At 44.3% G+C, this 72,089-nt stretch overlaps 2 protein-coding genes and 1 pseudogene across 2 annotated transcripts; 1 reads left to right on the forward strand and 2 right to left on the reverse strand.

Annotated features, from left to right (window-relative positions):
- The first annotated feature begins 10,452 nt into the window (after positions 1-10,452).
- LOC125539780 (BTB/POZ and MATH domain-containing protein 2 pseudogene) lies at positions 10,453-12,314 on the forward strand (annotated as a pseudogene).
- Positions 12,301-17,074, reverse strand: LOC125539779 (putative histidine kinase 1). The gene is made up of 11 exons (XM_048703292.2): positions 16,879-17,074; positions 15,737-16,304; positions 15,496-15,552; positions 15,165-15,392; positions 14,575-14,668; positions 14,276-14,482; positions 13,723-13,853; positions 13,477-13,526; positions 13,072-13,349; positions 12,832-12,935; positions 12,301-12,709 (listed from the first exon to the last, which is right to left on the reverse strand). The coding sequence occupies exons 2-11, from the start codon at positions 16,286-16,288 to the stop codon at positions 12,605-12,607; spliced, it is 1,806 nt and encodes a 601-aa protein (XP_048559249.1). The 5' UTR covers positions 16,289-16,304; positions 16,879-17,074; the 3' UTR covers positions 12,301-12,604.
- Positions 17,075-30,109: 13,035 nt separating this feature from the next.
- On the reverse strand, positions 30,110-32,587 carry LOC125537930 (uncharacterized). The gene is made up of 5 exons (XM_087544960.1): positions 31,504-32,587; positions 31,270-31,393; positions 30,936-31,123; positions 30,664-30,842; positions 30,110-30,575 (listed from the first exon to the last, which is right to left on the reverse strand). The coding sequence occupies exons 1-5, from the start codon at positions 32,480-32,482 to the stop codon at positions 30,339-30,341; spliced, it is 1,707 nt and encodes a 568-aa protein (XP_087401086.1). The 5' UTR covers positions 32,483-32,587; the 3' UTR covers positions 30,110-30,338.
- Positions 32,588-72,089: the final 39,502 nt, after the last annotated feature.

The following is a 72,089-nucleotide window of genomic DNA, read 5'->3' on the forward strand; positions in this document are numbered from 1 at the left end:
CATCCGAGACTCCGAACTCCTTCGGTAGATCAAAACAAATAAACTCATAATATAACTGTCATTGAACATTAAGCGTGCGGACCCTACGGGTTCGAGAACTATGTAGACATGACCGGGACACGTCTCCGGTCAATAACCAATAGCGGAACCTGGATGCTCTATTGGTTCCCACATATTCTACGAAGATCTTTATCGGTCAGACCGCATAACAACATACGTTGTTCCCTTTGTCATCGGTATGTTACTTGCCCGAGATTCGATCGTCGGTATCTCAATACCTAGTTCAATCTCGTTACCGGCAAGTCTCTTTACTCGTTCCGTAATACATCATCCCGCAACTAACTCATTAGTTGCAATGCTTGCAAGGCTTAAGTGATGTGCATTACCGAGAGGGCCCAAAGATACCCCTCCGACAATCGGAGTGACAAATCCTAATCTCGAAATACGCCAACCCAACAAGTACCTTCGGAGACACCTGTAGAGCATCTTTATAATCACCTAGTTACGTTGTGACGTTTGGTAGCACACAAAGTGTTCCTCCGGTAAATGGGAGTTGCATAATCTCATAGTCATAGGAACATGTATAAGTCATGAAGAAAGCAATATCAACAAACTAAACGATCAAGTGCTATGCTAACGGAATGGGTCAAGTCAATCACATCATTCTCCTAATGATGTGATCTCGTTAATCAAATGACAACTCATGTCTATGGTTAGGAAACATAACCATCTTTGATCAACGAGCTAGTCAAGTAGAGGCATACTAGTGGCACTCTATTTGTCTATGTATTCACACATGTATTATGTTTCCGGTTAATATAATTCTAGCATGAATAATAAACATTTATCATGATATAAGGAAATAAATAATAACTTTATTATTGCCTCTAGGGCATATTTCCTTCATATAGCCGGTCTAACGTCGGACGTTTTCGGTCTCCGGAAACAGTCGCCGGGTCTCTCTCTCTTTTCTCTCCTCTCAGCCCAAGGCCTTCTGCACAGCCCACAATCTCCAACCGACCCCTCACGTGCGCATCCGAAACTTCCCCGGACCCGACCCGGACAGTCGTCACCGTTGGATCCGGATCATCCCCAAACATCCCGAAAACATCTCTGTTTTATTATTTGATCTCCCTAGCCTATTTATCCGAGACCGTCCGATTAAGATCGGAGGGACCAAATGCCCCTAAACTTAGCATTTTTGCTATATATATATATATAGATTAACCTATGCCTATTTTGGACAAACCCTAATTTCTAGGAAGGTTGTCCCCGTCGCCGCCGCCACCCGGTCTCGATCCACCTCGGGATCCCTTCTCCTCGTTTTCCTCCACCCACCAACCAACGCTCCCCACTGCTCCTCCCCGATTCGCTCTGCCCGATCCACCACCGCAGCAAGCCGCCGCACCAGCAGGACCCCGCGTCCCCGCTCCACCCCTCTTTTTCTCCCTGTTCATCTCGTTGCTCCCTCCCATCTCAAATCTCTCCCTTGTCTCTCTTTCTACAGGAACATGAGGAGGCCATGGAAGCCGTCCTTCCATACCTCGTCTCCGGCCCCTGCCCGCCAGAGCCATGCCTCCCTGGAACCGCGGCTGTGGAGTCGGTCGTCAGTCCCGCCGCGCCCGCCTTGCCTCGCTCATCGTCGTCGCCGGGAGCTTGCGCCAAGTCCGCCGTCGTCCTCTGCTCGGGAACGAGCTCCACGCCGTACTCTGCTTCGCCTGCAGGAACCCCGCCGCTGCCGTTCAAGCTCTCTGACCGGATCTCCCTCTCTGCGTCAGGAATGAGCTCCCCGCGCCCGGATCCGCTCGTTCTCGCCTCGTCCACGTCGCCGGGAGCCACACCATGGACCTCTGCAACCTCGACGAGAGCCTCGCTCGCGCCCTCTCTGTTCCGTCGCGTGCGTCGTCTTCCCCGCGCGCCGCAGGAGACCGGCAACCACCCCGGCAAGCTCCATCGCCTCCCCTCGCACTAGCTCCGCCGCTGCCGGCGTCCTTGCCAAGCCCTGCATCGCGCCAAGTCCGTGTTGCATCCGCTTCTTCCCCTACGCTGCGCAAGAGGAGCAGAGCGCAGTGCTGCAGTCGCTGTTGACCCCGGCGCCCGTTGACCCAGCCTCGCTCGGCCTCCCATGCCAGATCGCAAGGCCGAGCGGGCCTCCTCACCCAGCCCGCCTGCCCGGCCTCCTCCCACCGAACTGGGCATGGCCCAGCTATGTGAGCCCCAACCCTCCTCTCTGTTAGCCCAGATATGTCCAGATTCGGCCCAGTTCTTCTTTTTTTCCTATTCTATGAATTTCTAATTTCCAGGGAATTGGCAGAATTGCAGAAAAGACCCTAGAGTTCATGCATTTAATAACTCATCAACGGTGCATCATATTAAAATGATTTATATATGAAACATGACTAGAATTTCATCTAGTTTCATAATTTCCAACTTCCATCCATGTTTAAAATGTTTAAACTACTGTTTGCATGTATTTGCTTAATTGCCATGTTAAAATGCTTTAATTCATAACTAATTAAACGTAGCTCGGATTTAAATAATCTTTATATGTAAATGGGGTAGAAAAATGCCTAGTTTAACATGGTGGCATTACTTTGCATGCTTAACAACTCTAAAATATGGTCTAGGGAAGAACAGTACCAAATCTAATATATGCTCATGACGATTTAGCCGGACTTGTTGTTTGTTGTTCCGGCCTCATTTAAACTTGCCTAGATAGGTAGTTTTCATTTGCTTCACCTCTTGTCATGTTAATCAACATTTAATATTGTTGAGTACATAAATGGGAGAGAACTAAATAATTGTTGTGGTGTTTCTTCAACATGCAACTCGTTGCATATTGAGCTCCACTTAATTTGTAGGATTGTTTTGTGCATTTTGCCATGCCATGTTTCATTAAACCGGACATGCATCGTACTTGGTTGTGCATCATGCCATGTTTATGTGATGGTTATTTACTATGTTGTTTGCTTCTTTCCGGTGTTGCTTCTTCGGGTTAGTTCCGATAACGTCGCATTTGTGAGGATCCGTTCGACTACGTCTGTTTGTCTTCTTCATGGACTCGTTCTTCTTCCTTGCGGGATGTCAAGTAAGATGACCATACCCTCGAAATCACTTCTATCTTTGCTTGCTAGTTGCTCGCTCTATTGCTATGCCGCGATACCTACCACTTGCTATGTCATGCCTCCCATATTGCCATGTCAAGCCTCTAACCCACCTTTCCTAGCAAACTGTTGTTTGGCTATGTTACCGCTTTACTCAGCCCCTCTTATAGCGTTGCTAGTTGCAGGTGAAGATGGAGTTTGTTCCATGTTGGAACATGGATATTGTTGGGATATCATTATTATCTCTTATTAAATTAATGCATCTGTATACTTGGTAAAGGGTGGAAGGCTTGCCCTTATGCCTGGTGTTTTGTTCCACTCTTGCCGCCCTAGTTTCCGTCATACCGGTGTTATGTTCCTTGATTTTGCGTTCCTTACGCGGTTGGGTGTTATGGATACCCCTTGACAGTTCGCTTTGAATAAAACTCCTCCAGCAAGGACCAACCTTGGTTTTACATTTTCCTAACAACCTATTACCCTTCCCTTGGGTCGGCCTACCCGAGGGTCATCTTTATTTTAAGCCCCCCGGCCAGTGCTTCTCTAAGTGTTGGTCCGAACCGAGCTGCCTGCGGGGCCACCTCGGGAAAACTTGAGGGCTAGTTTTAGTTGTACGGAGTGCTCATCCGATGTTGCCCTGAGAACGAGATATGTGCAGCCCCTATTAGGATGTCGGCGCATCGGGCGGTCTTGCTGGTCTTGTTTTACCATTGTCAAAATGTCTTGTAACCAGGATTCCGAGTCTGATCGGATCTTCCTGGGAGAAGGAATATCCTTCGTTGACCGTGAGAGCTTGTGATGGGCTAAGTTGGGACACCCCTGCAGGGTTTTGAACTTTTGAAAGTCGTGCCCGCGGTTATGGGCAGATGGGAATTTGTTAATATCCGGTTGTAGAAAACCTGACACTAAACTTAATTAAAATGAATCAACCGCGTGTGTAGCCGTGATGGTCTCTTTCCGGTGGAGTCCGGGAAGTGAACACGGTTCTTGTGTTATGCTTGAACGTAAGTAGTTTCAGGATCACTTCTAGTTCACGACCGTTGCATTGCTTCTCTTCTCGCTCTTATTTGCGTATGTTAGCCACCATATATGCTTAGTGCTTGCTGCAGCTCCACCTCACTACCCTTTCCTACCCATAAGCTTAAATAGTCTTGATCTCGTGGGTGTGAGATTGCTGAGTCCTCGTGGCTCACAGATACTTCCAAACAGTTGCAGGTGCCGATGATACCAGTGCAGATGACGCAACTGAGCTCAAGTGGGAGCTCAATGAAGATCTTGTTCGTTGTTTTGTTTCATTTCCTATTGATCAGTAGTGGAGCCCAGTTGAGACGATCGGGGATCTAGCATTTGGGGTTGTCTTCTTTTACTTTGGTTCCGTAGTCGGACCTTGATTGTATTCTGGATGATGTATATTTAACTTGTATTTGTTTGAAGTGGCGATTGTAAGCCAACTCTTTATCCCTTTCTTATTCAGTACATGGGATGTGTGAAGATTACCCCTCTTGCGACAAGCCTACCATGCGGCTATGCCTCTAAGTCGTGCCCCGACACGTGGGAGATATAGCCGCATTGTGGGCGTTACACGCCTATAGATAGAAATTTACCAGTAGCGTTTGTTTATGACCCCACGCTACTAGTAGTTAGTAGTAGCACTCGCTAGAAAGAGCGCTATTGGTATCATTTAGCAGCAGCGCTTTTTATCTAAACCAACGCTACTGCTAAGTGTAACACACCATAATATCTGATCAATAAATGTTAGCAGCGATTGTCGCCCAACCAGCGCTACAGCTAGTGGGCTTAGCAGTAGCGCTGGCCCATTGCCCGTGCTGCTGTTAAGCCCACTACCTCCCCCCGTGCCCCCGGCCCGGCCTCATCACTCTCACTCACACTCCCACACTCCTCCCTCGATCCCCCGCACCACTGTCAACCCCCGCACACTGCCGTCCCCCGCGCCGGCCCTCCTCCTTGCGTCGGTCGCCCTCGCCCACGCCGGCCCTCCTCCCGTCGGCCGCCCAGCTCTCTCGCATTGGCCTCCTCCTTCGCCAGCCGCCCCGGTCCCCGCGCCGGCCCTCCTCCACCGAGAGGTACTCCTCCCTCCTTCCTCCTTCCTCCTCCTCCCCCCCTCCCTAGTTATAGTTATTAGAGTAGTTATTTTGAATCCTATGTAGTTGAAAAAATGTAGGTTATTAGAATAATGTAGGTTATGATCGAACCCTTGCTAGGACAGATTAGGTATGAACCCTAGTTAATTCGTATGAACCCTAGGTTTTTAAATTTAGCTAGGTTTTAAAGTTAGGACAGAAATTTAGCTAGGTTTTTAATTAGGTGTAGTTAATAGAATTTAGGTGTTTTAAGTGTATTTAAAAGAGTTTTAGGTGTTTTAGTTGTTTTAGGTGTAGTTAACAGAATTTTAGGTGTTTTAGTTGTTTTAGGTGTAGTTAACAGAATTCTAGGTATTTTTTAGTTAAAGCAATTGTTGTTATTTTTTAGTTAAAGCAATTTTTTCTGTTATATGCAAATTTGCAGTGGAGATGTCACATTTTGAATATGCAATTGTTGAACCAGGAGTGGCCTATGTTTTGCCAGAAATGTCAATTCGTTTATGTTCTGGCAAATTTCAGGTGCTCCATATGTCCTGTTTTTAGCAAAGGTCATGGAAAAATTTGCTAAGTGTTTATTAATTACCTATTAGGAAATGTCTGACGACGAAAGGGAATTCGCTATGTGCGAGTACTGCAAAGATGAGCACGGTCTGTGTGACAGGCCTCACCTGGTAGAAGGTCAGCGCTTCAGCATCAAGCTCCAAGAGACCGACAAGTGTTTTTTGTTATTTTTTGCATGACTTCTCTGCTTCTTCAACGTGTAATTTCCGTCTTTTACAATTCGACTAGCTTATCCCATGCCATGAAAGACGCTATGTCTTGGAGAAGATGGGTTTTGAAGATCATGAAAGAATGGAGACAAAGATAATTCAACTAAGGACCCATCATGGTTATGATTTTGCTGTAAATCTATACAATTATGTGAACTCATCCAATTTTGGTTGCCTGAATTGGGAAGCCCTTTGCAAGGCGTATGATTTTCATGAGGGTATGCTTCTCACCTTCGATCTTGGTGATCCTGACATCGACGAAAATGATATGACCATTTGGGTCCTTGTTGACACGCTTCCAGTTCTACCGCTGTGTGAGTTTCTTAAACATATTTACTAAGTAATTTATATTGTTTATTTCAAAATATTTGATAGCTTATTTCCATTGACAGCTTATTTTCATTCTTCAAAAAATGTATGGAAAATGGTAGACAGAACCTACTACTACAATGATGAAGCACAATTAACTTATAAGGAGCAAGATGGTCTTATCACATTTTTTACTAATCTTGAGAATTACAATAGCTATTATCAAACTCCTCCACATTATGGTCAATACATGCCACTAGTGCACGTGTTGAACTACGGTAACATCAATGGAGATATCATGGTAAGATTTTCTACTATTACGACATTCGTTCATCTTTTGCATAAATTCTTCTAAAACTAAACTACATTGCTAACTACAAAGTTATTACTATGTTTTTGAACAGAAAATCCCGATGGATTGTGTGCCTCATCTGATGTTGCCGAGAGGTCGCGTTAATGTTATGAGCTTACGGCCACCACGGCCAGGTCAGCCGCAGTATCCACATCACTCCTGTCCATACCGGATTTCTATAAAGGAGGAAGCCATGATAATAAATGATTTCAAAAAAAATGATTGAACCATCGTAGAGAGCTACTTGGAAGCAACATTGTGCGTAGGCCAAGACTTGGAGACAGGATGATCTCCGTTATTTATTATGGAGAGTCAATTTTCCTTAATGGAGAGTCAATGCCTATCTTGTTTTATGATATTTTACCTAAGAGAGGGTAGAGTAGGTCCTATGAGAGGAGTAGGTCATAGCTAGAATGTGTTATTATGTGGTACAATGTGTTAGAGTTGATGATGATGAGGAGGAGTTATGATTATGACTAGTGACCAACTTCTTATATGATGTCTCATTGACGAACATTGTTTGGTGGTGATGACAAGTGGTAATGAATATGCTATTTAAACAGACTAGTTCATGATGAGTTGTTATTGTATAAAAGATATATCTGTTTAAACATGTACATCGCCAAAATGCTAAAAAAAACATAAATGTTAGCAGTAGTGCTGGCCTAAAAACGCGCTACTAGTACTTGAACTTACCAGTAGCGCTGGCCTAAAAACGCGCTACTGCTACAAAATAGTTGTAGCGCCGTAGCAGTAGCGCTGGTGCCCGCGCTACTGGTAGCACAAAAACCAGCGCTACTGGTAAGCTTTTCTCTAGTAGTGTTTGTGTTGGATTGATTATTATGAATCTGAAATTGTATAATCAACTCACCGATACTCGCGGTGACATTGGAGTATTTAGGTGACATTAGAGTTGGTTGATGTGTATCATATGGTGTTATTTTGGTACGAACTCTTGGTTAGATCAATCGAAAAGAATAGCTTGATGTTATTTTAGTATGAACTCTAGGATAGATTGATCAGAAAGAATAGCTTTGAGGTGGTTTCGTACCCTACAAACAATTCCTTCTTATGTTCTCCACTAGATAAGAACGTTGGAGTGATTCTTCATCACACGTTGAGGGATGGTTATATGGTACAATTAGATTAGCATTGTTGAGAGATTGCACTAGCGAAAGTATGGACCCTGGGCCTTGTTTTCAAGCATTGCAATACCGTCTGCGCTCACTTTTGTTACTTGCTACCTTGCTGTTTTTTATTATTACTATTACAAAAATCAATATCTACTATCCATATTACACTTGTATCACCATCTCTTCGCCGAACTAGTGCACCTATACAATTTACCATTGTATTTGGTGTGTTGGGGATACAAGAGTTTTTTTATTATTTGGTTGTAGGGTTGTTTGAGAGAGACCAACTTCATCCTACACCTCCCACCGATTGATAAACCTTATGTCATCACCTATACAATTTACCATTGTATTTGGTGTGTTGGGGATACAAGAGTTTTTTTATTATTTGGTTGTAGGGTTGTTTGAGAGAGACCAACTTCATCCTACACCTCCCACCGATTGATAAACCTTAGGTCATCCACTTGAGGGAATTTACTACTGTACTACAAAACTCTACGCTTGGAGGCCTAACACGAATCTACAAGAACAAGTTGTGTGGTAGACATAGTGACGTCGGGGCAGGCTGGTGGTAGTTTGTGAAGTTGAAGGAGTGGTCCCATCTCAAAATCAAGTCCCTTGACTTGAGGTCTATGTCCTCCGAATTGCAGGTTGCCAGTGTAGACAAGTTAGATTCCAATGAGGCAGCATATGCGACTTGTTGGGGGTGGAGGAATGCACAAACGTAGGTCATTGTAGCGGTTGATGACGAGCGCTAGCGACACGGATAAGGTGGTGCGAGAGTGGGGGCGGGGCAAATTGACGTCGACCCAAACCCCCTATCCACGGTGAAGGTGAAGGAGCTGAAAGTGAGGCTCTCTCCCAGCAGGTGGCCTCCAGAAGCGATGGGAGATCTGATCTGGACTCGATCTTCAGCCAGCGCAGCCCCTTCCTGGCGCGCCAACTAACAGTACGTAGAACCATCAGTACCCTTGGTACGGTTGGAAACATGGTCGAAAGTGCCAAAAGGAGTTCACACAAGGCGGTTACCCAGGTTCAGGCTCTCTGGGAATGGTAATACCCTACGTCCTGCTTCTCATCTATATTCATGATGGAGTTCCTCGTATGAGGATTCACAATGGAGATGGTGTTTATGACCTAGAGTATAGACTACGGCTGTAGATGGGAAAGACTATCCCTAGCCTCGCAGTATATAGACGACATGGGCTAGGGTTTACATGGGGGTTCCCCTGATTTTGCGCCACCGTCAACTTGGCTTGCTCACGAAGATGATTCCCGAGCCCTATCCGGGCCTCCGGGCTCCCTCCTGTGATTGGGCTCCATTTGGGTCGTATGTGCCCCGTGGTAGGCCTATTGTTAGGCTCCCCTCCGAAAAGCCACCCCTAGTGTATTGCATCGTCACCAAGGGTGTGTGATAGGCGTGTCTTCATAGCAGGATTCTGCACTAGTGGATACACATCAAGATAACTTTTTTGCAGAAGACATCCTATCTAGACAATAAACTAAATGTGTATGCATGAGAGTTATCTGACTAAGATACACGTCATTGAAGTCGTGTTGTATGCATTAATTATGTTTCTAGATAGAACTCGAGATATGATGCATTAACCTACATGATAGACTTCACGGCCCGCGGATGCAGCTTCCTAGAAGATTCGATGCCCCCATCCCAACAATCGCCTTGAGAACAAGTCGCCACTCTTGCAATGTAATTTTGGCACGCCAAGAGAGAAAACGAACCATGAACATCCACGTGTGTGCCCTATTGAAGAAGAAAATGATGTTGTCAAAGTAAAATTCTGATTTGGCATCCTATTTAATGAGAAAACAAAGAGTTACTGTACTAGTTTTAGAGATTGCTCTATTGACATCAAATGCAAGTTATTTCATAATTTATCTTAAAAGCACATTAAATAGGATGTCTCTTGGATACAAGAGTATGATACAATGCATGAGATGGGCACCTAGGCCCCGTGGCCGCAACTTTCGAAGACTACTCATAGTGGGGAGTAATTTAGACTAGTAACATTATAGTGTTACTATCATTATAGTGAGAAGTAACATATGTATGGTGGCATGCAACACTTTATTTGTTAGGTTGTAGACTCATCTTGTCTTGGTACACGTGATGTTACGTACCCATAGTATGAGTAACATACTATGTTACCACATGCCTTTTTTTCTCATTAATTACTTGCCAAGATATATGTGATGGATGGTCTAAAAGGTGTTGATAGAGTTACCGTACCACAGATATGGCCCTTATTACCCTTCAAAAAGATATGACCCTTATTAACATCAAATCCAGAACTTCCCCCCAAAAAATCCGATTTTTTTGCGGATAATATAATTTATATTTTGTTCTAGAAAACAATTATTGCCCATCCTCAAACTAATATAGACGTCACTGAGTACATCCTATCTCATCCTATCTTTTTCTGCGGGGAAAGACATATCCTATCTAGAAAAATAATTAATCATGCATGCATTAATCGAGACCTATCTTCTAAAGACGCAGGCCATTAGAATTGTGTAGCATGCATTAATTGTGTTTCTATCTAGAGACACAATTAATGGGCACCCTCCTGTGGAAAGATACTCTAGACGATGCATTATCCCACGAGATAGGCACGTGAGGCCCCTTGGCCGCAGCCTCCTCCCTCCACGCTATAAAATCCCCCCTCGAGAAGAACAAGTCCATCCGGGGCGCACCGCAGAGACCGAAAGCAAATCACGAGCCTCCACGCCGCCTCCGCTGTGCGCTAGGAGCGCACCACCAGCGGCGTTCCCTCGTCGCCAAGGCTGCGCGGGCCCTCGGCCCATTAGGGCTCCCGGGCTTTAAAAGGGCACGGGCGGAATAAAACCGAGGTGGCAGGGGTTTGGACTGGACTGGGGCAGGCAATTTCCGTTCGGTTTCCGGGGTTTTCCTCTGCTCCGCCGTCTCCGCCACCGCCGGCCGCCGCGACCCCGATTCCCCCCGCTCCGGCGCGCGCAGGGGGCGATCCGAGGCCCAGCTTCCCGTCAGGCGGGAGGGGGGTTCACTTCCGCCCCTACCTCCCCGGATCCTCCCCCGACCGGTCCCCCGATGGTCGTCTCCCCCGACGCCCGCCGATCCGCCGCCGGGGCGCGCCGCTGAGGCCATCGGGACCGATCCGCGCGGCCCTGCAATGCCCTCGTCGACTCCAGCCTCCAGAAACCCCTCCGCTGATAATCATCGGCCTGTCGCCCCCTGCTCCTCCTTCCATGGGTGATCACCGCGAATTCCCCGCCGTCGCGCCGGGCCACTGCCTGCCCAAGACGTCGTCGATGAGCGTGACGGACTCGGTCACCGCCGTCCACGACTTCCGGGTCACGGGCTACTCGCTGCTCGACGGCATGGGCGTCGGCCGCTTCGTCAGCTCCAGCACCTTCACCGTCGGCGGCCTCGACTGGGCCGTCAGGTTCTACCCGGACGGCTCCACCGCCAACTGCCTCGGCAACGCCTCCGCCTTCCTCTACTACTTCAGCCGCGAAAAGGACGTCAGGGCCAGGTTCACCCTCAACCTGATCGAGAACGACGGCCGGCTGTCCCAGGTAACCAACTCCTACATGAAGCACACATTCTCTCCGGCGAGTGACAATTGGGGCTTCATCAAGTTCATCGAGAAGTCCAAGATCAAGGGCTCGCCGTTCCTCGAGAACGACTGCCTCACCATCAGGTGCCTGCTCACCGTCACCAAAGAGTCCCGCACCCAGGACGTCGAGACCAATTCGATCGTGGTTCCGCCGTCGAATCTGCACCAGGATTTCGGGAACATGCTGCAGGACGGGGAAGGCGCCGATGTGACGTTCACTGTGTGTGGCCAATTGTTCCATGCTCACAGGTGTGTTTTGGCCTTCCGCTCCCCTGTCTTCAGAGCAGAGCTCTTTGGCCCGCTCAGAGAAAATGCCACAGAGTGCATCAAGATAGACGACATGGAGCCTATGATATTCGAGGCGCTTCTTCACTTCATCTACACAGACACCCTTCCTGATAACTGCAAAGATGGGAAAGCTGCGGCTATGCAGCACATGCTCGTCGCCGCGGATCGGTACGGCGTCGACAGGCTAAGGCTGCTGTGTGAAAGGAAGCTGAGCGATGCAATTGATGTGGAAACAGTGTCAACCACCCTGGCTTTAGCAGAGCAACACCACTGCTCGCAGCTGCGAGGAGCCTGCATCAGATTCATGGCCTCGCCGGACATGCTTGGCCCGGTCATGTTAACCGACGGATTCAAGCATCTCGTAGCTAGCTGCCCGCTGATTTTGAAGGAGGTATTGGACGAGGTGTCCCGCATTTGGCGCGACAAGTCTTCTTAGAAGTAGAATAAGATGACACCTTATCATGGACTGATAGGCAGTACTGTTTTACTCTGGTTCAGAAATCTTACATCTGTATGTCACATTTATATCTCTTCTGTGTAAGCCTTTAAAATTTGCATTTTTGTATATACACATTACATGACAGAATGACCCAATGGCAACCTGTAGTGCTAAGTGTTAATGACAAATCTGTAGGTTTGGGCATCCTTCTCATTATTATTTTTCTACAAATCTTGGAATTGCAATTTATTTGTATGTTTTCCTGATTCTTGATTACATACATGTACTAATTGCTGATATGAAGCAATAAATCAACACCCTGGCTGATCTAACAAAACAAGGAAACTGTAAATCGCATTCTTTAGCTTATACTACTACTCATGCTTTCAGCCCTGAAACATCTTTGCCTTTTCAAAAGCTGGTATTTCAGCAGTCAGAAAAAATGTAGTACTCCCAGAAAGTTCTGGTACAGGAGTTTTGCCCATTGTCAGGAGCATCACTGCGCTTCTCTTGCAGGAATTGTGCAAGGCAGCATGACTGAAAATGTTGACCCTTCATTCTCTTTACTAATCACAGTGAGAGTACCGCCCATCAAGTCCACCTGAATCATTGTGAAAATCAGATAACTGATACACAATTTTTACACATACAAAGGCAGAAACACCTTAATAATATCTCAATGCTATCTTGAGGTCCAAGGATTCAAACTGAACAAATACATACCAACTGCTTGCAGACAGCAAGGCCAAGCCCTGTCCCACCATATTTTGTTGTATGATCACCATTGGCATGAATATACCTCTTGAACAGAAAAGGTAATGACTTCTCTGCAGATGATCATAAGCCAAAAGAACCAGCAAAAATGAATCAGAAACATATTCCAGAAACCATAAATGTTTCCCTGTCAAGTGAAACATGCAAACTATGATCATGCAGATGTATATCAAAAGTATCAGCAAAAACCTGGTATCCCCATTCCAGTGTCATAAACATCGAAGCGAAGCCAAACAGTTTCCTCCGTACAATTTTCATTTGATGGAATGCCATTCTGATGAGCATCTTCACGGTTTGAGCAACTCGAGGCATCTTTACCACTATGGCTTGGCCAGGCAGCATAATATTCTGTTGCAGTGTTAACTGGGCTTGTATGTTCTATTTTGCATTCCAGTTGCTGCTTATCTACAATATTAAGGTTTATCCCAACCTTCCCTTCATGTGTAAACTTCACCGCATTGCTGAAACTGTTTCAAATGTAAAATATCATCAAACATATGTTTCGTACTATATCCAAGCATGTCTGTTCATTATCTTTATTAAACCTCTTAAGAAGGCCAGTATGTCTTGGGAATAAATGAAATGGAAGCTCACCTGATCAAGTATCTCAGAATTTCCTGAATCTTTTGCGCATCAGCTATGACCTATAGAGACATTGAAAAAACTTAGGTAACTATATCATTTGTAAGTCAGCTGAATCCCTGGACTGCCAACAATCTCTCCTAACAGTTACTTATATAATTTCTTAAGGCAATTGGATTCAAGTTGCAAAAACATTAATGTAGACCTGATCAATACAAACAAAAAAGCATGCAACAAAATATGGATAATTGTCAGTACCTCTGATGGAACATCATCACCTATGCACCCTTCAAGTATCAATTCCTTCTTCATAAATGACGATGCAGTTTGGAGTACATGTTTAACTATTTCCCTTGGTCTAAATATTGCAGGCTGTAGTTTCATAACTCCTGAAATAATGAAGGTAGGAAAAAAATCTACTTCAGATATCAAGCATGTTTGGCACATATACTAATTAATGCACTAACAATTAGAGGAGCAAATACTAATGCACGACCGACTTTTGAGATATTTCTGAAACGAATCTTAAAACTCATCTCCACTTGGAAAACCTCATTCTTGACTTATTTGCTACACGTAACTATTAGATATATGGGCCAGGGCCCGTACCATATTAAAATTAGTCAACATTGTTACTAATCATCAACCAGTGTTGTTGTGCCTTTGCATTAAAAGAACTGAATCAGAACTAATTACCAACCAATTGTCAACTTAGTGATGCGCTAGGCCAGTTGCAGGTATCTAGGAAATCCAACAATTTAACTAATCAACAGAAAAATGATTTCACTTAAATATTGTATGATTTAAATACCTGACTCTACTTTGGAGAGACCAAGGATGCCATCGATCAACTGTAACACAGCATTTCCAGCGGATAACATAACCTCCAGCAACTGATGTTGTTCTTGATCCAGTTTGGTAGTTGCGAGAATTTCGGCAATGCTAAGGACTTCTGAAAGGGGAGATCTGATCTCATGTGACATTGTGGCTAGCGTTTGTGCTGCTTGCGTTGTTTCCTCTGCATTGTTAGATAAGTGGGAGTACTCAGTGTACCATTCTGAACCTAAATGCAATAAATCAATACTAGAGTAAAATGTACAACATGCAAACCTATAATATTAAGTGATCTGCTATGCTCTGTTTCCTTGGCTTTTTGAACAGCTTCCCTCACCCTTATGTCTGTCATTTTCTCTCTTGTTTTCACCTAAAGCGCATTGAAGTAGATACAATTCAGAAGAGTAGAATTAAGATGTAATTTCAATGTGGAACAACATGCAGATGCAGTGTATGAAATGCGATCAGTTTGGGGAATTATTTTTAAATGAAAATAGTATCTCGGCTCTTGTGGAAAATACCCTCAAACTCAATTAGTAGTTTATAAGATCACTGAACAATGCTTTTCATGCGCACTATCAAAGCTGAAATCATGAAGACCAACAAGGATGGCAACACTGTTTTATTCATGGAGACCAACAAGGATGACGATGCTAGTTTATTAATGGAGACCAACAAGGATGACGACGCTATTTTCACTGGAGAAAAAAGTGTACAATTGTGTAAAGGAAACAAGGGAAACAAAGAAGCACATAATCAGTTTCAGAATAAAGCTGGGACCATAATAAATCTTAGTATTCTGTAGATTTTGAAGCAACGGAAATTAAAGAAACAGGTATATGAGAGAATTCAATTTAACAAATTACCTGGTCTGTGATGTCCATTGCAACATAATTCACACCAATTGTTTCCCCAGACTTGCTGAAGACCGGTTCGATGTATACCACAAAGGTCTTTGGTCCAAACAATGGAGTATCAAATACAAACTCTCTTTTAGTCGGTATACCCTTGGCCATAACCTCTCTCTTGACCTTATTCATCTCGTCTATCCCCTCTCCTGACAATATCTCATGGTCTGTTTTACCAATAACATCCTGAAAACAAATTGTGAGTCAGCCAAAAATTACAACTTGAAGTTCAAGATTAAGGAGCAGCACACAATGTGGAGTGGAAAAAATCAGTGGCAAATGCATTCACCTCATCTGCCAGTGTCGGAAAGTGATTAAATATGTAGCGGTACCGCAACTCAGCATCCTGAAAAGAAGAAAGAAATTGTTATTATTACCATATCATCAAATTTCATGTAACCGCTCCCTCATTTGGCTTTGCTGTTTCTCTGGAATGCCACCATTTTTTTTGCGAATGCTCTAGAATGCCACCTAAATGTACATAGAAATATAGGAAGCTGTAAAAGGTGTCGAAATGCATAAAGGCAGACCTGATGAGCAATTACAACGGGAGAACTTTGGAGAATCAGGTGCAAGAAATAATCGGCGCGTTTTAATACCGCAGAGAATTCTTCCACCGGTGTTTCTGACTGAAATTTCTTCATATACTCCTCCAGCTTCTCCTCCAAGGAACGCTCCCTTTGCAGGTCTGCCTCGTGCGCTTTCTCCGACCGCAGCGCTCGCCATTTCCAGTAGGAAACAGTGTCATACTCTGCATCATCTTCAAGCTCCTGGTCATGAGAAAGGTCACTGCTCTCTTGGCTCGAACACTTCAGGGCATTGTGACGTTCCTCCTCTAGCATTTGTTGCTTCTTTTGCTCAATCTCCTTTCGCTGCTCAGAAAGACGAGCGAGCTCTTCATTCAGGAGCCGGGCAGTGTTGGCCCTCTTGTATTCCCACTGCTTCACAAAGGACTGCATTTGAAAAGCGCCTCTCTCAGTGTTTGCTATTTCCAAAAGCCGGTTGAGATCCACACGACCATGTTGCTCCCTGAATTCAACATCCTTGAGCGCATCTTCGTGGTCCTTCCCAGGATTCTCCATTTTGGACTGTCGTTACCTGGCAAGATTGTGATATAAGCATTACTCAAACGATGCCAGCGATTGTTGCACGCGGCAGTAATTAATTACTGAGGAATGCAGCTGATGAACACAATTTACTGTCACTGTTCCTGGGCTACTGAAGAAGGTGCCGTCACTTTCTTTTCAAGACACTACTGGAGAGAGCATATATATATTCAGAATTTCAGATAAAGGGAAGACACGGAAAAAAGTACTAGTAGTAGTTGTATAAAAGGTTAAAACGAACCTGAGATTCTAGTGGTACCTTGTGCGCGCCTACTCCAGAGAAACCAAAAGAATCAAACAAACAAACGCAAAAGTAATGAGGAAATGAGATGTGCAAATCTCTGAGGCTAACATTCAGGCCATCTGATTCTGAACTGAACTTTCCAAAAGAACAGCCCCGGAATCGCTACGATCCAGATCCTCTGTCCCATTCCATTCGAATGGAAAGCACTGCCGTCACCAAGCATCTGACAAAACGACTAATCTAGCTCACGGCACAGTCAAATTAAGATCGCGCGCACTCATCGCTCACTCACATGAAAGCCCACGGAGCACGGGAAAAGTACCTCGCGGACGGACGGCACGCGCGCGGCAACAGTGGAAGGAGCTGCAGGCGCAGGGACAACGAGCGAGGGACTGACGGAGAGCGGGGGAGGAGAGGGTCAGTCAACCGGTCAATGCATATGCATTGCTCAGCGCTGGGAGAGTGGTAGGCTACTGGAGGGGTGTCTAATGGCAGGGAGCGGACCAAGGCAAGGAAGATGGTGGTGCGGCCATGTGACGGGAAACAGTATAAAACGCGGCGGCGCCAACGGGCCTGCAACTTGAAAAGAAACATGTGCGCGCCGGCGATTGACGGGGCAATGGAACGATTTTTTTTAAAACAATCTTTTTATACCGTAAGAAGCGAGTCAATGGTCGTGATGCTTGATTTGATGTTTTTTTTAAGCATCAGTACAAACACAAGCGTTCATATACACGCGCATACACTCATCCCTATGAACACACACGTACACCTTATCCCTATGAGCACCTCCGAGAGACTAAGCCGGCATATCATCTTGAGATTTACAAAGTCACCGTAGGCGCCTCGTCATCGACGGGAACGTCTCCTCCCACTGAAAACGCATCACCGGAAATCCTGAAATAAATCCAGGAATAATGCGAGCACCAGGATTTGAACCCTGATGGGTTGCAGATACCACTATCCACCTAACCAACTCAACCACAGGTTGATTCGCTGCTTGATTTGATGTTTGTACATTCATCTGTGGTCCTCGCTCTTTCCAAACATGTCCTGCATTAACTTCACCAAAGAAAAAACTTAACCAAATCAAAATCTTAACACTAAATCAAAACTTCCCTTGTCTTCTCTAGCCATAGTCAAATCAAATCAAATCTTATCAAAACATCAAGTAAATCAAAAATTTCCTTTGTCTTCCCCTATCTATACTCAAATCAAATCAAATCTTGCCAAAATCAAAATCAAAATCAAAACTTTACTTACCCTTCTCTACCTATATCCAAATCAAATCAAATTGAATCTTATTAAAACCTCAGCTAAATCAAACTTTTATTTGTGTTTTCCCACCCATACTTAAATCAAATCAAACTATATCTATGGGTCCCGATATTCACCACACGTGTGCCATATTAAACATTCGCCCACACACCGTGTGTGGCGTAAGCAGAAGGCAGTTCACACTGGTCATGTGTGGGCGAACATTAGAGCTCCCCACTCGTGTGGGTGCAGCTACTTCGTGCCACACGTTCAACAAGTACTACTCATCCCCACCCCGCGCATGTGGCTCGAAGCAAATATGCCCACACGTCCTGGCGTAGCTACGTTAGTTACCCCCGAGATGACGCTTTAGTTGCCCCGGGATGGCAACTTTAGTTATCTGGGATGGCAAATGTAGTTGTAAAAGCATGGCAACTCTCTCTTTTTGGTTAAATATAGTTGACATGTCTAATTTATGGTAGTTGTCGTGTGTGATTAACTATTTGCCACATGTGGTCAAACAATAGTTGCCATGTTGTTTACCTAGTTGCCACGTGTGGTCCAACCATAGTTGTTATGTATGGTTAATCATAGTTGTCATGTGTGTTTACCTGGTTACCACGTACGCGCAACTGCAGTTGCCATGTGTGGTCCAACCATAGTTGTCATGTATGGTTAATCATAGTTGCCATGTGTGTTTATCTGGTTGCCACGTACGCACAACTGCAGTTGCATCTAGCAATGTACGAGTGTCGTGTGGGCGAAGAGAAGTTCACCCCACACGCGGGCGGACTAGGTGATGACTATGTAGGCGGGAACTGGTTCGCCCACATGGCGTAATCAACAACCGCACACTGCGGGTCGTGTGGACGAGCGCTCTAACACCCACACAACATGCTATGCCTACGTGACACTGAAATTCTGACATATTTCTTTCGAATTCATGCAAAACAGAATCAACGTGGATCAATGCGTGTGGACGGAGTGCAAACATGCCACACGTATGGGCGTTATCATTTGGGATATTTATACCCCTAATAGTAAAGGACATTGTGTTTCACCGATTTTTTGATCCGTCCACATATCCTAATGCTAAGCTATCCATAAAGTTTAAGTAAATTATCCACTATGTCACTCGTAAATGAAAAAAAACTCTTTATTAATTGTTTCTTTGATTTTTTTCCGCCTTGAAATTACCTACCCCCCCTCATAAGTGCAAAAACTCTTCGTTGATTTTTTTTTTGAATTCTTCGTCTCTCATTGAAACTGCCACTAAAGTTAAAATAAATTGCTCACCTTGTCACCAGTGAAAATGAAAAAAAATGAGCGTTCCTCCGAATTATTCGTACGTCATAGGGCACTCCCACTAGTAGAAAAAGGGCCTGTTGTTCCGGTTCGTAAGGGTCTTTTGTCCCGGTTCCTGAACCGGGACTAAAGGGTCGGTACTAATGCCCTGTCCCTTTAGTCCCGGTTCAATCCAGAACCGGGACAGATGGGTCTCCACGTGGCCTGTGCGCGGAGCCCAGGCAGGAGGGCCTTTGGTCCCGGTTGGTGGCACCAACCGGGACCAATAGGCATCCACGCGTCAGCATTTCTGTGGCTGGGGTTTTTGTTTTTTTTGAAAGGGGGGAGGGGGGTTTGGGGGTTTTGGGGGGTTAATTTAGGTGTTTCATATAGTGTTAGCTAACTATAATTTTGGTCTCTTATGTCCGTGCTTGGTCGACGCTACGTACTACACATACGTATAGAGAGGACTAGACACGCTAGCTAGCTAGTAAGCAAACGAAGGAAACAGAAGATCGTCATGAACATATATGCATACAGAGAGAAGTGATATCGACCACCTCTCCTTCTCCGAGAGATTGGTCGAATAACAAGTTCTCGTATATCTATCTGACACTACCGACTACATATATACAATAATTATCTCTTACAAATATAATCTCCTAACATACGGACTCATGGTCCACATAGTATTCTCCGTCTTCAGCGATCACGTGGTCAAGAAAGAATGCCGCCAATTCCTCCTGAATTGCTCGCATGCAAGCTGGTGCTAGGAGTTCATCCCGCTTCCGAAACATCTAATTTGAAGAAGGGGGTCAATACATACATATATATATATATGAATGAATGAAACTCAACACAAATGATGGTAATAAAATAAAATTGTGAATGTTGTTATTTACGCACTTCATATTGTTCGTCAGAGTAGCCCCGCTCACAGGTTGTGTGGCGGATGGACTCGCAAACGTAGTATCCACAGAAATCATTCCCTTGTTCCTGGCACAACCACTTTACAAGAACTAGAGGTCAATCAAACTGATAAGCAAGAATGCCAAATGGTATTGATGAAACCAGCGCTTGAATCAATAGGAGATGCGCGGAACATGCTACTATAGTACTTACTTTCGGGTGTCTAAATTGCAGCTTCTTCGGGAGTCCCGGAGCTTTTTTGGTGAATTTTTTCCAAACTCTGCCAGACAAAGAAAACAATTACTTGATATATGAGGAAATGAACAAAGTTGCTGATATGGTGGATAATGATCAATTTAACTTACTTCTCGAGCATTTGAGTGATGTCCGCATAGTCCTGGGGATCTTTTTGTCTTGAGTCTAAGATGGTTACTAGTCCCTGCTCAAGCTTAATCTCTAGGAGAATATAATGGAAACTGCACACGCATGCATAACTCATCAATTACATTACTATAACATTGACTAATATATAAGGGAAACCGAATACGCACAAGACAGTAACACTCACTTGAAGTTGTAAGAAAAGAGTATTATATCTTTGTTTCCATTTTATTACCAACGATCGTAGCAAGTTGGCCTCGGTATCTGCGGCATGAAATTTAACCTGAGTTGCATCTATGATATTTGTGTTAATGAACCCAATATCACCGATTTGTCGTTTCTTCAATTCGACGATCTTCAATCTGCATAATATAGTGAGGATAATTATAAATACATGCAATGAAAGAGCTGAGCTATATAGAGAGACTTAATGACAGAAGTAGTACTACTTACAGACAGTAGCAGGTGACCGTTGCTTTATCGAGGGCCAATTGATTGAAAAACTGAAAGAACTCCTCAAATGGAACAGGCAACAGATCAATTCCAATGAGGTCATGCTCCTTTTTAACTCTCACATACAAAGTACTCCTCCCCCCAGACTCTCTACAGATTTTCAAGTACCAATCATGCAATCTTCGCATCATCGTTGATAGAGATCTTTCATCTTTGACGAGAGGCTTCCCGTACTCGTATCTTTGTATCTGCACCTCCATGAAATCATAATGTACATCGTCGGGCAGGTAATCTCCAAGATTGCTATAACCGGGCACCATCCTTGGATCATTAGCGACGATGTCGCTAGGCACCTTGAGCGGGGGGCACGATTGCTTCGCTTGTTCACCGAGCTGTGCAATTTGTTTCCCAGCTCGTCGTTCTTTCAGCCTTTGATCACTGACAGTACTTCCCGACCGCTCCACTTCGGCAAATTCCTTTCCAATAATGCGCTCATAGTTTCCTTTCGGTGGAGACTTGGGTGGTTTTGTCAGGGCAGCCAGAGTGCGCTTCGCTTTCACCAGATCTACCTTCTCCTCCGGAGGTGGATGTTTCTTTGCTTTCACCCCTTCAAAGAAGTTCCTCACTTCTTCTCGCGCGATCTCGGCATTCTCCTCCGGGGTCCTCTCGTATGGTAATTTCTCTGGAGTCTTCAAAGAAGGACCGAATCTGTATGTCCTCCCGCCTCTGGCTGTACTGCTAGACGCCGGCAGAGCAGACGGAGCGGTTGTCTTCTTTACTTGCTTACGAGGTAGAGCAGAAGGACTACGACGCGCCGGAGTAGCCGGAGCGGCGGCAGGTCTCTTCCGCCCTTGCTGATGAGGCGGAGAAGGAGGAGGCTGGCTGCTCGGGCGCGCCGGCGCAGGCGGAGAAGGAGGCAGAGTGCCGCCACGCGCCGGAGAAGGAGCCGGCCGAGTGCCCTGATCGTCACTCGCCGGAGGAGGAGGCGGTGGAGGAGGCGGAGTGCCCTGACTCGCCGGAGGAGGCGGAGGCGTCCAGTTCGGAAGGTTGATGAGCTCCTTCCGCCATAGGCATGGAGTCTTCAGAGCAGAACCCAGCCGAGTCTCCCCTTCACCGGTAGGGTGGTCAAGCTGGAGGTCCTCAAATCCCTCCGTTATTTCATCCACCATCACCCTAGCATATCCTTCTGGAATCGGACGGCAGTGAAAAGTTGCGCCGGGTTCAGTAGGAAAAACAGAGCCAACAGCCGCCTTGACCTTCATATTAATCCATTGTGTCATAAGGTGGCAATTTTGAGACTCCGTGATAGCATCCACGGGATAGCTGGCAGGAGCCGTCAAGACATGCTCCGGCTGAAGCAGCTCGGTGGAAGCCATGTTGCTTCTCCGCTGAGATGTCGGGGTAGCTTCGGGGGAAGCTTCGGCAGTTCGTTTGCTGCGATTTGCTTCTCGTTCCTCTATCGCTTGTACCCTTGCTTGCAGCGCTTGCATTTGGGTCTGCTGCACTTTTTTCCTCCTCTCCTGGCATTTGTAACCGCCTACGTCCGGAAACCCAACCTTCCACGGAATGGAGCCTGGCGTGCCTCGTGTCCGTCCAGGGTGCTCAGGATTCCCGAGGGCCATTGTGAGCTCGTCGTTCTCTCTGTCTGAAACGAACGTCCCTTGCTGCACTGCTTCAATATACTGCTGAAGCTTCTTGACTGGTATGTCCATTTGATCGTTCGTTTAAATGCACTTCCCTGATATAGGGTCCAAGGTTCCGCCAGCCCTAAAGAACCAAGTCCGGCAACGGTTTGGTCAGTTAATTGTCTCTGGTTCGATCCCTTTATTAGCCAAATCATTCTCAGTCTTGGCCCACTTAGGCCGGGCTACGAGGTAGCCACCTGACCCCGTGCGATGGTGATGCTTCTTCTTCGCAGCATTTTGCTTGTTTGTCGCCGACATATTCTTACTCTTTTCCGATGTCTTGTGGGCCACAAATGCGGGCCAGTGATCTCTGATCTTCTCATATCTGCCCTTGAATTCTGGTGTCTCTTTATTTTTGACAAACTTATTCAGCTCTTTCTTCCACCTCCTGAATAGTTCTGCCATCCTCTTAAGAGCAAAAGACTTGATTAATTGCTCTTTAACTGGCTTCTCCGGATCATCCTCTTGTGGCAGGATGAAATTTGACTTCAGCTCAGTCCAAAGATCATTTTTCTGCATATCATTGACATAAGATTTAATTAATATGTGTACATACCAAAACAATGAATGCATCAATTAGCTAGTCAGCAGAAGCTTAACTAATATGTATACCTGGCCGGACTCGGTTCGGTCACCGGAGACGTCATCACGGTCTCCTTCTTGCACCGACATTGGGTCACCGGAGCCGTCCTCACGGTCTCCTTCTTGCACCGGCATTAGGTCACCGGAGCCATCATAATCATAGCCAGCTGCTTCCAGACCATCGGTGTCGTTGAGAAACAACGAGCAGACGGCATCACTTCCTCGTGCGATTATGTCCCCCCAACAACTCTTCTTGTACTTCGTCTCGGGCGGTGTCCATAGTTTCTACAAATATTTACAACATGGCAATTATTATTCAAACATGACAGATGGATATATTAGTGGCAAACGTAGAACTAATATTAATTAGTGGCCTCGACGCTGCTTCTCTAGGGTTTGGGGTGGCTTCGATGCTGCTTCTCTAGGGTTTGGGGTGGCCTCGACAGCGCTTCAAGGATAAAAAAAGAAGAGGAAGAAGAAAAAAAGGAGGAGAAGAAAGAATAGAGGGTCGTCGAGGGTCACCGAGCGGTAGAGGAAACCCTAAATAGCAAGTATCGTGGGTGTCAGATACATGTGGTCGTCGGTGTCGGACACTACATCCACGTCCCACAAGTGACGTGGGCGTCGAAGCCAAATTTTCAAATTTGAATAGTTAAAATTTGAATTCTTTGAAATTTGTGTGAATCACAAATTTGTGATTAACTTTACTAAAAAATCAACATAGATGCACCTATAGAGAAAATTCGACCTAAATTCATAGTTTTCAAATAAACTCTGAAAAAGTTGGCATAGCATACTCGTGTGTTACAAAGTTGGCATGGTATCATCATAATAGTTGCGGGAGAAAGTCTTCACTTTTTCTTCGCTTGTGTCATTTGCTTATTGCGCCGTAACCATGGATAATCTTCATCGTTTATCAGGATGCTTGGGTCAGCCTTGACATTGAAGGGAGGAATTTCATGAAACTTTTCATAATCTTCAGACATGTCTGTCTTGCCGTTCACTCCTAGGATGTCCATTTTTCCTGAAAGAACTATGTGGCGCTTTGGCTCATCGTATGATGTATTCGCTTCCTTATCTTTTCTTTTTCTCGGTTTGGTAGACATGTCCTTCACATAGATAACCTGTGCCACATCATTGGCTAGGACGAACGGTTCGTCAGTGTACCCAAGATTTTTCAGATCCACTGTTGTCATTCCGTACTGTGGGTCTACCTGTACCCCGCCGCCTGACAGATTGACCCATTTGCACTTAAACAAAGGGACCTTAAAATCATGTCCGTAGTCAAGTTCCCATATGTCCACTATGTAACCATAATATGTGCCCTTTCCGCTCTCGGTTGCTGCATCAAAGCAGACACTGCTGTTTTGGTTGGTGCTCTTTTGATCTTGGGCGATCGTGTAAAATGTATTCCCATTTATCTCGTATCCTTTGTAAGTCAATACAGTCAAGGATGGTCCCCTGGACAACAAGTACAACTCATCAAAAACAGTGTTGTCACCTCTGAGATGTGTTTCCAACCAACTGCTGAAAGTCCTGATGTGTTCACATGTAATCCAGTCGTCGCACTGCTCCGGGTGTTTGGAGTGTAGACTGTTCTTGTGTTCATCGACATACAGGGTCACCAAGGTAGAGTTCTGTAGAACTGTGTAGTGTGCTTGAGACCAAGAATATCCGTCCCTGCATATTATTGAGTCACTTCCAAGAGTGCCTTTTCCAGTTAGTCTCCCCTCATACCGCGATTTAGGGAGACCTATCTTCTTAAGGCCAAGAATGAAGTCAACACAAAACCCGATAACATCCTCTGTTTGATGGCCCATGGAGATGCTTCCTTCTGGCCTAGCGCGGTTACGGACATATTTCTTTAGGACTCCCATGAACCTCTCAAAGGGGAACATATTGTGTAGAAATACGGGCCCCAGGATGACAATCTCGTTGACTAGATGAACTAGGACGTGCGTCATGATATTGAAGAAGGATGGTGGGAACACCAGCTCGAAACTGACAAGACATTGCGCCACATCACTCCTTAGCCTTGGTACGATTTCTAGATCGATCACCTTCTGAGAGATTGCATTGAGGAATGCACATAGCTTCACAATGGCTAATCGGACGTTTCCGGTAGAAGCCCCCTCAATGCAACCGGAAGCAGTTGCGTCATAATCACGTGGCAGTCATGAGACTTTAGGTTCTGAAACTTTTTCTCTGGCATATTTATTATTCCCTTTATATTCGACGAGAAGCCAGTCGTGACCTTCATACTGAGCAGACATTCAAAAAAGATTTCTTTCTCTTCTTTCGTAAGAGCGTAGCTGGCAAGACCTTTATACTGCTTCGGAGGCATGCCGTCTTTTTCGTGCAAACATTGCAGGTCCTCCCGTGCCTCAGGTGTATCTTTTGTCTTCCCATACACGCCCAAGAAGCCTAGCAGGTTCTCGCAAAGGTTCTTCGTCATGTGCATCACGTCGATTGAAGAGCGGACCTCTAGGTCTTTCTAGTAGGGTAGGTCCCAAAATATAGATTTCTTTTTCCACATGGGTGCGTGTCCCTCAGCATCATTTGGAACAGCTAGTCCGCCGGGACCCTTTCCAAAGATTACGTGTAAATCATTGACCATAGCAAGTACATGATCATCGGTACGCATGGCGGGCTTCTTCCGGTGATCTGCCTCGCCTTTGAAATGCTTGCCTTTCTTTCGACATTGATGGTTGGTCGGAAGAAATCGACGATGGCCCAGGTACACATTCTTCCTACATTTGTCCAGGTATATACTTTCAGTGTCATCTAAACAGTGCGTGCATGCGTGGTATCCTTTGTTTGTCTGTCCTGAAAGGTTACTGAGAGCGAGCCAATCGTTGATGGTCACGAACAGCAACACCTTTAGGTTAAATTCCTCCTGTCTGTGCTCATCCCACGTACGTACACCGTTTCCATTCCACAGCTGTAAAAGTTCTTCAACTAATGGCCTTAGGTACACATCAATGTCGTTGCCGGGTTGCTTAGGGCCTTGGATGAGAACTGACATCATAATGAACTTTCGCTTCATGCACATCCAAGGAGGAAGGTTATACATACATAGAGTCACGGGCCAGGTGCTGTGATTGCTGCTCTGCTCCCCGAAAGGATTAATGCCATCCGCGCTTAAAGCAAACCATACATTCCTTGAGTCTTTTGCAAACTCATCCCAGTACTTTCTCTCGATTTTTCTCCACTGCAACCTGTCAGCGGGTTCTCTCAACTTCCCATCTTTCTTTCGGTTCTCACTGTGCCATCGCATCAACTTGGCATGCTCTTCGTTTCTGAACAGGCGTTTCAACCGTGGTATTATAGGAGCATACCACATCACCTTCGCAGGAACCCTCTTCCTGGGGGGCTCGCCGTTAACATCACTAGGGTCATCTCGTCTGATCTTATATTGCAATGCACCGCATACCGGACATGCGTTCAGATCCTTGTATGCACCGCGGTAGAGGATGCAGTCATTAGGGCATGCATGTATCTTCTCCACCTCCAATCCTAAAGGGCATACGACCTTCTTTGCTGCGTATGTACTGTCGGACAATTCGTTATCCTTTGGAAGCTTCTTCTTCAATATTTTCAGTAGCTTCTCAAATCCTTTGTTAGCCATAGCATTCTCTGCCTTCCACTGCAACAATTCCAGTACGGTACCGAGCTTTGTGTTGCCATCTTCGCAATTGGGGTACAACCCTTTTTTGTGATCCTCTAACATGCGATCAAACTTCAGCTTCTCCTTTTGACTTTCGCATTGCGTCCTTGCATCGACAATGACCCGGCGGAGATCATCATCATTGGGCACATCGTCTGGTTCCTCTTGATCTTCAGCAGCTTCACCCGTTGCAGCATCATTGGGCACATCGTCTGGTTCCTCTTGATCTTCACCAGATCCCCCCGTTGCAGCATCATCGTATTCAGGGGGCACATAGTTGTCATCGTACTCTTCTTCTTCGCCGTCTTCCATCATAACCCCTATTTCTCCGTGCCTCGTCCAAACATTATAGTGTGGCATGAAACCCTTGTAAAGCAGGTGGGAGTGAAGAATTTTCCGGTTAGAGTAAGACCTCGTATTCCCACATTCAGTGCATGGACAACACATAAAACCATTCTGCTTGTTTGCCTCAGCCGCATCGAGAAACTCATGCACGCCCTTAATGTACTCGGAGGTGTATCTGCCACCGTACATCCATTGCCGCTTCATCTGTGTGCATTATATATAGTTAAGTGTCCAAATTAATAGAAGTTCATCATCACATTAAAACCAAAGTGCATACATAGTTCTCATCTAACAACATATAGCTCTCCAGAGCATCTAATTAATTAAACTATACATTGAAACTATGTAAAACATTTCAGTGCGAAAACAAATGCGATCATAATCGCAACCAAGATAACAATTAATCCAACGGCATAATGATACCAAGCCTCGGTATGAATGGCATATTTTCTAATCTTTCTAATCTTCAAGCGCATTGCATCCATCTTGATCTTGTGATCATCGACGACATCCGCAACATGCAACTCCAATATCATCTTCTCCTCCTCAATTTTTTTTATTTTTTCCTTCAACAAATTGTTTTCTTCTTCAACTAAATTTAACCTCTCGACAATAGGGTCGGTTGGCATTTCCGATTCACATACATCCTACATAAATAAAATCTATGTCACGTTGGTCAGCATAATTTTCATAAACAATAAATGAACCAATAGTTATAAAGATAATATATATACCACATCCGAATCATAGACAGGACGAGGGCCGACGGGGGCAGATACCAAAACCATCGCACTATATAAGATGCAATAATAAAAGTAAGAAAATAATACAAGTATCTATGTAAACATACAAGTAAGAATATTTTTCCTTTCAGAAAGAAGATAAGAACAAGAGGCTCACCACGGTGGTGCCGGCGATGAGCTCCACGCGGGTGATCGACAGCGGTGAAGACGGGGACGGGACGTGACGGACCACTAAATCTAGACAAATATTGAGAAAAATGGAGTTTGGAGGTCGAGCTTGGAGTGGAGAAAGCTTAAGTAGTGTGGCTCGGGCATTCCATCGAACACCTTGTGTGCATAGGAGGTGAGCTAGAGCACCACCAAGCCCTCTCCCCCTCGGCCAGAAAAAAACAGAGCAGTGTGCTCTGCTCTTACGCGAGGGGGTATATATAGGCACCTCATTGGTTCCGGTTGGTGGCATGAACCGGGACTAAAGGGGAGCCTTTGGTCCCGGTTCAAGCCACCAACCGGGACCAATGGTGGTGGGCCAAGAGCGAGGCCCATTGGTCCCGGTTCGTCCCACCAACCGGGACCAAAAGGTCCAGATGAACCGGGACCAATGGCCCACGTGGCCCGGCCGGCCCCCTGGGCTCACGAACCGGGTCCAATGCCCCCATTGGTCCCGGTTCTGGACTGAAGCGGGACTAATGGGCTGACCCGGCCTGGACCAAAGCCCTGTTTTCTACTAGTGTCCAGTTTTTCATCCATCATGAGGCTGACCTTTCTTTCCTTCTCGTACATGCATCAAGGATGTACTAAAAAAATATACACGCATCAAGGATCAAGTCCAACATCGATCCATTGTGAGCATGTTAGAATGTACGTGTCTTACGTCCGCATGCGTGCCGGTCGGTGCACAAATATTCAAATACTGTATATACATGGAGTGTGAATATTTGAAACTTGATTTAAAGATCATGATTTATTATCCCGTTGCAACTCACGAGCTTTTTTGCTAGTATTACCAAAATTTGTGTGTACCCCCAAGAGCTGTTAGTGGTCTCGGTGTTAGAAACATACAAGAAGAAAACTTTTGCCTCGTGTTGCAATTTTCTTATAAGTTCCTTCATACTACAACCCTACCATATAGAGATTGGATACTACACCACTCTTCCCTACACATTGGGCTAGGCCAGAATAGCTCTTTCCTAGCAAAAACCATCCACAAACACATTCACAGCCCGAGAGAAATCTCCCTATGCTCTGTTGGGAACGGTGAGGCCATTTTCTTCTATCATCACAGATGGCTCAAACCAGAGCTACCTGCAGTAGTATTTCATTCTCTATACTCCCACCATAGTACAACAAATGCATTGGTCACCCATACTGCAAGCAAGTGTGGAATTGAGGCTTCGTAATCATCTTGCCAGCCGTCTCTCGTGGTTCGCTAGTTTGAATTCGTTGTTGCGGGTTGTGTCACTTACGGGGGTGTTGAATTCCTTAAAACTACTCAATGGGGAAGTTGTCACAACAAGATGGGCATATGCGACTCTCTCTTCCGACATACCTGACGTGGGGCTGCTTGCAATCTGGGAGTCATGGGTGCCCAACAAACCCAAGGTCTTTGGTTGGATGGTGCACCTTGATCGGTTAAACACTCGGGCAACCTACACCACAAGACTACTAAACAAGACCAAATTTTCCCATGATGCTTCCACCCCTCTAAATAACGTCAACACCCGTTCTTTACATGCCCTGTTGCACGGCATGTCTGACAAGGTATTAGAATCGTACCAAGGTTGAACCTGACCAACGACATGTGGTCACCAACAACACCTCCCACACGCCTCTCACAATCAATGTGTTCACCCTACTTACAACCCTCTTGAATATTTGGGCACACAATTAAATGGTGTTCAGTGGGGTAGAATCGACTAACTTTGACACTGTGCTCAATAATTGACGAGCTCATCTCCTTGTCACATAGATTAAGAACCTCTTAGCTCGGCCATCACGTCGGGTTTGTGGCGTGATCATCTCTCCTCTCAAGGCTATGACGATGTATATGGACGTTGCAACACCCCGTTGAAATATATTCAGGTGGGGAGCCTTTTCCCTCTAGTGACCATTTAGAAAAAAACTAATATACGAGTTGAATCGAACATCTTCAACGTCAATGCATAGCCTATATGACAACAACAGTTTGACTCTACAAGGATACTTCAACTTGTGTGTCAAAGACTACAACCACAACATATGTTTATCATATTGTTAATTAATAAAGCATGTTTATTACATACAAGTAAAAAGTGTTACTACGACTATTACATAAATAAATAGAACACACCGTGAATACACATATGTTTAGTACATAAATATGTTTATCATTACGTCCACAACAACGACATACATGTTCATTACATAAATATAAATAGAACACACCATGAATACATAGAAGTAAAAAAGTATTCCTATGATTATCACATATACTATGATCTTACGACACGGCAGCACCAGCGGCGCCGCTGCCACCGGCCTGATCGTCATTTCCGCGGGGAGGGACGCGGTGGCAGTTCTTGGTTACCCTCTGCATCAGCTCCTTAAGAGTATCGTACAGTTGTCTTTTCTCCATCACAAAGCCATCCACCTCCCTCCTGATCTTGGACAGTTCACTCCCCACACGCTTGGCTGAGTCCTTCTCGAATCTCTTGATCTTATGGTTGAGTTCTCTTAGCTGCACCAAAATCCCAAATGACACATGAAAATGTAGTCCCAAGTGACACATGAAAATGCAGTCCCAAATGACAAATTAACTTAATTACCCTGCTAAATAGAACTTTGCGACTATTACTGTCTGGAGCTCTTTGGTTGCGGACGCTCCTGACCTCGGAGGCCAGCGATCCCAGCTCCCTCACGGCCATGTCCGCGGCGTCGCGAAGGTACCGCCGCGTCTCCTTTTCCTCTTGCTCGGTCGGCGGCGGCGGCGGCCGGGGAGGCGCAGCTGCAGGAAACGTAGAGTAGTGTCACCAACACAATTGTACGTACAAAGATGAATGAAATTACTGAAGATTCACGGAGGTGGTAGAGAATGTACGCCGCCGCGTGCCCCTCTCTGGCGCCCAGGGCGAGCCGGCGTCCCCCGGAGGAGCGCGGATCATGGTAGAGCTGGCGGCGCCGCCGCCGCCGCCGATGACGTCCTCCAGCGGACCGGCTTTGTTCCTCATCTTGAGGATGCAGGACTCGACATACTCAGGCGCCGACTCGGGCGTCAGGTCACGCAGGCTGAATCAAAGAGAAGAAACAGAACGAAAATGTAGTGAAAGTTAGCGGGCAGTAGATATTTAAACATTTCAATACATAGGAATTACTATATGGGACACACGCAACATTATGTATCGCACGCATAAAAAAGTGCTCCAGTCACTTACCACCTGTAAATTCGTTGGGTGCCAGAATTTGGGCCTTGGGTGGCCGTGCCTTTGAGTTCGAGGATAATGTGCGTGTATGTTCTGTCCGTCGCGCGGTGCACCGACAAGGTCACCGGCCCTAACGCTGCACAAAAATCACAGGAACAAACTCCTCAGGATGATCATGCATGCATGGCGATCGATTGCATATAGGAGTAGTTTTAAATGGGGTTTCGATGCATGCTAGTTGCTTACCGCTGTGGTTCCTGACCTCTCTGACGACATAGCAGTGTTCGCACGATTCTTGCTCTGGCTGCGCTGGTGCCACCGCCGGAGGCGTCACCGGCGTCTCTGGGGCCGGGATGCTGGCGGCGCCACTGGGACCCGAATCGTCGCCTGGCTGCGGCGCAGGGGCGAAGAACAGGCCCTCTCCACCTTCCTGTGATGGCTTCGGTATTTGGTCGTTGTGGAGGCCAGACTCCAACACCAGAGGCTCCGGGTGCGGGATGCTGGCGGCGCCACCATGGCCAGGGAGGTGCACTTCTTCGTCTTCCACGTAGAGGTCAGTGAGACCCAAATCGGCCATTATCTGCTGGTATTCGAGTGTGGACATCACCTCCGGCGTCGGCTCGCTTAGGCCTTGCATCTGCTGGTGTTGGATTTGCATCGTGGCCGGCGAGTCGACTAGCATCTGCTGGTGATGGAGTGGCATCGCCGACGACGACTCGCCCATCATGTGCTGGTGCTGGCCAACATGGAGTGGCACCGCTGCCGGCGATTCGCCAGGTTGATGCTGGAGTGGCATCGCCGGCGCTGGTTGAGGGTACCGAGAGTATACCATGGAAGGCGCTTGCTGGGGTTCGAATGCCATCGCCGGCGCCGGTTGAGGGTACTGCAAGCGTACCATGGAAGGCTCCTGTTGATGTCCCATCGGCATCGGCGGCGCCGGTTGAGGCTGCTGCACGTGGACCAGGGGAGGCGCCTGATGGCGATCGAGTTGCATTGCCGACGCCGATGACAAGTGGGCCATCATCCGCTGATCAGAGACGACGTGCTGTGCGTCCGCGGCCGCTATGGCAACCGGATAGGCCGGCTGGGCGCCGTCGTGAGCCGACTGAACCTGTTGCTGCTGCTGGCGCTCAGCGGGCACGGCCGTGTCCCCTCGGGCGAAGCGGAGGAGCTCGTCATCGCTGTCGGAGTCGTAGAGGAAGCGCCAGGAGCCCTCGCCTTCCATGGCAACTCGGGTCGCCGGAGTGGTGGAGAAAGACGTGCGTGCGTGCGTGCGTCCGTCGACGGAAGTTGCCGACGGGACGGTAGTGTCGTGGGTAAGTGCAGTGTGCGTCGCAGTGCGCGGAGGGGTGTATATGCGGCGCGAAGGGGCGGCGCGCGGCGGTTCTAGGAATTGGGACGTGACGGTTGGAGCGAACGCGGCGGTTCGCGGCCGCACGTACGCCCGCGTTTTGCCCGACGTGCTGGCGGTTGGAAGAGAGGGCGAGAAGACGGCATCTTTTTCCCCAGAGAAACCGCAGTTTTAGAGGCCCGTACGCATGTACAGTTGCAGAGTAGCAGAAGCATGCGCACACGTGGTGATTATGCGGACAATTCCCTTGTTTTATCACCCCAAAAAAAACTCCCTTGTTTTATCTTCGGTTACATCTATTTCGAAAAAGGGTTTCCCCGCTTTATATAAAAAGCAATCATCATCGAACCAACCATACAAAACACCCAACAGCTCAACAGACCACACATGCACCCAAGACAAGATACAAGAAGACGAAGAAGCTTCACGACCCCCAAAAAAAACTCCAAGCAAACTAACGGAATGAAGCCGCTTGACGTCTCCGGAGTCCTCCACCGTAAGCGAGTCACAGCGAAGTTAAGAAGCCATGCACGACGAACCGCAAGCTCCAAGGATGTGCCTTCAGGAAGGACACGACACCGGAGTGCCGCCACCGCCCGCTCTAGGGATCAAGGTTTCCCCCAGAGCAACAAGGAGGACGAAGAGGAACCGCAACGATGCCTTCAAGAAGGAGACGACGCCCATAGGCGCCACCGCCATTGGCCTGGCAGGGCTAAAGAGGGTTTTCACCCGGGCAAGCCCTCTTCACCTCCCGGGCGGAATACAATAGGCCACAAGGATGCCCGCCGCACTACCCCCGACCGTCGCACACTGGCCGCCACGCCGCCCACACGCCTATGGCAACCAGCCACTACCCGAGCTGCGAGCCCTGCCAACGGGCACTGCCACTCCCACCACCAAGGTCGCCGCCTCAATATCCATGCCCCTAACTCCATCCCCGTCCCATGCTTGAACAACGACGACCAAAGGAACGGGCAGAAAGGAACATCCTTCTCCACCCCTAGATGGCTCCCAGGTCCATGCCCACCCCCCAGCCGGCCAGATTTGGCCGCCACCGCCCCACCTTGCCACACATGGGGAGAAGGTGAGCTCCCCGGCAGCGCACCACCACCAGAAGGGAGGCAAGGTTGACTCTGAGGCCTCCTGATGATGAATCAAGCCCTCAACGATGGCCAGAAGCTGGGAAAGGTCTCGATCTACACTAGGGTCTGGAGGAGAAGGCCTCAATCTACACTTCCACCAAGAGAAATTTGATCCCCCCTCCCCCACTAATCCCTTGCGGATCTTGTTAATCTTGGGTGTTTGGGAATCCTAGACGAAAGAGGTCACATCGGATCCACATTCCATTGTGGTGAAGCTTCATGGTGGTGCTGAGAGCCTCCAATTAAGTTGTGGAGAGAGCCCCAACCTATTTTGTAAAGGTTCGATTGCCACCTTCAAGGGCACCACTAGTGGATTCGTGACATCTTGCATTGTGCGAGGGCGTGAGGAGAATACAGTAGCCCTAGTGGATTTTCTTGGGGAGTATTGTGCTACCACACCGCTCCAACGAAGACGTACCTCCCTGGTAACATCCCACACAAGTATAGAGGATCGCAACAGTTTTCGAGGGTAGAGTATTCAACCCAAATTTATAGATTTGACACAGGGGGAGCCAAAGAATATTTGAAGGTATTAGCAGTTGAGTTGGCAATTCAACCACACCTGGAGATTAATTATCTGCAGCAAAGTAGTTTGATAGTTTTGATAGTAGTGACAGCAGCAATAGTAACAGTAACAGTGACAGCAGTAATTTGGTAGCAAGTGTAACAGTGATGATAGCAGTAGTAACTTAGAAACAACAATATAAGATAAATTCGTAGGCATTGGATCGGTGACTTGTTGGATGATATTCATCATGAGATAGTCATAACCTAGGGCGATACGGCACTAGCTCCAGTTCATCGATATAATGTAGGCATGTATTCCGTAAATAGTCATACGTGCTTTATTAAAAGAACTTGCATGACATCTTTTGTCCTACCCTCCCGTGGCAGCGGGGTCCATATTGGAAACTAAGGGATATTAAGGCCTCCTTTTGATAGAGAACCGGAACAAAGCATTAACACAAGGTGAATACATGAACTCCTCAAACTACGGTAATCACCAGAAGAAGTCCCGGTTATTGTCACTCCGGGGTTACCGGATCATAATACGTAGTAGGTGACTATAACTTACAAGATCGGAACTAGAACATGGATATAATTGTGATAACATAAACGGTTCGGATCTGAAATCATGGCACCCGGGTCCAAAGTGACAAGCATTAAGCATGGCAAAGTCATAGCAACATCAATCTAAGAACATAGTGGATACTAGGGATCAAGCCCTAACAAAACTAACTCGATTACATGATGAATCTCGTCCAACTCCTCACCGACCAGCGAGCCTACGAAGGAATTGCTCACTCCCGGTGGGAGCATCATGAAATTGGCGATGGAGAAGGGTTGGTGATGATGAAGAACGAAGACCCCCCCTCTCCGGAGCCCCAAACGGACTCCAGATCTGCCCTCCCGAGGAAGAACAGGGCTTGACGGCAGCTCCGTCTCGTGGATCGTGATAATTATTTATCCCTGATTTTTTCTCCAAAAATAGGATTTTATGGTGTTGGTTTCAGGGTCTGCAGGGCCACCAGGTGGGGACAACCCACCTGGGCGTGCCAGGAGAGGGAGGCGCGCCCTGGTGGGTTATGCTCACCCAGGGGCCCCTCTCCGGTAGGTCTTGGCTCCAGAAATTCTTATATATTATATAAAAATTCCTCGCAAAGTTTCGTTCCATTCCGAGAACTTTTATTTCTGCACAAAAACAACACCATGGTAGTTCTGCTGAAAACAGCGTCAGTCCGGGGTTAGTTTCATTCAAATCATGCAAATTAGAGTCCAAAACAAGAGGAAAAGCGTTAGGAAAAGTAGATACTTTGGAGACGTATCATCTCCCCCAAGCTTAAACTTTTGCTTGTCCTCAAGCAATTCAGTTGATAAACTAAAAGTGAAAAAGAAAAACTTTTACGAACTCTTTTGCTCTTGTTTGCATAAATAAGCTTAAACAACACCCAGGTTTTCAGCCAACATTATAACTAACCATGCCGACAATAACTCTTAAAGATTATATTAACTCATATCAATGACATAATCAGCTAGCGAGCAATAATAAGACATCTCAAATGGCAACACGTTGTCAAAACAACCATGATATAATATGACAATAGTGGTATCTCGCTAGCCCTTTCTGAGACCGCAAAACATAAATGCAGAGCACCTCCAAAGTCCAAGCAGCGACTAAACATTCTAATTCATGATAGAAAAGATCCAGTCATGATGCACCCAACATTAGCTACACATAATGCATAAGTCATGACAGTTGTTCTCTCTCAGTTTCTAGCGCTTGTTTTTAGAAGGTGATGACACAACATAAAAGTAAATAGATAGTCCCTTCGCATAGGGAAGCAGTGATTTGTAGAGGTGCCAGAGCTCAAGTTTTAAAACAGAGATAAATGATATTTTGATACATGCACCTTTCTCATTCACTTCACGACTATCAGTTATCAATATCTCACATGCTAAACAGGCTAGTGGCGGTTCCCAAGCGATAAAAGTAAAGTTTTGACTCCATTGGGAGTTTTTGTTTGATTATTCGAGCGATTAACAATTTTTGTATTTTGCAGTTTGGGACTGAGCATCCCTATTACCGCCCATTTCTCGTGCGATGGCGAGTGAATAAACACTCGACCTGATAATAACCCGCTTAGCATGGAAGATACCGACCACCTCATGTCGTTCCATGAACGATCCAGGCACACAAAACGGATATTTCTTTGAAGGTTTTAGAGGTGGCACATGCAAATTTACTTAGGACGGCAGGGTAATACCGCATATAGATAGGTATGGTGGACTCATCTGGAATAACTTTGGGTTCAAGGTTTTTGATGTACAAGCAGAATCCCCACTTAGTACAGGCGAAGGCTAGCAATTAGATTGAGAAGCGGCCAGCTAGAGAGCAACAACGATCATGATCATGCATAAGTAACATTGGACACTAGCATGACTAGGATATGAACACCATGAACATAAATATCATAGAGGCTACGTTGGTTTTGATTCAACTATATGCATAAACATGTGCCAAGTCAAGCCACTCGAACATTCAGAGGAGGATACCATATCATCATACTACATCACAATCATTTTAACGCAATGTTGATATCCAAGATAAATCATTATTCACTCCCAGCTACTTATGCATGGCATGAGAAACTATAATCTCTAATTGTCATTGCAAACATGTTTAATCATAATGGGCTGAATCATAGATACTAGGATAAACATATTTACACAAACAGAGCAAGTCGAGTTCATATCAGTTTCTCTCTGCCACAACCAGTTCATCGAATATCGCCATTATTGCCTTTCACTTGTATGACCGAACGATGTGGGAATAATAATAGTGCAAGAGTGCCATGGACTAAGCTGGAATCTACAAAACATTTTATTCAACAGGAGAAGACAGGGTAAAATGGGCTCTTTATTAGTTCAACAATTATTCATATGAGAGCCACTCAACATTTTCATCGTGGTCTTCTCCTTGGTACAACTCGAATAAAAAGAAAAAAATCAGAGAAACACACTGAAATATTTTTGGAGTTTTTGATTTTCTTGAACAAGCAAATAAAAGGGAAAAGCAAAAACGAGAAAAGCTATTTACCAGGGAAAGCTCTCAACAGGCAAAAGAAGAATAAGGAAATCTTTTTGGATTTTCTTTTAATACTACAGCTAAGCATGCATAGAAAGTAAATTAGCTACAACTAATTTTTTTTTGTTTTTCTAAAGTTTTTCAAACACACAAGAAGAAGGCATGAAAAATAAAGTTTAAACATGGATGATACAAGGAAAAAATGTGAACACCAACAAGATGAATAAGTGAACATGAATGTAATGTCGGTGAGAAACACGTACTCCCCAAGCTTAGGCTTTTGGCCTAACTTGCTAGTTGATCAGTAATCTGGATAGTAGTTGGCGTGGTAGTTCACGGAGGCTCTCGGTGCGGATGCCTCAGCTTGTCGTGCTGCCTCCACTGCTGCATCGTGAGCTCGAGCCTCGCTCTCAAGAACAAATATCTTTCCTTGCTGTGATAATCAAAAAGAGCAGGCGCGGGCAAATATATGTGCGCAACAGATGTTTGGTTAAACAGCAGATTATAAGTGAAGTTGTCAACCTTTCCCTTGAGAATCTTATGTTCCTTTAGGGTGGCAAAATCTAAATACTGCATGGGTAGGATGGGAACAAAGGGAAAGGGTGCAACACCCAGCCCTCGTGCTAAACACGTAGCATATCACTACTGCAGGATGCTGCTAACGTGACACTACGATCAGAGACCCTTTGAGAAACTGTGTGCGATGCCATAATCGCAAACAGTGTTGTATGAAAACTGTCAGAAATGTGTAAAATGTTTGCGATGACGGATGCATCAAACATGGTTCAAGTTTTAGTTGCGTGTGTGATGAAGGTCATACGGTTCAATTCAATGAACTGTTTGCGATGAGGAGGAACAAAAGAAACGGGCAGCCAGATGGAGGCGTGTGCGATACACAGCATACGGTTCACTCGGATGAACTGTTTGTGATTAGGCAACACAAAAGAAACGGTCATCCGAATCAAAGGTGTGTGCGATATACGGCATGCGGTTCACTCGGATGAACTGTTTGCGTTGAGACATGAGAACAGAAATGGTTCAACTTAACAAGATGTGTGTGATACGCGACAAACAGGTCTGTAATCAGAAATGTGTCTGAAGACTGATAAGAACACAGACGGTTGCTGCTAATAAGACGTGTGTGTTGTGAGCAAACGATTGCTGGTATACAATTGTGAGTGATTGATGAAAACATCACCGACGGGTTCCATTGTTTAGTCCGTGTGCGATGTGATTTTCTTTGTCCGCACACCATCTACGCTCTGTCTACAGAGCATCAACATATATACTTAAAAAGACAGCATTGCATAACCAAATTAAGCATACAATTACACAAGTGACTACACACATAACATTTGCACACACCAAAGTAAGAAATTATATGCATACTAAAGTAGGAGAAACGAGGATCTAATCATCTACTTATTGTTGCGGCGATGCTTGCCATTGCTCTGCTTCTGGCTGGATCCCTGGCCGTTTTGGGGAAGGAGGGACTTCCACATGTCAATGATCCGTCAGTACATGTCGTAGCTCGTGTACGCCTCCTTGGCCGCGTACACGACGTGAGTTTTGTCGAGTTTCTCCATCCAGGCCGAGTGCCATGCACGCTTGTCCTTGTTGCATGAATCCTTCATGTCTCTGTAGTAGGGGTCGATGATGGCCTCGACGAGGTGAACCAGCGAGTCCTTCTCATGCTCCTTGCTGCCCCAGATCTTGTATTGGCCCTGGATGTCGACAAGATTCTGGTAGGCGATGCCCGAACTCTCGAGTGCCTTTACATCGTTGGTGATTTCCACCGTAGTGAACATGTAGTGGGGGCTGTTGACAAACCTAGCGAAATGCTTGCAAGAGCTTGTGGCCAGGCAGTAGTGGTAGACGAGGACGTGGTGGCACACGCACATCTGGACGACGACGACCTTGGGACGAGACCCGGCAGGAGCGCGGGTGTACTCGAGGTCGAACCCGACCACCTTGTACTTCTCCTCGGCAAGCAACAACTCCATGATGTGGATGGAGTGCTCCGCCCAGACCGGGTCGTTGGTGTACACCACCGAGAAGTCCATGAACCTTCTGTGGGTGTCCACCACGACACGCATGGTGAACTGCTGCTCGTCGTCGGCAGCCGCTCGGAGCGCCATTGGAGTCGCGCAGGATACCCTCTAAGAATTTCTCGTGGTGGGTGTGCTTCTTGCAATGGTGGGGCGCAATCGAAAGATTGAAGAGACACAAGGGTAGGTAAAATGGCCGCTGTAATAATAAATGGGGGCCGGTCGGCTTGTAATTGTCACATCTTGTCACAGCATTCATAGCGGAGGATTCCAGAATCCAGTGCACGCTTGACAACACTGCACCCCGGGTGTGAGTGCGATAATTAATTCTGTGCTCTAAAGTGCACACGAAGGAAAAAACTAACTGTGTGCAATAATGTCGAAGATCGCAGTCGAGTTAGCTATACAGATCGTGTGTTGTGATATTGACAAGGTAAACTGATTCAAGAATGGTTAATAAAATCTAAGACCATTGCATATTAAGGTCAAAATAGTGCTAGCAATATAGGAGTCTCATACGATGCCATTTCAACGATTGTACCACAAAAGCTCGAAATGTTACAAGGTTCAAATTCCAGAGTTATATGGCTCAAAATCGAAGATTACAAGGTTCAAACTGGTATTAGAAATGAAATTTAGCTCATCAGCTGCAAACGCTTGCGCTGATGCGCTGAACATGAATATCAGAGAGGTTCAAACTAATAACACCGCTTCTAAGTCTGGCTTCGAAACCTCACAATTTTTGCAAAGGGGTCAGCCATTGAGAAGTCATGTATGGGGTTGACCCGATGACCTCCGATTACTCTGTCATCTGAAGTTCCAAAATGAAATTCAACATTTTTGGAGCCTACTCCATTCTGCCACAGGCGCCGGCGTTGATCAACAGACCATTCATTTTTGCGAAATAAATGTAGGGCAAACCTCATTTCCTTTAGCACCCTTGCTCTGAGAACAAAGAACCTGGCGAATATAATCTCCGGTAAGGTCCCTTGGTAGGAGTTCAAAGTAATTTCTGAGAGATGCAGATCTAGGCATTCGACGTGATTGTTATATAGTGTATCACATTATCCACCACTGGGCCTAATCTTATTTGCAAAAGAAGAAAACGTGTTAGTGCCTACATGCAGTTTTGAACATTACTACAGGACTAGCTATTTGGTTTGCAGGATTTGTAAAATGCACTAACATGCCATCTTCAATCTGACATGATTAACATGGGCATTTGATTACATTCTAGAAAAATGTAGCCTTCTTCACAAGAGGTTGGAGTGGATGAAAAGTACCCTAAGAAAACTAGTACAGATGAATCCAAAGGAGAAATGCTTATTGATTGTAACCATATGGATCAAGCAACTAATATGGGGGGGGCATGTATGTACTGAAATCCTCCAAAAGAAACTTCAGAAATCGTAGTACGTTGTCATTGTAAACTTAGAAAAAGGTGTCACAAATTGAACTCCCTTATGGTTAACATTTAACAGGAAAGGAACATCACCTCGATATATAGCTTCTCCAGGCACGGAAAGCATCTAAGGAAACTGACAACTTCTTCAGGTCGGGCCCGATAGATTCTAGTGCCAAGACCTTCACTGTGTGCAGTTTCGGGGTCAAGCTTGTCGGAATCATTTTCTGAATGACGGACGAACAAACATCTTCAAAATTAGAAATAATGTTAATTCGTAGAAGGAGAGGTAGAAGGTGGCTGTTGTACCTGAACGGATGTGGATCCAATAACAAGTTCAGAGTATTTGTCAGACGAGTAGCCCACCACTTTCAATTTCGGCGCAGAAATGACATTGATTCTTGTTGGACCTTCTTGATCAACTACAAGTAATCTCTCAAGTGCAGGTGTGTCCTGGATGACCATATCGTGGTCCACCTTTTGTGATGTCTTCCTGCCGCACCATCAACACACATAAATAGTCCAGAGAGTCATGGAGGTGATCTGGAAGGTACTCAACCCATTGATCGCCTGAAGACGAAGGTACTCGAGTGCAGTACAGCCACAGAGCAGGCGCTCCATGTCACCCTTTGAGAGGCAGACGGCGATGAGCTCGAGGTGCTTCAGTCGTGGTAGAATAAGAGCGGGCGCGTCATTAAGGGGCGGGACACGGCAGTTCCTGAACTTGGTGACGCGCAGCGTGGGCGCGACGCGGAGTGCGGACGTTGGCAGCGACCGCATATGCCCATCATAAAAAGTGAGCTCCTCGAGCTGATCTAGGGCGGCAGATCAGAACCAGTCGTCAAGCTTGGCTCGGTCCTTGCCATTGGAATGGAACTTGCCCATTCTAAGGCCTTTGGTTGGGCCAAGGTGGCTGCCGAGGATCTTGGAGAATGCATCCAAGCTTTTGCGATAGACATAGCAGAGCTCGTGGGTGTCGATGAGGTCGAGAGGGCTGGAGTTCCATAGGGGGCGCCACCGTCGGGAAAGGAGGGTTGTCCGCGTCCCATATTTGATTGGGAGGAGGGAGATGATGACTCTCAACATATCATCAGGGAAGCTACTGATTAAGTCCAGGCCTGCCGGAGTCGCTTCGGTTGTATCTCGCCCCGCCTCCGCTTGTTGGCAGCCCCGTTCTCCACCTCCGGAGTCTCCTTGTCAGCGGCGCTTTCTGATAGAAATGGGAGTACAGGGAATATTTAGTTAAAACAGGGCAATAGAAGAGTGTATTGGTAACTAGAAGTTATTAGGTAGGAATATAGTAAGATAAGGGAATAACAATTGGTTGCTTAAATGCTACAAAATTCATTTGACATTGCTGGGTAAGTCAACATATGCAGATAGTTGAAAAGAAAACTTACTTCGAACGAAGTCTGGACGGATGATTTTGTCGGGGAAGTTAGCATATATCTCATGACCAGGCCCTTCTATGTGTAGTGCAATTTTAGTGCCAGCTTTCAGTACATAAAACTTTGCAATTTCATTCCAAAAGCCAGTGCCAAAATAGGAGTCACCATGTTCATCAAGTCTTACAGTAGCAACTATTGTAAATCCATGGTTTGTGCGCAGTATGACATTCGTGGAGCCTTGATGTATGTAAAGGGAAAAATTATGCACTACATAATCTGTTGCATAGCGAGGGATGTCCTGCAGAAAATGGTAGGGTTGTTAAAGAAAATATGGTAACATGCAAATATGGGCCCAAATTGAAAGAACTGTACAACAGTTGAAATCGAAGGACAAAAGTCTATAATTAAACAGATAGGGTAAACATGATGTCATGGAAATATGAGAGTAATCGAAAGAACAATACATCATTAATTTTCCTAATATAGAAATAAGAGGGGAAAATCCGCTTTGACGTATATGGTGCATGTGGCACCTTTTATCCAAATGTAGCAATATTTAGAATATGTTCAGGAAAGTAGGCCATGCCAACCGATTTAGGGTGAGATTGAACATACCGCGCGTGTCCTCAAGTTATCTGGTACGATGAGATGGAATCTCTGGCGGCGGTCGCCAAGTCCTGAAGTATCGGCGCACTGTACATTCTATGAATGAAAGAAAACCCTCAAATCAGCTCGAATAAAAATGAATTCACAGCGATTTCCGCTGGGTGATTAAAGGAGGCAGATGAACCGGGATAAGAGATGAGATAATATCTCGTTAAATTAGTTACCTTGTCATCTATGAGAAAGAACCCTCAGTGCGGCAGATTCCCCAACTGAGCGGAGCTGGGTCGACCGCGACCAGCGTCGAGAAAGTCGATGGGGACAGGCGGCGGCAAGCGGAAGTGGCGAAATGCGGTGGACTTTGCCGATAGCCTAGCGGCGGCGGCAGGCGGCGAGCTAAGTGTTTACCGCCACGATAGGCGGTGCCATGGTATAGACGCGGAGGAGCTTGTGCAGGTATGAATGGGGAACGTACCGGAGGGGCCGAGGTGGGTGGCGGGCGGGGTGAGGGTTTTTATGACGTGGGGATGGTGAGGGTTTTCTTTTTTATTTTTTGAATTGGGTGGTAAGGGTTTTCTGTCCCACAAAGAATTTTGGGGCGACGGTTTGCTAGAGCGAACCGTGTGTGATTGACGTAGCAGGAAAAATGATAGTCATTGCACACGGTTCCAATTTTGGGAACCGTGTGTGATTGACGTACTACCTCCGTCCTGGTTTATTGGTCCCCTGTTGTAATTTTTACCAAAATTGGGCAAAATATTTAACATACTCAGACATAGATAATAAGCGTACACGTACATAAGCATAGTTCAACCACAAGTACATAGTTCAACCGCCATTAAGCATACTCAAGCGTACATAGTTCGATCCATCCCACATCTCATCTCACATGCAGCCGACACGATCCTGAAGCTTCTCCAGGTACTCGGCGTACGCGCCGTGTGCCACCCTGCGAGAATACTTAGGCTTAAAGGAGCCAACGGCCCGTCCTCTTGCATACGAAAGAACACTTAGATACGCGTCATGAATCTTGTGGTTGCAAAATGGGCATCCATAGCCATCGTTCCAGGTCCTAATACGCCTGTTGTGCATTCCCGCATAAAGCTCCCTCGGGATTCGCCTCTTGTACCTCCTCTGGGCATCTTCATCCTAGCTTTCCACATCGTCAGATAGCACCTATACATATAGTAAAACAAATTTGGCATGAAATCACTGGTTACATGTCGTGAAGTAGGATTGAGAATTTATGGCTATTTATTTATACATATTATGGTTCGATTTTTAAGCACAGTCGTCTATGTACAGACCAATTTTGAAGAAAATAATGGCACAAACATATGTAGGTCATTCAAAATCAATTGTCAAGTCCTTACTAGGAATTATTAGCACGAACACTAACCCTAGTCGGATTACTAGTAGAAATCATTTGCACAGATGAAACAACTAATCACTTATCACCTGTACCATTCAAACAATCAATACACTACACGGATCTAACGAAACTTACTCAGATTTCATGGATTGGGAGAACATAACCACCGGATTTCTATTCCAAAAAGGGGGAGGCAGGAGTAACCAGAGAAACCCTATGATCTATTTGACACATAAATGGGTATAGATGACTAACTAGCTGTCTGTCATCGTCGGAGTCGTCGCCGGAGTGGTCGTCGGAGTCATTGCAGGAGTGGTAGTCGGAGTCGGTGTGGAACTCTGCCTCCGGCTGTGGAAGCTCGACGCCGTCGACGACGTCAGGGTGCAGTGATAACTCGCCGGCGGTGACGGCAACCTCTGTCTCCATCTCCACGCCGTGCTCCGGTGCTTTAGCATCCCCGACGTCGCCACTCCCTTCGATGGGGCACTTCAGCGGCATCCTCATACACTGACAGCTTTGAGGACTGAGAGCGGCGTCGAGGTTGCAAGCGGAGAAAGAGGATTGTGTGTACGTAGCGAGGATGGGGGTGCGGCCGCTCAGGCGCACCATTAATATGGAGTAGTGGGAGTTGTGGGAGAGAGGCGGACGGCGATCAAACCGATGGCTCGCCTCCTGGTGAGCATGTGCACCGGACTGCTGGCATGCCTACCAAAGTTTCACACAGCTACTCGCACGCCTCCCGATGACACTGCGCAGCGAGCACGCCTCCGTCAATCACACACCTGCACGCACGCCTCCCCGTCTGCCTGCGCAGCGGACTGCTCGCATGTGTCTCGTCAACTCACGCCTGCTTGCACGCCACACGGGTCGCGCGGTGGCACGTATATTGTTTTTCTATTTGGATGATTAATGCGGCCGCTTTTTGCTTAACCGAAGCATGGCATGTATCCATTGTTGGTCTAACGCTCACGGTTCGAATAAATAATCCGTTTGGGATATTGGTTCCCAATTATTAATAATCTCCCGTCTGTAATTAGATAAAGATTACATCAAAACTAGTCTCAAATTTGACAAAAAAAAGTACAATGCCACTTTCTATTGGTGTCCATATGACAACACGATAAGTTTCATGAACTTCAAATAAGTTTTGGATGTACTAGAATTTAAAAATCAAGATTCTCAATGTTTGGAATTTGTTGCACGGGGAGTAAACATGCACCCAGTGAGACACATGTGTTTTTGCAATCCATTTAGGTGCACTGTCACGTGTGCATGTAGCTCAAAATTGATTTTTGCACATTATACCCATAGAAAATCAATCAATGTACTAAAATGTCTTAATGATCTCTGTGAATTTTTTGAAATTAAAATGTCCCTCCTTTGGTTACATGTATTTTCATCGCGGGATAATTAATTTAACATGCACCATAGTTGCGGTGGATTCGCGGTGTGTGAGTGGGTGTGTGCGTCTGGGGGTGGCAGGTGGCTCGCAGTACACTACGAGTTGTGAGCCACCGTGTGGGTTTGCCATTTTGTTAGGCAGACTGGTGCCACATCAAAGTCGTGAAATCATTATTTAAAACATTACACAACCCTTTCATACATAAATGTTTTGGCCACATGCAGTCGATGGTTGTCCTAAACGACACTCGATACTCGCGTGTGACGCTTTCTATGGGCCCGCGAGGTCGTCGTCCATCATTTTGACGAACAGCCGGCAGTGAGGTTAATTTTACCAACAAGGTATAATATTTTTTGTTTGTGTTATGGTGGTATATAGTACGCGTCGAAGAGGTAGGAGGGGACTAGCATATATACTATACGTATGCGTCCGTGAACAAGTACACCTCACTCAATGTCGGGACTTTTTGGTTACCGAGGCACGTGCCACATCAAAATTGTGAAATTTGTTATTCAAACATCACACAACACCTTTTTGGGCCACATGCATATATATCCTAGCTAGGACACTCACGTGTGACGCTTCCATCTGTGGGCCCACGAGGCCATCATCGATGCATGCATGCATCACTTTGGCCTACATCGGGAAAGGTTAATTAATTTCACCATCGATGAGGATTCTTTTTGGTTGTACATATATTACGGCAAGAGCATATAGTATGCAGTGAAGAGGGGGCAAGGGGACCATCATATGTAGTACGCTTGATATGAACCTTGCTCTCTGTGGGTGCATGCTTTACGGTTTTTGAGGCATGTGGCACATCAAAGTTGTGTATTTTGGGTATTCAACATATATATGTTTGGCCCACATGCAAAGCGATGGTGCTTGTCCTCTCGCACCCACTTAAGCGTTTATCAGCGATATTGATGTTTTCCATCTATGGGCCCGCTTGGTCCATCACTTCTTTTTGCCTGACAACAAGAGAGGTTAATTTGACTTAGGAGGGGATTATTATTTTTGCTCTGGGCTGACATGCATGATACACTTTGAGCACACACATATGCATGTGTATGCATGAATCCCTTGTTGGGGACGTAGTAATTTCAAAAAAAATTCCTACGCACATGCAAGATCATGGTGATGCATAGCAACGAGAGGGGAGAGTGTGATCTACGTACCCTTGTAGACCGAAAGCGGAAGCGTTAGCACAACGCGGTTGATGTAGTCGTACATCTTCACGGCCCGACCGATCAAGCACCGAAACTACGGCACCTCCGAGTTCTAGCACACGTTCAGCTCGATGATGATCCCCGGACTCCGATCTAGTAAAGTGTCAGGGAAGAGTTCCGTCAGCATGATGGCATGGTGACGATCTTGATGTTCTACCATCGCAGGGCTTCGCCTAAGCACCGCTATAATATTATCGAGGATTATGGTGGAGGGGGGCACCGCACACGGCTAAGAGAACGATCACGAAGATCAACTTGTGTGTCTATGGGGTGCCCCCTGCCCCCGTATATAAAGGAGTGGAGGAGGGGAGGGCCGGCCCTCTCTATGGCGCGCCCTAGGGGAGTCCTACTCCCACCGGGAGTAGGATTCCCCCTTTCCTAGTCCAACTAGGAGTCCTTCCAAGTAGGAGGAGTAGGAGACAAGGAAGGGGAAGAGGGAAGAGAAGGAAGGAGGGGGCGCCGCCCCTCCCCCTAGTCCAATTCGGACTAGTCAATGGGGGGGCGCGCGGCCTGCCTCTCCCTCTCCCCTAAAGCCCAATAAGGCCCATATACTTCTTCTCCCGTATTCCCGTAACTCCCCGGTACTACGAAAAATACCCGAACCACTCGGAACCTTTCCGATGTCCGAATATAGTCGTCCAATATATCGATCTTTACGTCTCGACCATTTCGAGACTCCTCGTCATGTCCCCGATCTCATCCGGGACTCCGAACTCCTTCGGTACATCAAAACTCATAAACTCATAATATAATTGTCATCGAAACCTTAAGCGTGCGGACCCTACGGGTTCGAGAACAATGTAGACATGACCGAGACACGTCTCCGGTCAATAACCAATAGCGGAACCTGGATGCTCATATTGGCTCCTACATATTCTACGAAGATCTTTATCGGTCAGACCGCATAACAACATACGTTGTTCCTTTTGTCATCGGTATGTTACTTGCCCGAGATTCGATCGTCGGTATCTTAATACCTAGTTCAATCTCGTTACCGGTAAGTCTCTTTACTCGTTCCGTAATACATCATCTCGCAACTAACTCATCAGTTGCAATGCTTGCAAGGCTTAAGTGATGCGCATTACCGAGAGGGCCCAGAGATACCTCTCCGACAATCGGATTGACAAATCCTAATCTCGAAATACGCCAATCCAACATGTACCTTTGGAGACACCTGTAGAGCTCCTTTATAATCACCCAGTTACATTGTGACGTTTGGTAGCACACAAAGTGTTCCTCCGGCAAACGGGAGTTGCATAATCTCATAGTCATAGGAACATGTATAAGTCATGAAGAAAGCAATAGCAACATACTAAACGATCGGGTGCTAAGCTAATGGAATGTGTCATGTCAATCACATCATTCTCCTAATGATGTGATCCCGTTAATCAAATGACAACACATATCTATGGTTAGGAAACATAACCATCTTCGATTAATGAGCTAGTCAAGTAGAGGCATACTAGTGACACTTTGTTTGTCTATGTATTCACACATGTATTATGTTTCCGGTTAATACAATTCTAGCATGAATAATAAACATTTATCATGAAATAAGGAAATAAATAATAACTTTATTATTGCCTCTAGGGCATATTTCCTTCAGTCTCCCACTTGCACTAGAGTCAATAATCTAGTTCACATTGCCATGTGATTTAACATCAATAGTTCACATCACCATGTAATTAACACCCATAGTTCACATCGTTATGTGACCAACACTCAAAGGGTTTACTAGAGTCAGTAATCTAGTTCACATCGTTTATGTGATTAACACCCAAAGAGTACTAAGGTGTGCTCATGTTTTGCTTGTTAGATAATTTTTAGTCAACGGGTCTGTCACATACAGATCCATAAGTATTTTGCGAATTCTATGTCTACAATGCTCTACACAGAGGTACTCTAGCTAATTGCTCCTACTTTCAATATGTATCTAGATCGAGACTTAGAGTCATCCAGATTTGTGTCAAAACTTGCATCGACGTAATTTTTTACGACGAACCTTTTTGTCACCTCCATAATCGAGAAACATATCCTTATTCCACTAAGGATAATTTTGACCGCTGTCCAGTGATCTACTTCTAGATCACTATTGTACTCTCTTGCCAAAATTAGTGTAAGGTATACAATAGATCTGGTACACAGCATGGCATACTTTATAGAACATATGGCTGAGGCATAGGGAATGACTTTCATTCTCTTTCTATCTTCTGCCGTGGTCGGGTTTTTGAGTCTTGCTCAACTTCACATCTTGTAACACAGGCAAGAATCCTTTCTTTGCTTGATCCATTTTGAATTTCTTCAAAACTTTGTCAAGGTATGTGCTTTGTGAAAGTCCAATTAAGCGTCTTGATCTATCTCTATAGATCTTAATGCCCAATATGTAAGCAGCTTCACCGAGGTCTTTCATTGAAAAACTCTTATTCAAGTATCGTTTTATGCTATCCAGAAATTCTATATCATTTCCGATTAGCAATATGTCATCCACATATAATATCAGAAATGCTATAGAGCTCCCACTCACTTTCTTGTAAATACAGGCTTCTCCAAAAGTCTGTACAAACCCAAATGCTTTGATCACACTATCAAAGCGTTTATTCCAACTCCGAGAGGCTTGCACCAGTCCATAAATGGATCGCTGGAGCTTGCACACTTTGTTAGCTCCTTTTGGATCGACAAAACCTTCCGGCTGCATCATATACAACTCTTCTTCCAGAAATCCATTCAGGAATGTAGTTTTGACATTCATTTGCCAGATTTCATAAAATGCGGCAATTGCTAACATGATCCGGACAGACTTAAGCATAGATACGAGTGAGAAACTCTCATCGTAGTCAACATCTTGAACTTATCGAAAACCTTTTTGCGACAATTCTAGCTTTGTAGATAGTAACACTACTATCAGCGTCCGTCTTCTTCTTGAAGATCCATTTATTTTCAATTGCTTGTCGATCAACGGGCAAGTCAACCAAAGTCCATACTTTGTTTTCATACATGGATCCCATCTTAGATTTCATGGCTTCAAGCCATTTTGCGGAATCTGGGCTTACCATCGCTTCTTCATAGTTCGTTGGTTCATCATGATCAAGTAGCATGATTTCCAGAACAGGATTACCGTACCACTCTGGTGTGGATCTTACTCTGGTTGATCTACGAGGTTCAGTAATAACTTGATCTGAAGTTTCATGATCATCATCATTAACTTCCTCACTAATTGGTGTAGGTGTCACAGAAACCGTTTTCTGTGATGAACTACTTTCCAATAAGGGAGCAGGTACAGTTACCTCATCAAGTTCTACTTTCCTCCCACTCACTTCTTTCGAGAGAAACTCCTTCTCTAGAAAGTTTCCGAATTTAGCAACCAAAGTCTTGCCTTCGGATCTGTGATAGAAGGTGTACCCAACTGTCTCCTTTGGGTATCCTATGAAGACACATTTCTCCGATTTGGGTTTGATCTTATCAGGATGAAACTTTTTCACATAAGCATCACAACCCCAAACTTTAAGAAACGACAACTTTGGTTTCTTGTTAAACCACAGTTCATATAGTGTCGTCTCAACGGACTTAGATGGTGCCCTATTTAACGTGAATGCAGCTGTCTCTAATGCATAACCCCAAAATGATAGTGGTAAATCGGTAAGAAACATCATAGATTGCACTATATCCAATGAAGTACGGTTATGACGTTCGGACACACCATTATGCTGTGGTGTTCCAGGTGGCATGAGTTTGTGAAACTATTCCACATTGTTTTAATTGAAGACCAAACTCGTAACTCAAATATTCGTCTCTGCGATTAGATCGTAGAAACTTTATTTTCTTGTCACGATGATTTTCCACTTCACTCTGAAATTCTTTGAACTTTTCAAATGTTTCAGACTTATGTTTCATCAAGTAGATATACCCATATCTGCTCAAATCATCTGTGAAGGTCAGAAAATAATGATACCCGCCGTGAGCCTTAACACTCATCGGATCGCATACATCAGTATGTATTATTTCCAATAAGTCAGTTGCTCACTCCATTGTTCCGGAGAACGGAGTCTTAGTCATCTTACCCATGAGGCATGGTCCGCAAGCATCAAGTGATTCCAAAATCCCATCAGCATGAAGTTTCTTCATGCGCTTTACACCAATATGACCTAAACGGAAGTGCCACAAATAAGTTGCACTATCATTATTAACTTTGCATCTTTTGGTTTCAATATTATGAATATGTGTGTCACTACGATCGAGATCCAACGAACCATTTTCATTGGGTGTATGACCATAGAAGGTTTTATTCATGTAAACAGAACAACAATTTATTCTCTTACTTAAATGAATAACCGTATTGCAATAAACATGATCAAATCATATTCATGCTCAACACAAACACCAAATAACACTTATTTAGGTTCAACACTAATCCCGAAAGTATAGGGAGTGTGCGATGATGATCATATCAATCTTGGAACCACTTCCAACACACATCGTCACTTCACCCTTAACTAGTCTCTGTTCATTCTGCAACTCCCGTTTCGAGTTACTACTCTTAGCAACTGAACCAGTATCAAATACCAAGGGTTTGCTACAAACACTAGTAAAGTACACATCAATAATCTGTATATCAAATATACCTTTGTTTACTTTGCCATCCTTCTTATCCGCCAAATACTTGGGGCAGTTCTGCTTCCAGTGACCAGTCCCTTTGCAGTAGAAGCACTTAGTGACTTGGGCTTCTTCACTTGAGCAGCAACTTGCTTGCCGTTCTTCTTGAAGTTCCCCTTCTTCCCTTTGCCCTTTTCTTGAAACTAGTGGTTTCATCAACCATCAACACTTGATGTTTTTCTTGATTTCTACCTTCGTCGATTTCAGCATCACGAAAAGCTTGGGAATCATTTTTGTTATCCCTTGCATATTATAGTTCATCACGAAGTTCTACTAACTTGGTGATGGTGACTAGAGAATTCTGTCAATCACTATCTTATCTGGAAGATTAACTCCCACTTGATTCAAGCGATTGTAGTACCCAGACAATCTGAGCACATGCTCACTAGTTGAGCGATTCTCCTCCATCTTTTAGCTATAGAACTTGTTGGAGACTTCATATCTCTCAACTCGGGTATTTGCTTGAAATATTAACTTCAACTCCTGGAACATCTCATATGGTCCATGACGTTCAAAACGTCTTTGAAGTCCCAATTCTAAGTCGTTAAGCATGGTGCACTAAACTATCAAGTAGTCATCATATTGAGCTAGCCAAACGTTTATAACGTCTGTATCTGCTCCTGCAATAGGTCTGTCACCTAGCGGTGCATCAAGGACATAATTCTTCTATGCAGCAATGAGGATAAACCTCAGATCACGGATCCAATCCGCATCATTGCTACTAACATCTTTCAACTTAGTTTTCTCTAGGAACATATATAAAATATAGGGAAGCAACAACGCGAGCTATTGATCTACAACATAGATATGCTAATGCTACCAGGACTAAGTTCATGATAAATTAAAGTTCAATTAATCATATTGCTTAAGAACTCCTACTTAGATAGACATCCCTCTAATCTTCTAAGTGATCACGTGATCCATATCAACTAAACCATGTCCGATCATCACGTGAGATGGAGTAGTTTCAATGGTGAACATCACTATGTTGATCATATCTACTATATGATTCACGCTCGACCTTTCGGTCTCCGTGTTCCGAGGCCATATCTGTATATGCTTGGCTCGTCAAGTATAACCTGAGTATTCCGCGTGTGCAACTGTTTTGCACCCGTTGTATTTGAACATAGAGCCTATCACACCCGATCATCACGTGGTGTCTCAGCACGAAAAACTTTCGCAACGGTGCATACTCAGGGAGAACACTTCTTGATAATTAGCGAGAGATCATCTTAAAATGCTACCGTCAATCAAAGCAAGATAAGATGTATAAAAGATAAACATCATATGCAATCAAAATATGTGACATGATATGTCCATGATCATCTTGCGCCTTTGATCTCCATCTCCAAAGTACTGTCATGATCTCTATCGTCACCGGCATGACACCATGATCTCCATCATCTTGATCTATATCAATGTGTCGTTACATGGTCGTCTCGCCAACAATTGCTCTTACAACTATTGCTATCGCATAGCGATAAAGTAAAGCAATTATTTGGCGCTTGCATCTTATGCAATAGAGAGACAACCAAAAGGATTTTGCCAGTTGCCGATAACTTCAACAAAACATGATCATCTCATACAACAACTTATATCTCATCACATCTTGACCATATCACATCACAACATGCCCTGCAAAAACAAGTTAGACGTCCTCTACTTTGTTGTTTCAAGTTTTACGTGGCTGCTACGGGCTTAAGCAAGAACCAATCTTACCTACGCATCAAAAACCACAATGATAGTTTGTCAAGTTGGTGTTGTTTTAACCTTCGCAAGGACCGGGCGTAGTCACACTCGGTTCAACTAAAGTTGGAGAAACTGACACCCGCCAGCCACCTGTGTGCAGAGCACGTCGGTAGAACCAGTCTCGCGTAAGCGTACGCGTAATGTCGGTCCAGGCCACTTCATCCAACAATACCGCTGAACCAAAGTATGACATGCTGGTAAGCAGTATGACTTATATCGCCCACAACTCACTTGTTCTACTCATGCACAACATCAACATATAAAACCTAGGCTCTGATACCACTATTGGGGAACGTAGTAATTTCAAAAAAATTCCTACGCACACGCAAGATCATGGTGATGCATAGCAACGAGAGGGGAGAGTGTGATCTACGTACCCTTGTAGACCGAAAGCGGAAGCGTTAGCACAACGCGGTTGATGTAGTCGTACGTCTTCATGGCCCGGCCGATCAAGCACCGAAACTACGACACCTCCGAGTTCTAGCACACGTTCAGCTCGATGACAATCCCCGGACTCCGATCCGGCAAAGTGTCGGGGAAGAGTTCCATCAGCATGACGGTGTGGTGACGATCTTGATGTTCTACCGTCGCAGGGCTTCGCCTAAGCACCGCTACAATATTATCGAGGATTATGGTGGAGGGGGCACCGCACACGGCTAAGAGAACAATCACGAAGATCAACTTGTGTGTCTATGGGGTGCCCCTGCCCCCGTATATAAAGGAGTGGAGGAGGGGAGGGCCGGCCCTCTCTATGGCGCGCCCTAGGGGAGTCCTACTCCCACCGGAAGTAGGATTCCCCCTTTCCTAGTCCAACTAGGAGTCCTTCCAAGTAGTAGGAGTAGGAGACAAGGAAGGGGAAGAGGGAAGAGAAGGAAGGAGGGGGCACCGCCCCTCCCCCTAGTCCAATTCGGACTAGTCAATGGGAGGGCGCGCGGCCTGCCTCTCCCTCTCCCCTAAAGCCCGATAAGGCCCATATACTTCTTCTCCCGTATTCCCGTAACTCCCCGGTACTCCGAAAAGTACCCGAACCACTCGGAACCTTTCCGATGTCTGAATATAGTCGTCCAATATATCGATCTTTACGTCTCGACCATTTCGAGACTCCTCGTCATGTCCCTGATCTCATCCGGGACTCCGAACTCCTTCGGTACATCAAAACTCATAAACTCATAATATAATTGTCATCGAAACCTTAAGCGTGCGGACCCTACAGGTTCGAGAACAATGTAGACATGACCGAGACACGTCTCCGGTCAATAACCAATAGCGGAACCTGGATGCTCATATTGGCTCCTACATATTCTACGAAGATCTTTATCGGTCAGACCGCATAACAACATACGTTGTTCCTTTTGTCATCGGTATGTTACTTGCCCGAGATTCGATCAACGGTATCATAATACCTAGTTCAATCTCGTTACCCACAAGTCTCTTTACTCGTTCCGTAATACATCATCTCGCAACTAACTCATCAGTTGCAATGCTTGCAAGGCTTAAGTGATGTGCATTACCGAGAGGGCCCAGAGATACCTCTCCGACAATCGGAGTGACAAATCCTAATCTCGAAATACGCCAACCCAACATGTACCTTTGGAGACACCTGTAGAGCTCCTTTATAATCACCCAGTTACGTTGTGACGTTTGGTAGCACATAAAGTGTTCCTCCGGCAAATGGGAGTTGCATAATCTCATAGTCATAGGAACATGTATAAGTCATGAAGAAAGCAATAGCAACATACTAAACGATCGGGTGCTAAGCTAATGGAATGTGTCATGTCAATCACATCATTCTCCTAATGATGTGATCCCGTTAATCAAATGACAACACATGTCTATGGTGAGGAAACATAACCATCTTCGATTAGTGAGCTAGTCAAGTAGAGGCATACTAGTGACACTTTGTTTGTCTATGTATTCACACATGTATTATGTTTCCGGTTAATACAATTCTAGCATGAATAATAAACATTTATCATGAAATAAGGAAATAAATAATAACTTTATTATTGCCTCTAGGGCATATTTCCTTCATCCCTCCCATCGAGTCAAAGTGGCTAGTACAACGACACCATCATGAACCGATCTCGCTCTATGTGGGGAGCTAGTGTACGATTTTTGACACACGCGCCAGATCAATGTTGTTTATTCAAACATGCATGCACGCATCACCTCCATACATATGCATGTAGTGGTTGCCTTCGAACGATACACTCCCTCGCGTGGTTATTGGCGACAAGCCTATATATTCGTGGGCCTGCATGGACATCCGTGATCACCTTGACCAACAACAAGATAGGTTACCATAGCGGATTCTTCATTTGGTTAGTGTTATCGTAGTATAGGTCATGGTGAGATTCAGACCTAATTAAGTTTGAGCGCATATATTATGCATGCATGCATATATGAATCCCCGTCGTTGGCTTGAAGTGTGGTGTAACATACATATGCATCGTCAACCTAACCCTCACTCAGCTTGGGGATTTCTAGTTCGACATCACGGTGTCACATCAAAGTTGTTCATTGTTACTCAAAAACACATCTCTCCACACATATGTTTGGGCCACACGCATGCAGTGGTTGTCTTTGGGGACTAGCTACTTGCGTGATTATTGGCGAGCTAGCCCATCTCCGGGGTCGCATGGATGGACATCACTTTGACCAACAACAAGAGAGAGGTGTACAACCAAGGTGGATTATTCTTGGTCCGTTTTACGATCCATCTTGGTGAGATATATGCCTCTTTTTCCCGTCGACTGAAAGTGTGTGTGTGGGGGGGGGGGTTGCTACATCGCACTTTGCTAGGTGAACTGTCGCTGTCAAAACCGGCGGATCTCGGGTAGGGGGTCCCGAACTATGTGTTTGAGGTTGATGGTAAAAGGACACAAGGGACACGAAGTTTTACCCAGGTTCGGGCCCTCTGGATGGAGGTAATACCCTACATCCTGCTTGATTAATATTGATGAGTATGGGGGTTACAAGAGTTGATCTACCACGAGATCGTAATGGCTAAAACCCTAGAAGTCTAGCCTATATGATTATGATTGTCCCTATGGACTAAACCCTCCGGTTTATATAGACACTGGAGGGGACTAGGCTTGTACAAAGTCGGTTATAGAGAAAAGGAATCTTCATATTCGAACGCCAAGCTTGCCTTCTACGCCAAGGAGAGTCCCATCCGGACACAGGTGAGAGTCTTTGGTCTTGTATCTTCACAGCGCATCAGTTCGGCCCACGTCAAACAGGTCGGACGCCCGAGGACCCCTTAGTCCAGGACTCCCTCAATAGCCCCCAAACCAGGCTTCAATGACGAGGTGTCCGGCGCGCAGCTTGTCTTCGGCATTGCAAGGCGGGTTCCTCCTCCGATGACTTCAAAGAGATGTATTCGGCCTTCCATTTAATGTCGTACCCACTGATACGTCTCCAACGTATCTATAATTTTTTTATTGTTCCATGCTATTATATTATCTGTTTTGGATGTTAATGGGCTTATTTATAAACTTTTATATTATTTTTGGGACTAACCTACTAACCTAAGGCCCAGTGCAAATTGTTGTTTTTTTTGCCTATTTCAGTGTTTCGCAGAAAAGGAATATCAAACGGAATGAAACCTTCGGGAGAGTTATTTTTGGAACAAACGTGATCCAGGGGACTTGGAGTAGACGTCAAGAAATCAACGAGGAGGCCACGAGGCAGGGAGGCGTGCCTGCCCCCCTGGGCGTGCCCCCACCCTCGTGGGCCCCTCGTAGCTCCACCGACCTACTTCTTCCTCCTATATATATCCATATACCCCGAAAACATCCAGGAGCACCACGAAACCCTATTTCCACTGCCGCAACCTTTTGTACCCAAGAGATCCCATCTTGGGGCCTTTTTCGGAGCTCCGGTGGAGGGGGATCAATCACGGAGGGCTTCTACATCAACACCATAGCCTCTCCGATGATGTGTGAGTAGTTTACCACAGACCTTCGGGTCCATAGTTATTAGCTAGATGTCTTCTTCTCTCTCTTTGGATCTCAATACAGTGTTCTCCTCGATCTTCTTGGAGATCTATTTGATGTAACTCTTTTTGTGGTGTGTTTGTCAAGATCCGATGAATTGTGGGTTTATGATCAAGTTTATCTATGAACAATATTTGATTCTTCTCTGAAATCATTTATGTATGATTGGTTATCTTTGCAAGTCTCTTCGAATTATCAGTTTGGTTTGGCCTACTAGATTGATCTTTCTTGCAATGGGAGAAGTGCTTAGCTTTGGGTTCAATCTTGTGGTGTCCTTTCCTAGTGACAGTAGGGGTAGCAAGGCATGTATTGTATTATTGCCATCGAGGATAAAAATATGGGGTTTATATCATATTTCTTGAGTTTATCCCTCTACATCATGTCATCTTGCCTAATGCATTAATTTGTTCTTATGAACTTAATACTCTAGATGCATGCTGGATAGCGGTCGATGTATGGAGTAATAGTAGTAGATGCATAATCGTTTCGGTCTAGTTGTCGCGGACGTGATGCCTATATACATGATCATGCCTAGATATTCTCATAATTATTCACTCTTCTATCAATTGCTCGACAGTAATTTGTTCACCCATCGTAATATTTATGCTATCTTGAGAGAAGCCACTAGTGAAACCTATGGCCCCCACATCTATCTTTTATCATATAAGTTTCCAATCTACTTTATTTTTCAATCTTTATTTTTCAATCTATATCATAAAAATACCAAAAATATTTATCTTATTATTATTATCTCTATCAGATCTCACTCTCGTAAGTGACCGTGATGGGATTGACAACCCCTTTATCGTGTTGGTTGCGAGGTTCTTATTTGTTTGTGTAGGTACGAGGGACTTGCGTGTAGTCTCCTACTGGATTGATACCTTGGTTCTCAAAAACTGAGGGAAATACTTACGCTACTTTGCTGCATCACCCTTTCCTCTTCAAGGGCAAACCAACGCAATGCTCAAGAGGTAGCAAGAAGGATTTCTGGCACCGTTGCCGGGGAGATCTACGCACAAGTCAAGACATACCAAGTACCCATCACAAACTCTTATCCCTCGCATTACATTATTTGCCATTTGCCTCTCGTTTTCCTCTCCCCCACTTCTAAAATGATTTTTGAAAACCTTTGCCTTTTCTCCGCCTTCTTCCCCTATGTATCTTTGTTTGTGTTTCCATGCGCCTTCTATTTGCTTGCATCTTTGCTTGCTAAAAATCTATTAATATGGATCCACTTAAAGTGTTCTACTTGGATCATCTTCGATCCTTATGTGCTTGTGCTGAAACCCTAACTAGCCTAGTTGATGGGAAATCTTTAGATGAGCATGCTCATTTTGTGCGTCACCGTTTGTCTGAAAAAGGGAGACTCTTATGGGATCAAATGAAAAGATTGTTGTGTTATGCTTGGAATCTTTGTGATTTTACTTGTTGCTCTGAAAATTTTGACATACTTAAATATTGCTATGAAAACTATGCTCATAATGTCCATGTCAAAGAATTTATTGAAAGAATGAACGATATGCATGAATCTATAGATAATGATGATTCTGATGATTTGATTGAAATATCCCTTGATGAACATGATGCTTGCTATTCTTGTGGCCATGATGCCAATATTTATGAAGATGAATTTGCTATAGTTCCTTATGTTAAACATGAGATCGTTGCTATTGCACCCATACTTGATAGTTCCTTCGATGAAAAGCATGATTGCAATGATGTTATTATAAATTCTATTAATGTCAATTGTGCTAATAATATGCAAAACTCTAAGCTTGGGGATGCTAGTTTTGCTATGTCCTCTACTTGTTGCAATGATCATGATTGGGGTGATTCTTCTTTTGATCTTGAAAATTTATTTAAGCTCCATATGAATATGAGATTGATAATAGTGTTTGCAATATTATTGAAAGTGGGTTTGGAAGAGTGCCAACTTTTGATCTTGGAAGAATGCTCAATATTATGAAATTTTTGATAATAGTGTTAATCCCACTATTTTGGAAGAGTGTTAACTTTGCATGCATGTGGATCGTGTTGAAAATATTTTATGTGATAGCTATTTTGTTAAATTTTCTTATGATCCCACATGTAATTATTATGAGAGAGGGAAATATGATTGTAGAAATTTTCATCTTACTAAATTACCTCTCATTATGTTGAGATTGCCATTGTTTCTTTCCGCTTCCTTGCATATGCTAGTTTTTGCTTGCTATGATAACTTGTTTGCCTTTAAGATGCCTATGCATAGGAAGTATGTTAGACTTAGATGTGTTTTTCACGTGTTTCATGATTCTCTCTTTGTGCTTCAATTCTTGTCTTTCATGTGAGCATCATTGAAATTATCAATGCCTAGCTAGGGGCGTTAAACAATAGCGCTTGTTGGGAGGCAACCCGATTTTATTTTTGTTTCTTAATTTTTGGTTCTGTTTATTAATAAATAATTCATATAGCCTCTGTTTAGATGTGGTTTTATGCTTTTAATTAGTGTTTGTGCCAAGTAGAACCTTTGGGAAGACTTGGGGGGAGTTTTAGTGATCTTGCTGTAAAAAAACAGAAACTTTAGCGCTCACGAGATTTGCTGCCATTTTTTACTGGAGAGTGCGATTAGGTTGATTCTTTTTGAAGATGATTAATAGACAAATTCCTCACGTTCAACAATTTATTTCAGAATTTTTGGGGTTACAGAAGTATTCAAACCTACAGATTACTACATACTGTTCTGTTTTTGACAGATTCTGTTTTTCGTGTGTTGTTTGCTTATTTTGATGAATCTATGGCTAGTATCGGAGTGTATGAACCATAGAGAAGTTGGAATAAAGTAGGTTTAACACCAATATAAATAAAGAATGATTTAATTACAGTACCTTAAGTGGTGGTTTGTTTTCTTATACTAACAGAGCTTATGAGATTTTCTGTTGAGTTTTGTGTTGTGAAGTTTTCAAGTTTTGGGTAAAGATTTGATGGATTATGGAATAAGGAGTGTCAAGAGCCTAACCTTGGGGATTCCCAAGGCACCCCAAGGTAACATTCAAGGACAACCAAAAGCCTAAGCTTGGGGATGCCCCGGAAGGCATCCCCTCTTTCGTCGTCTTCCATCGGTAACTTTACTTGAGGCTATATTTTTATTCACCACATGATATGTGTTTTGCTTGGAGCGTCTTGTATGATTTGGGTCTTTTATTTTTAGTTTACCACAATCATCCTTGCTGTACACACCTTGACACACATGAATTGTAATTTATTAGAATACTCTATGTGCTTCACTTATATCTTTTGAGCTAGATAATTTTGCTCTAGTGCTTCACTTATATCTTTTAGAGCACGGTGGTGGTTTTATTTTATAGAAATTATTGATCTCTCATGCTTCACTTATATTATTTTTATAGTCCTTTAGAACAGCATGGTAATTTTCTTTGGTTATGAAATTGGTCCTAATATTATAGGCATCCAAGATTGGTATAATAAAAACTTGCATAAAAAGTGCGTTGAATACTATGAGAAGTTGGATTCTTGATAATTGTTTTGAGATATGAGGATGGTGATATTAAAGTTGTGCTAGTTGAGTAGTTGTGAATTTGATAAATACTTGTGTTGAAGATTGCAAGTCCCGTATCATGCACGTATGGTAACCGTTGTGTAACAAATTTGAAACATGAGGTGTTCTTTGATTGTCTTCCTTATGAGTGGCGGTCGGGGACGAGCGATGGTCTTTTCCTACCAATCTATCCCCCTAGGAGCATGCGCGTAGTGCTTGGTTTTTGATTACTTGTAGATTTTTGCAATAAGTATATGAGTTCTTTATGACTAATGTTGAGTCCATGGATTATACGCACTCTCACCCTTCCATCATTGCTAGCCTCTTAGGTACCAAGAAGGATTTCTGGCGCCGTTTTAAGAAGAGGTAGCAAGAAGGATTTCTGGTGCCGTTGCCGGGGAGGTCTACGCAAAAGTCAATATACCAAGTACCCATCACATACCCTTATCTCCCGCATTACATTATTTTCCATTTGCCTCTCGTTTTCCTCTCCCCCCCCCCACTTCACCCTTGGCATTTTATTCGCCCTCTCTCTCTCTATCCTCCCTCTATTTGCCTCTTTTTGTCCACTTACTTTTTGCTTTCTTGTGTGTTAAGTTTGTTTGCTTGTCATCATGGCTAGTTCTTTACCTTCTGCCTCTATGTCTGAAATTGGGGATACTATTGTCGATAATAATTTTGATACTCCTACTAAAGAACCCATTATCTCACATATAAAAAGATTCCGTGTTGGTAGTGGTAATATTATTGGAAAAGGAGTTATTCAAGATTTCTTTACTTGTGCCAGTGCTTTACCCTCTATGGGTAGTTCTATCCTTCATAGAACTAGTAGTCTTGCGGACGCTATTGCCATGCTTATAGTCGAACTTGAAAGGCAATTCATGCACATGCATCCTTCCATACAAAGGATTTTCCTAGAATTTTCTAATATTGAGCATTTTTCTCTTAAGCATGTCGTTACTATCTTTTTGGCTCATGAGTTTCGATTCATAATAAAAGAGGCCAAAGAAATCTTTGCGCATTATTGGGTGGACGCTTGCCGTCCTCCCATAGAGGCCATCCTCTTTGATCGAGAAGAAATAATGTGTTTTCAATCTCTAGACTATGTTGCTTTCAATGAAAATCTTAGAAAAAGGGTGTCTACCAATGTTTTAGTTGATAGAATTTCTGAACTTAATGATGATTTGGCTATTGAAATAATGAATTGGGATATTCTCTTGAATATAGGCTCACAAAGTTTTGTCAAAAGAATGCTTATAATAATGAATTGTTTGTGCAATATGAAGGACCGAAGGAGGAACCTATACCTCCGAAGGTTGATCTTGGAGACTTTTGTCCCAATAAATTTAGCCCTTTTGATTACTTTTGCTTGACTCAAAGAAAACTTGCTGCTGAACGTAGAGAATATGAAATGATTTTTAATAATCTATCTTACTATTATGGCAATACCTAGATCTATTTTTGCTTGTTATGCCTAGCTAGGGGCGTTAAACGATAGCGCTTGTTGGGAGGCAACCCAATTTTATTTTTATTCCTTGTTTTTTGCTCCTGTTTAGTAATAAATAAATTATATAGCCTCTGTTTTGGTTCTGTTTTTTGTGTTTAATTAGTGTTTGTGCCAAGTAGAACCGTTGGGAAGACTTGGGGAAAGTCTTGTTGAACTTGCTGTAAAAAACAGAAACTTTAGTGCGCACGAGAACTGCTGTCATTTTTATTTGGAGAGTGATATTTAGTCAATTCTTTTTGCAGATGATTAATAGATAAATTCCTCACGTCCATAAATTTATTTTATAATTTTTGGGGTTCCAGATCTTGCGCTAGCTACAGATTACTACAGACTGTTCTGTTTTTGACAGATTCTGTTTTTCGTGTGTTGTTTGCTTATTTTGATGAATCTATGGCTAGTAAATTAGTTTATAAACCATAGAGAAGTTGGAATACAGTAGGTATAACACCAATATAAATAAATAATGAGTTCATTACAGTACCTTGAAGTGGTCTTTTGTTTTCTTTCGCTAACAGGGCTCACGAGATTTTCTACTTTAAGTTTTGTGTTGTGAAGTTTTCAAGTTTTGGGTAAAGATTTGATGGATTATGGAACAAGGAATGGCAAGAGCCTAAGCTTGGGGACGCCCATAGCACCACCAAGATAATCTAAGGACACCTAAAAGCCAAAGCTTGGGGATGCCTCAGAAGGCATCCCCTCTTTCCTCTACTTCTATCGGTAACTTTACTTGGAGCTATATTTTTATTTACCACATGATATGTGTTTTGCTTGGAGCGTCTTGTATGATTTGAGTCTTTTCTTGTTAGTTTACCACAATCATCCTTTCTGTACACACCTTTTGAGAGAGCCATACATGATTTGGAATTTGTTAGAATACTCTATGTGCTTCGCTTATATCTTTTGAGTTATACAATTTTACTCTAGTGCTTCACTTATATCTTTTAGAGCACGATGGTGGATTTGTCTTATAGAAACTATTGATCTCTCATGCTTCACTTAGATTATTTTGAGAGTCTTAATAGCATGGTAATATGTTTAAAAGCCTAATATGCTTGGTATGCAAGATTAATAATAAAACTTTCTTATGAGTGTGTTGAATACTATGATAGGTTTGATACTTGATAATTGTTTTGAGATATGGAGATGGTGATATTAAAGTCATGCTAGTTGAGTAGTTGTGAATTTGAGAAATACTTGTGTTGAAGCTTGTGATTCCCGTAGCATGCACGTATGGTGAACCGTTATGTGATGAAGTCAGAGCATGATTTATTTATTGATTGTCTTCCTTATGAGTGGCGGTCGGGGACGAGCGATGGTCTTTTCCTACCAATCTATCCCCCTAGGAGCATGCGCGTAATACTTTGCTTTGATAACTTATAGATTTTTGCAATAAGTATATGAGTTATTTATGACTAATGTTGAGTCCATGGATTATACGCACTCTCACCCTTCCACCTTTGCTAGCCTCTCTAATACCGCGCACCTTTCGCCGGTATCATACACCCACCATATACCTTCCTCAAAACAGCCACCATACCTACCTATTATGGCTTTTCCATAGCCATTCTGAGATATATTGCCATGCAACTTTCCACCATTCCGTTTATGACACACTCCATCATTGTCATATTGCTTAGCATGATCATGTAGTTGACATCGTATTTGTGGCAAAGCCACCATTCATAATTCTTTCATACATGTCACTCATGCATCATTGCATATCCCGGTACACCGCCGGAGGCATTCACATAGAGTCATATTTTGTTCTAAGTATCGAGTTGTAATTGTTGAGTTGTAAGAAAAATAAAAGTGTGATGATCATCATTACTAGAGCATTGTCCAAGTGAGGAAAGGATGATGGAGACTATGATTCCCCCACAAGACGTGATGAGACGCCGGACGAAAAAAACAGAAGAAAAAATGAGAGAAAAGAGAGAAGGGACAATGTTACTATCCTTTTACCACACTTGTGCTTCAAAGTAGCACCATGATCTTCATAGTAGAGAGTCTCTCATGTTATCACTTTCATATACTAGTGGGAATTTTTCATTATAGAACTTGGCTTGTATATTCCAATGATGGGCTTCCTCAGATTGCTCTAGGTCTTCATGATCAAGCAAGTTGGATGCACACCCACTTAGTTTCTTTTTGAGCTTTCATATACTTATAGCTCTAGTGCATCCGTTGTTAGGGAACGTAGTAATTTCAAAAAAATTCCTACGCACACGCAAGATCATGGTGATGCATAGCAACGAGAGGGGAGAGTGTGATCTACGTACCCTCGTAGACTGACAGCGGAAGCGTTATGACAACGCGGTTGATGTAGTCGTACGTCTTCACGGCCCGACCGATCAAGCACCGAAACTACGGCACCTCTGAGTTCTAGCACATGTTCAGCTCGATGACGATCCCCGGACTCCGATCCAGCAAAGTGTCGGGGAAGAGTTCCGTCCGCACGATGGCGTGGTGATGATCTTGATGTTCAACTATCGCAGGGCTTCGCCTAAGCACCACTACAATATTATCGAGGACTATGGTGGAAGGGGGCACCGCACACGGCTAAGAGGATGATCTTAGAGATCAACTTGTGTGTCTAGGGGTGCTCCCTGCCCCCGTATATAAAGGAGCCAAGGGGGGTGCGGCCGGCCCTAGGAGGAGGCGCGCAGGAGGAGTCCTACTCCTACCGGTAGTAGGACTCCCCCCCCTTTCCCTAGTTGGATTAGGACTTGGGGAAGAAGGAAGAGGGAAGAAAGGAAAGGGGGGGCGGCGCCCCCCTCCTTGTCCAATTCGGACTTGGGGGGGAGGGGCGCGCGGTAGCCCCTAGGCCTCCTCTCCTCTTCCTCCACTAGGCCCATTAAGGCCCATTAGGTTACCGGGGGGTTCTGGTAACCTCCCGGTACTCCGGTAAAATGCCGATTTCACCCGGAACACTTCCGATGTCCAAACATATGCTTCCAATATATCAATCTTTATGTCTCGACCATTTCGAGACTCCTCGTCATGTCCGTGATCACATCCGGGACTCCGAACTAACTTTAGTACATCAAAATATATAAACTCATAATGAAACTGTCATCGTAATGTTAAGCGTGCGGACCCTACGGGTTCGAGAACAATGTAGACATGACCGAGACATGTCTTCGGTCAATAACCAATAGCGGAACCTGGATGCTCATATTGGTTCCCACATATTCTACGAAGATCTTTTATCGGTCAGACCGCATAACAACATACTTTGTTCCCTTTGTCATCGGTATGTTACTTGCCCGAGATTCGATCGTCGGTATCTTAATACCTAGTTCAATCTCGTTACCGGCAAGTCTCTTTACTCGTTTCGTAATACATCATCTCACAACTAACTCATTAGTTGCAATGCTTGCAAGGCTTATGTGATGTGCATTACCGAGAGGGCCCAGAGATACCTCTCCGACAATCGGAGTGACAAATCCTAATCTCGAGATACGCCAACCCAACATGTACCTTTGGAGACACCTGTAGAGCTCCTTTATAATCACCCAGTTACGTTGTGACGTTTGGTAGCACACAAAATGTTCCTCCGGCAAACGGGAGTTGCATAATCTCATAGTCATAGGAACATGTATAAGCCATGAAGAAAGCAATAGCAACATACTAAACGATCGGGTGCTAAGCTAATGGAATGGGTCATGTCAATCACATCATTCTCCTAATAATGTGATCCCGTTAATCAAATGAAAACACATGTCTATGGTTAGGAAACATAACCATCTTTGATTTACGAGCTAGTCAAGTAGAGGCATACTAGTGACGTTTAGTTTGTCTATGTATTCACACAAGTATTATGTTTCCGGATAATACAATTCTAGCATGAACAATAAACATTTATCATGATATAAGGAAATAAAATAATAACTTTATTATTGCCTCTAGGGCATATTTCCTTCATCCGTTGCATGGCAATCCCTACTCACTCACATTGATATCTATTGATGGGCATCTCTATAGCCCGTTGATACGCCTAGTTGATGTGAGACTATCTCCTCCCTTTTTGTCTTCTCCACAACCACCACTCTATTCCACCTATAGTGCTATATCCATGGCTCACGCTCATGTATTGCGTGAAAATTGAAAAGGTTTTGAGAATGTCAAAAGTAGGAAACAATTGCTTGGCTTGTCATCGGGGTTGTGCATGATTTAAATATTTTGTGTGGTGAAGATAGAGCATAGCCAGACTATATGATTTTGTAGGGATAACTTTATTTAGCCATGTTATTTTGAGAAGACATAATTGCTTTGTTAGTATGCTTGAAGTATTATTATTTTCTATGTCAATATGAACTTTTGTCTTGAATCTTTCGGATCTGAATATTCATACCACAATTAAGAAGAATTACATTAAAATTATGCCAAGTAGCACTCAACGTCAAAAATTCTGTTTTTATCATTTACCTACTCGAGGACGAGTAGGAATTAAGCTTGGGGATGCTTGATACGTCTCCAACGTATCTATAATTTTTGATTGCTCCATGCTATATTATCTACTGTTTTGGACATTATTGGGCTTTATTATCCACTTTTATATTATTTTTGGGACTAACCTATTAACTGGAGGCCCAACGCAGAATTGTTGTTTTTTGCCTGTTTTAGGGTTTCGAAGAAAAGGAATATCAAACAGAGTCCAAACGGTATGAAACCTTTGGGAACGTGATTTTCTCACCGAATACAACTCAGGAGACTTGGACCCTACATCAAGCCACGTAACAGGAGGCCACGAGGTAGGGGGCACGCCTACCCCCCCCCTAGGCACGCCCTCCACCCTCGTGGGCCCCCTGTTGCTCCACCGACGTACTTCTTCCTCCTATATATATCCACGTACCCCCAAACGATCAGATACGGAGCCAAAACCCTAATTCCACCGTCGCAACTTTCTGTATCCACGAGATCCCATCTTGGGGCCTATTCCGGAGCTCCGCCGGAGGGGGCATCGATCACGGAGGGCTTCTACATCAACACCATAGCCTCTCCGATGAAGTGTGAGTAGTTTACTTCAGACCTACGGGTCCATAGTTAGTAGCTAGATGGCTTCTTCTCTCTTTTTGGATCTCAATACAATGTTCTCCCCCTCTCTTGTGGAGATCTATTCGATGTAATCTTCTTTTTGCGGTGTGTTTGTTGAGACCGATGAATTGTGGGTTTATGATCAAGTCTATCTATGAATAATACTTGAATCTTCTCTGAATTATTTTATGTATGATTGGTTATCTTTGCAAGTCTCTTTGAATTATCCGTTTGGTTTGGCCTACTAGATTGATCTTTCTTGCAATGGGAGAAGTGCTTAGCTTTGGGTTCAATCTTGCGGTGTCCTTTCCCGGTAACAGTAAGGGCAGCAAGGCACGTATTGTATTGTTGCCATCGAGGATAACAATATGGGGTTTTCTTCATATTGCATGAGTCTATCCCTCTACATCATGTCATCTTGCTTAAGGCGTTACTCTGTTTTTAACTTAATACTCTAGATGCATGCTGGATAGCGGTCGATGAGTGGAGTAATAGTAGTAGATGCAGGCAGGAGTCGGTCTACTTGTCTCAGACATGATGCCTATATACATGATCATACCTAGATATTCTCATAACTATGCTCAATTCTGTCAATTGCTAAACAGTAATTTGTTTACCCACCGTAGAATACTTATGCTCTCGAGAGAAGACACTAGTGAAACCTATGGCCCCTGGGTCTATTGATGACCCACAAGTATAGGGATCTATTGTAGTCCTTTCGATAAGTAAGAGTGTCGAACCCAACGAGGAGCAGAAGGAAATGATAAACGGTTTTCAGCAAGGTATTCTCTGCAAGTACTGAAATAAGTGGTAACAGATAGTTTTGTGGTGAGATAATTTGTAACGAGCAACAAGTAACAAAAGTAAATAAAGTGCAGCAAGGTGGCCCAATCCTTTTGTAGAAAAGGACAAGCCTGGACAAACTCTTATATAAGGAAAAGCGCTCCCGAGGACACATGGGAATATCGTCAAGCTAGTTTTCATCACGTTCATATGATTCGCGTTCGGTACTTTGATAATTTGATATGTGGGTGGATCGGTGCTTGGGTGCTGTTCTTACTTGAACAAGCATCCCACTTATGATTAACCTCTACTGCAAGCATCCGCAACTACAACAAAAGTATTAAGGTAAACCTAACCATAGCATGAAACATATGGATCCAAATCAGCCCCTTACGAAGCAACGCATAAACTAGGTTTAAGCTTCTATCGCTCTAGCAACCCATCATCTACTTATTACTTCCCAATGCCTTCCTCTAGGCCCAAATAATGGTGAAGTGTTATGTAGTCGACGTTCACATAACACCACTAGAGGCTAGACAACATACATCTCATCAAAATATCGAACGAATACCAAATTCGCATGACTACTAATAGCAAGACTTCTCCCTTGTCCTCAGGAACAAACATAACTACTCACAAAGCATAAACATGTTCATAATCAGAGGGGTATTAATATGCATAAACGATCTGAACATATGATCTTCCACCAATTAAACCAACTAGCATCAACTACAAGGAGTAATTAACACTACTAGCAACCTACTAGCACCAATCCCGGACTTGGAGACAAGAATTGGATACAAGAGATGAACTTGGGTTTTGAGATGAGATGGTGCTGATGAAGATGTTGATGGAGATTTCCCTCTCCCGATGAGAGGAGCGTTGGTGATGACGATGGCGATGATTTCCCCCTCCGGGAGGGAAGTTTCCCCGGCAGAACAGCTCTGCCGGAGCTCTAGATTGGATCCGCCAAGGTTCCGCCTCGTGGAGGCGGAGTTTCGTCCTGAAAGGTTGCTTCTTATTTTTTTCTTGATGAAAGACTTCATATAGGAGAAGATGGTCATCGGAGAGCCACCAGGGGGCCCACGAGGTAGGGGGGCGCGCCCCCACCCTCGTGAGCAGGGTGTGGGCCCCCTGGTATTCATCTTTGGCGAGGATTTTTCATTATTTATTATAAGGTATTCCGTGGAGTTTTAGGACTTTTGGAGTTGTGCAGAATAGGTCTCTAATATTTGCTCCTTTTCCAGCCCAGAATTCCAGCTGCCTGCATTCTCCCTCCTTATGTAAACCTTGTAAAATAAGAGAGAATAGACATAAGTATTGTGACATAATGTGAAATAACAGCCCATAATGCAATAAATATCGATATAAAAGCATGATGCAAAATGGACGTATCAACTCCCCCAAGCTTAGACCTCGCTTGTCCTCAAGAGAAAGCCAATAACAATAAATATGTCCCCATGTTTAGAGGTAGAGGCGTCGATAAAAATAAAATACGGACATGAGGGCATCATGATTATTCTCATAACAGCAACATATATAGATATTGTCATATGATTACTTATGTTCAAGTGATGATCTATTCACAATGCAAAAGTGTGAATCAGAAACCTTATTGAGAACCAACAAATTATAACCTCAGTCATTGAAACAATTGCAATTTATCATAACATCAGAAAGAGTCTATGTCGGAGCTAAAAAGCATGTCCACATACTCAACTATCATCTAGTCCTTCATAATTGCTAACACTCGCGCAATACTTGTGGTTACGGAGTTTTAATCGGACACAGAGAAAGATAGGGGCTTATAGTTTCTCCCCACAACCTTTTACCTCGAGGGTAATGTCAACAATAATAACTCATGCTCCCCTACATCCAATTAGATATATCTATCAGGATCTTTCCAACACACTGGGCTTGCCAAAGGATAAAATGTAAAAAGGAAAGGTGAAGATCACCATGACACTTGCATAAGGTAGAAGATAATAATAAAAGATAGTCCCTTCGGAGAGGGAAGCAGAGGTTGCCATGCGCTTTTATGGTTGGATGCACAAAATCTTAATGCGAAAGAATGTCACTTTATATTGCCCCTTGTGATATGAACCTTTATTATGCAGTCTGTCGCTTTTATTACTTCCACATCACAAGATCGTATAAAGCTTATTTCTCCCACACCAATCAATCATACATATTTAGAGAGTAATTTTTATTGCTTTGCACCGATGACAACTTACTTGAAGGATCTTATTCAATCCATAGGTAGATATGGTGGACTCTCATGGCAAAACTGGTTTAAGGATATTTGGAAGCACAAGTAGTATATCTACTTGGTGCTGAGGATTTGGCTAGCATGAGGGGGAAAGGCAAACTCAACATGTTGGATGATCCATGACAACATACTTTATCTCAGATATAAGAAAACATAACCCATTACGTTGTCTTCCTTGTCCAACATCAACTCTTTAGCATGTCATATTTTGATGAGTGCTCCCAATCATAAAAGATGTCAATAATAGTATATTTATATGTGAAACCTCTCTTTCCTTATTACTTCTTATTAATTGCAACGATGACCAAAGCTATGTCTGCCAACTCCCAACAACTTTTAATCATCACACTCTTTCTATGTGAAGTCATTACTATCAATAAGATCAATATGAACTTTTGTTTCTTTTTATTCTTTTTCTCTTTTCTTTTATTCACCCAAGATCATAGCAAGAAAATCAAGCCCTTAGCTCAACACTAATCTTTATTATATAGCTCACGGACTCGATTACATAGAGAGATCATAAAGCAAAACTTAAAACTAGATCATGCCATAAACTTTATTCTACTAGATCAAAATACTACTAATAGGATCAAACTAAGGAAAACGGTAAAGATAGGAGTTGTGATTGTGATACGATACCGAGGCGCCTCCCCCAAGCTTGGCAGTTGCCAAGGGGAGTGCCCATACCCATGTGATTATGTCTCCTTGGTTGGTGAAGAAGGTGGAGGTGTTGTTGATGATGCGAGCTTGTCATACATCTTCCAAGGCATAGGTTCACCATCATAGAAGGATGATCGAGTCTCCGGAATCCTCGAATCTACAGCCAAACTCATTCTTTTGAATCTATATTCATACTCACAGTTTTGGTTTTGCAGGTCATAGATTTGGTCTTGGAGGTGCTCGATCTTCTCATGTAGCTTGAAGATGGCCTCCTCGGTGTTCTTGGCATCCGTCTTGTAGTTGTTAGTGAACTCCGCGAGCATCGTGTGGCTAGCGTTGATTCCACGCTCCACCATCCACTGGCACTTGAAAACTTGTTGCTGCATTGCTTCGAGCCTCGCCTCCACGCTTCCGGTTCCCTTTGGTCCCTCAGCATCACGGATGTGCAGCAACCCATCACACATCTCAATGGTTTGAGGGTGTCGCAGCACCTCCGCGAGGTAGGGGTTGATGACCTTCTTGAAGAACTTGTCCTTGGAAGCACTTGGGGACGTCATGATAACCTAGATCTGTCAGAAAAATAGCTCAAAACAAAAACAGGAGATTTTTGCGTGATACGGGAGTCAAAACCCCCAGGAGATTATATAATGAATTTTTACCGACCAAAATATGTATCGTGCAAGAAAACGGAGTCCGAAAGGCACACGAGGAGCTCACGAGGTAGGGGGCGCGCCCTCCACGCTCATGGGGCCCTCGTGTCCTTCCCGGACTGCTACTTAATTTTCTATTTTTCTAAATATTCCAAAACGGAGAAATATTGCCTTAAAAATTGTTTTGGAGTCGGTTTACTTACCGTACAACATACCTATTCCTTTTCGGAGTCTGAAACGTTCTGGAAAGTGTCATTTATGTATTCCTCCGGGGTTACGGTTTCAATAATATTGGTTTCAACATTTATGGGATTACCTAAGATATAATGTTTGATTCTTTGACCGTTTACCACCTTCGGATTTGTGCCTTCGAAGTTGTTGATTTTTATGGCACCGGAACGATAGACCTCCTCGATAACATAGGGGCCTACCCATTTAGAGAGAAGTTTCCCTGCAAAAAATCTTAAACGA

The sequence above is a fragment of the Triticum urartu genome, chromosome 2A (genome assembly GCF_056163025.1).
Source record: "Triticum urartu cultivar PI428250 chromosome 2A, HENAU_Tu73, whole genome shotgun sequence".
Classification (NCBI taxonomy): Eukaryota; Viridiplantae; Streptophyta; class Magnoliopsida; order Poales; family Poaceae; genus Triticum; species Triticum urartu.

What these genes read in the sequence shown, in the direction of transcription:
- LOC125539779 (XM_048703292.2), bottom strand. Translation starts at nt 16,288, where the DNA reads ATGGAGAATCCTGGGAAGGACCACGAAGATGCGCTCAAGGATGTTGAA. An exon ending in ATTCTGAGATACTTGATCAG is followed by an intron (nt 13,350 to 13,476) that starts GTGAGCTTCCAT and finishes CATTTGAAACAG; the next exon opens with TTTCAGCAATGCGGTGAAGT. An exon ending in TTGCTGTCTGCAAGCAGTTG is followed by an intron (nt 12,710 to 12,831) that starts GTATGTATTTGT and finishes ACAATGATTCAG; the next exon opens with GTGGACTTGATGGGCGGTAC.
- LOC125537930 (XM_087544960.1), bottom strand. Translation starts at nt 32,482, where the DNA reads ATGGAAGGCGAGGGCTCCTGGCGCTTCCTCTACGACTCCGACAGCGAT. An exon ending in ACCCAACGAATTTACAGGTG is followed by an intron (nt 31,124 to 31,269) that starts GTAAGTGACTGG and finishes TCTTTGATTCAG; the next exon opens with CCTGCGTGACCTGACGCCCG. An exon ending in GCAAAGTTCTATTTAGCAGG is followed by an intron (nt 30,576 to 30,663) that starts GTAATTAAGTTA and finishes ATTTTGGTGCAG; the next exon opens with CTAAGAGAACTCAACCATAA.